General features: G+C 39.3%; 1 protein-coding gene across 1 annotated transcript; it reads left to right on the top strand.

The window, feature by feature from the left end:
• Window positions 1-31,993: 31,993 nt before the first annotated feature.
• On the top strand, window positions 31,994-46,946 carry LOC149182682 (putative boron transporter 2). Its single transcript, XM_089418615.1, has 4 exons — window positions 31,994-32,074; window positions 45,948-46,043; window positions 46,141-46,278; window positions 46,374-46,946. The coding sequence occupies exons 2-4, from the start codon at window positions 46,008-46,010 to the stop codon at window positions 46,497-46,499; spliced, it is 300 nt and encodes a 99-aa protein (XP_089274741.1). The 5' UTR covers window positions 31,994-32,074; window positions 45,948-46,007; the 3' UTR covers window positions 46,500-46,946.
• The last annotated feature ends 25,143 nt before the right edge of the window (window positions 46,947-72,089 follow it).

Below are 72,089 nucleotides of genomic sequence, written 5' to 3'. Positions count from 1 at the left end.
AAGAAAACGCGCTGCAAAATCCCCGAATCCCCGATTTCGTAGCGCAGACAGTCATAAATTAACGAAATGCGCTACGAAATGGCTGATTATTGACACGCTACGAAAAGGCAGAAACATCATTGCGCTGCCAAATTGGCCAATCAGACTGCGCTGCGAAACTGCGCAAAGGACCAATGACGCAAACAAGACAAGACATGCCTTAAACAATTATGATGGAGGATGATTAACGGTTTTTGAAAATGATTCACATCAATACCTTTTTAAAACATGATCCCTAAGTAACACACATAGGAACATAACCACTAGACAACTCTTTTTTGAATATGAAATTTTTTGGACATCATTACATACATTGACTGCAGTTCTAAGTGATAACACATGGGGTAACTGTAGCTATTGAAGGTGCGAGAGCAGTGGTAGATTTCAAAGTTATTGAGATAGTCGATGGGTGTAATCCACACACAATGTTGCTTGAGATTGATTGGCCCTTTGACATGAACGCAATCATTAATTTAAATAAGCAAAGCATGGTATTTGAAAAGAATGATCTTATTGAATGTGTGGGACCCACCAACATGTCAAGGGATCTCCTTTGTAAGAAGTCCTAACCAGACCTCAAACCGTTTTGAGTAGGAGTCTTAGCAGTGGGCAGTACGATATCGCCTTGACTTTGGTTGCACGTTGAGGTAAGTAAGATGCCCTTGTTGGAAGCAAGGGTGTGACCTTGTAGCAAATCAGGGAATATGCATGGAAAGGCTATAACACATGGAAGGCGAGAAGAGTACACCCCTTAGAAGCCTGTAATAGTATGCAACTTGAAAGGGAACACATGAGATGAAATACATCAAAAGATGGAAAGAAGAATAGTCGACAATCCAAAGTGATGAGTTAAACCCATAACATGCTTCGATAAGATTCATACAAACATATATGGAATAGTCCATACATACATGCGTAAGTTACAACTACATACGTTGTTAGAGTAACTAGAATAGTTGAACTACAATAACAATAAATGCATGAAACATAGTGGCTCTATTATATTAAAAGAGTGAAAGATACAATCATACATACAATCATGACAACCATTAGCCCCAATAGAGGAACGTTACAGTCATTGCCTCTTGCTCCTCCTAAGAGATGTACTTGCTCTACACTGTGTAGAAGCTAAGGCTCGTTACAATACACTCCAAGCTTTCTCTAAGTTATACCTATTAGAATCTTGGCTCCCAAAAGGTTGTATAATGAGTTATGAGGTTCTATATATAACAAAGGGTCTCCTAACATTTCCCTTTGTGACTCTTAAGCTAGCCTCCTGACTCTTCAACTTACACATGACTATTTACATTTTACTATTGACACTTGGTCTTTGAATTCACACATGTTTACAATACAATCTGCACATGTACCCATGTGAGACAAAAATGGGCTTGAGTAAGCCATACAAGACATCACTGAGACTTAGAAAACTGTGGGAATATTAACTCGTCGAAATCCTCTTGGTGATCGTTGGTGGCGAACTGATGCCAAGCTTGGTAGTCTACTATGGTGTCCGCGTACTCTGTGGTGACATCCTTTAGAAAGTGAAATCTTTCCTTTGTTGCATTGAGGTACATTGATTTGGCACCTCTTTCCAACTCGTCATGTAGCATGTGCATCATGGTCTTGAGTGCAGCGAGACCAATTCCATGCTTGTCCATAGTGTCTGCGCTCATTTTCAAATTTGTGCTGGTGGCTATGCACATCAACTACTCGAAGTGCATGTCTAGCTCCAGTCAAACTTGGTTCTTTGCTTTCACCTTGGTGAGTCTGCCAATGGATTGGATCACATGTGTGTGCACAATGGCATCCATGCTCCTGAATGCTCATGAATGTGAAGCCTATAAGTTGGTGATGAGCCATGGGAGTTCCTCGTAGTACCAGATCTGACTCTGAATGCACACCTTCAACTCCACTGCCTTTGGCTTCATCATCTTTGGAAAGAACAATGGGGCTCCCTTGTACCTCATTATTAATATCTGCATGTGATTGCAAGTAGTGTGTATGTCTGTCAAGATGCGTGCTCTCCTAGAACAAAGCTACTTCTAACCATTAAGATGGACAAATGACTTATAAAACATATTTCATTAAATTTGGAATTAAATAGTGGATCTATAATTTCAAAGTACCGATATTTTTTTTGTAGGCTAGACCCACAAGGATATTTGAACTACTGACCTATCGCAGGGAGTGCCTTAACCATGCACCCACTCACCGTTAATCTAAAGAACCTAGGCTAAAGCCCCGATAAAACTCAATTATAGTAATGTTCATGTAATATAATTTTTCCAATTTTAATGAAATATGTGTTTTATGCACAGTGACAATCCTGAATTACAACTTTCACATGATTGTATTGAGAGATGATACCTCATCAAGTATTGCTTTCCTCCACTCTGCTGTGGTAGATGTTGTAGCTTTCCCTTCTCTCTACTTGGCCACTTGTAATTCCTTAACCATGCGCTCGTTCTCATCTATCAAGAATCTCACACTTGAGATGGTGGCTTTGGCATATGCCTTTGTAGCATCGACCAATGTAGCTCGATGTCTGCACACATCATACATGATCACTCATTCTTGAAAATGTGTAGGATATGCATGGACATCTGGATTGGTCACTCTGCGTGAATACACAAGTTTGTGTTGTGGCTCATGGAAGTATATGTTGTGCACATCTACTTTCGGATTGTCCTCAAGGATTTCAGTGCCTCCTTGACCACTTTGGACTTGCTCTGCTCCCGGATCTGGTGAAGCTAGTAGAATGACCTTTTGGTATTTGGGCATGAGGTCAGTATATTGATCCTACTCCACCTCAACCACATCTGTTCAATCTCCTGAGCAAAGTCTTGCTCCTACGGCTGCTCACCCTATTTTCTATCTGACAACTGTGATGAGTCAATAACATGTATTTGCATAGTTTCATCATTGTGTGCACACTGCACTTCCTACTATTCTTGTTCCTGCTACGCTTCCTTCTCCCTTCTACACAACTCTTGTTCTACCCTTAGTCATTGCTTCACCTCCTTCGACTTCTTCTCTGCCTCCTCAAGTTTCTGCTTCTCCCATTGTCTTTGTGCAATCCTTATGTTGAGTTGTCGATTATTTGCCTCAATCTCCAAAGCTTCTCTCATTACAAGTGAATCTGCCTTGAACTTACAACTTTGCTCCTCCTCTACACTATTGGCAACCTTTCTCTTACCTTTGTCATGCACAGGTTTGCTACCCTATACTACTGTTGATGTTGCTGCTTTCTGGGATACTCCTGCCTTGTGCACTTCTAACCATTCTACAACCACTCTGACTGGTTCATTGAGCCTTGAGGAGTTGTAGCAATATCTCCATAGGTCTTCCTTAGGCCAATGGCATGTCCTGTGGATCCAAGGATGATATACTCTCACATAGTGGTCCTTCACTGAGAAATGTAGGTCATATGGATTGAAAGTTCTGGTGCCGAAGGTGAATCTCTTGAATTCATCCGTCTTAGCCTCAACATACTTGAGACTATGGATCTCATACAACCTGATCCATAAAGGAAGAGTAGGCCATGGTGCCTTCTTCTTCCTATGCAGTCTCGCTGACCACCTTGTAGAGATGCAGTATGCAACCTCTTTCATGACCATCTTGTCCATGGAAAACTTTGGTAACACATGTGGATCCTTCTCCGCGCTATACTTCCAAATGAAGGTGCCAAGGGGTGAGGCATACCAATTTGTATGTTAACCAATGCCTCCATGGCTGCCTGTGACATGAAAGGTAGTTCCTGCTCAAAGATCATCCTGTACATTGGGGTGACGAAGTGGTCTGAAAGTTGCAGTATAACTCCACAGGAGTTTCACTCATAGAACCACCTGCAATAGATGTGCACAAAGGTTTCTGAAGCTGTTCATGTCCAACCCAAACTAGGGAACTATTGTCGGGCAAATATTTCATCCAACAACTAGGTAGACATGAAGAGCTTCACTTGCTGACCCTTGGGCGGATGCTAGGAATTTGCTACTTTCCCCTTCAGCTAGAGAGCCAACATGTTAGACCAATTAAAAGGTCTTCCTTTGTTCTCCAGTTGATCCAACACCATCACCTAACTCTGCAGGAAGGTTTATGTACTCTCTAGGCCATATAAGCTCCATGTGAAGGTCACCAAGAAATGATAAGCCTTTGGTAGTTTCTTTCTATTGTATACCTCATTGGATGTTGTTTTTAATTTAGATGGCTCTCTCACCCAGCTCTTCAAGATGTATCTTGTGTTCGCACTACTACTGGGATGGGTGAAGAGTGCATCCATTTTGTTGACCGACTGCAGTAAGTGATACATCTCTTGAAAGTTATCTGCACTCTAGGTAGCAAGTTCTGTTCCACTGACATTGCTTAGTACCATTATCTCTGGATTAATATGCAAGACAATCTAGCGGATCATGTCCACGCATGGAAATGTGGGATATCGACATGCAACCCGGTACAAGCGAGACTTGTGTATGTTGACATAGACTCTGCAGTCCTTCATATTCTCCTCAAAGGTGCTTGAAAAGATATCATTGATATCCTTCCATGTGATCTTGAATTATTCATCTATGAACAACTTCGTATCTTCATAGATGGGCAAGCTCATAGACACTTGCTCGACGACATCTCTAGTTGTGCTCTCAATGGTGTCCTTTGACCCTGCTCTCTTGGAAGTCATTGTACCTGTATTGTTGAGAGATTGATGAACACCTACAAAGCTTGAGATAGAGAAACACTCATGGCAAGAAAAATTTTAGTTGAAAACCAAAAGGAACTTGAGGACTGACATGCAAAACACCTGATTGACTAACAGGGAAAATTACACAATTTTCTCTGGGAGAGGCTGGGAGACTAACTACTAGAACTATGCAGAGCATAGTCTAGACTATTGAAACTATGTAGAACACAATCCAACTTGGCCTACTAAGGACTAGAACTGCGCAATGCACATTTTCAGTTAGCATGAATACTACCTGGAAATTGAACTACGCAATCCCAGGGGCCAACCAAGGCACTAACTCTCAAAATTGAGCAGAGCACATCCTAGGAGGCCAGTGTGAGGTAGGCTCTACACAATTCCTGGGAGCAAGGCAAGGCCTTCCTATCACTATGTTTTTCTTGAGGCCTGTCATTTTTATATACATGAACATTTTGAATGGCCAAAGATACTTCTACAAAGCAACATAAATTATTGAGAAACATAAAATTCATCTTTGTCTACTTGGCTAACCCAAATTTCTAATAAAGAATTTTAAAAAGTCAAGAGCTTGTACTTTTCCTTAGAAGCTACTAAGCTGACATGGTTATGTACCCCATATTCAATTCTTTTCTTTCTTTTCTCAATCTCTTTACTATTGTCCCGAATACCATACGAAATAATAATAATAGTAGGGAACACGCCTAGGTGCAGGGCCTACAACATTTATCAAACCCCAAAGTGCAAGCCGGGCAAGGCAAGGTCCGGGCCAAGGCAGCTCAGACCTACCGACGTGTGAGTAAAAATAGTAAGGACTGAAATCATGTGAAAAGTTGGTGCAAACATGGATGAATGAACATGCATGTGATTACAATTAGTGCAGGATTCAGTAAAAGGGTAAAAAAATGAAGTGTGTGAAGCGAGTCACCGTAACAAAGATTGTTGGTGCATAACAATGTCATGCATGTGACATCAAGGAAATGCAATGCAAAACTTGAAACAACGTTTCTACAAGATAACATGCATTGAAATGACAACAAGAAGTTCATAAAATGAAGTAAAAAACACTCACACAAACCAAAATGTAAAAGCGAAAGAAAAGAAGAAAAAGACATGAAAAGCAGACTTACCTGGAAAAAGTTGCGATGAGCGTGCTGAAGGTTCCTAGATGCATTGGGAATGCCAGATCTCCAAGATCTAATTGAAGAATGAGCTCTAAAGCATCGAATAAATAGTTTTGTAAAGATTGAGGCTTATGATGTGCATGCCACAAATCTAGGAAAAAGCGACACTTGGTAGGACGTTTCTAAAACGACCTTTGCATGTAACCCCCAGCTGCTAAAAATAGATCCCTAAAATCTAGGGATGATTTTTGTTTTTTTCCTTTTTATTTTTCGAGAATACTACCCATGCATGCAAGGTAAGATTACATAGTCTTGGAGGGAACTAGTGAACCTGTGAGAACATGCAATGGTCAGCAAGCCTTGGGATGACTTCTACGAAGTTTCCAGGTTGAGTGGCTCTGCACAATTTCTAGACTTAAGCCAAGGCTGCTAGTCAGAACTGTGAAAATTCTAAGAGAAGGATTGTTGATGGGATGCTCTGTGTAATTATAGAGAGCACTGATGGTGCCAGATGCATTGCGAATTTCGAAGAGAAAGGTAGGTGGCCATCCAGTGCTACACATTTTTCCAAGTCAGCACAAGAACCAGTTTGAGGCCAAGTCACTAGAGGTCAACTTGTAGGTGAAAAGCAAACAAGTTAGAAAACAAGCTGGTAAGCTAAAGAAACTCATCTGAAAGCATAAGTACCTGGCAGTACAAGACATGCTGCTAAGGATGGTTGGTAGGGAGGCTCCAAAACAAAGCTAAGGAAAATTTTTGGAGGATGCTTATAGTAGATACAATATTGGAAACACACTAGTAGAACTCGAACTCTCTAAATGGACCATTTTTCATGAAAAGCAAGTCTAACTCCTCTGGAAGTATTGTTTGATTATTTGATCATTGTGGTTTCCACACTAGATTGAGCAAAATATGTAGCACCTACCATTCTCTTCATCGGTCTACACACATTCCAAGCCAAGTCAACTTAGTTGTTTCGATTGGGGATGAGGGGTATATTGGTGCATAAGTAATATAGCCGTCAGAGTTTAAGTGTCATCTCTGGCATTGCTCCATTTCCAGTAGGCCTGGATAGTACCCCGACAAAGTCACGCGAGAACAAAAGGATCTCTCCGCTGCTACCGAGCCTAGTCAGTACCTCAAATAAGTTACTTACATCACCTCTCTTCCCATGAATCCTTCCTATTCTTTCGCCTTATTCATTCATTTTTAAAATTTTTAAAATTTTCATTTTTTCATTTTTTTGATTTTTCAAAGAACTGTGCATAGGAACTTATTTATTTCAGAGGCAGAAGAGGGATCCTGACTTATTGAGAGAAGAAGAGGTTGTTCCTTCAGAGAAGTATGTTATATATGCCTCTAACATGCTTGTTAAGGTTTCCCCCCTCACCCTACTCTACTTGACTGAGCTGACAAGGGTTAACCCAAAAACAACTAACTAGAGTAGGTGGTACTAGTTAGAGAGCAAGTGTTGTGTTTTCACCAAGATTCATTCTTCACAATGACCATTCTCATCATCACCATTATTGTCTCATCACATTTGAGCTCCCACTTAAGATCGAGTTATTTTTGTTTTCTTCCCATTGTAGGTTGAGAGAGAGAAAGAGATCATTGAAGCACAAGGACATCAAAAGGACCCATTCCATAGAGGGGGATCTAGAAAACCATGTTTATAAGTTCTCCTCACTAGGTGTATGATTTCTATTAATAAAATTGCTTATTCATATTATCCATTGGGTTTCTACACTTTGATATTTGATGTTATATGTTTCTAGTTGCATATGATAATTTCTACAAGGTTTTTCTTTATTTTCATTGCAGATATGAAGCATAAAAAATCATATTTTGTTGTTAGGGTCACTTGTCACCAGTGACTTAAGTGAAGCATTTTTGGTACACTTCTCTAAAATATTTACGATAACATGACTGACACAATGTTCTAACCAAAATTTGCTGCTTGTCTTAATATGTTGATTTTGGTTATCTATCTTGTTTCTACAGCAATAATGTAACAGATGCTCCTTGGCTATCTTATGTGGTTACAAATATTAAAAAACCTAGCCATAACTTCATATCAAAGTCCTTATTCTAGTTTTAGTATATATTTTTATTTTATTCCTTCATACAAATATTGATTGTGTTGCATTTCAATAGGTTTTATTAATTTTCATTGGGTTTTTGTCTTGTAACAAATCGGTTTATTCGCTATATGATTAAAATGTTCTATTTTGATAAACGATGGTATCAACATTTTTTAAGTTTTATTAACTTCGAGTTGTATATGCATTATATGGTTTTGGAAAAAGGTTTTTATATTTATATGTTTCGAACCTTGTCAATTTATAATCCTACATTACCATCGACTATTATCAAATTTTTTGATCAATGTGCCAAAATATAAACTTGATTTGATTCCCATCACAATTATTGATAAAACCTCGAGTTCTCTGTGCCATTAAGTCTAATACGGAAACCTCTTGATCCACTACATAATGGAATGATATGTGCCAAGCATAACTAGATTTAGGAAGATTTATTCAAATAAAATATCATTAATTTTGATGACTTGGTGGGACACATCTCAGCTCTCGACTATGGTTCTTTCCATTTGTTACTGTCCCTCAGTGTTACTCCCAATTCCGCTTTCGAGCCATAGTATTCCCAGATTATCACAATAATTTCTCAGCACGTTTGATCTCTCTGGTCCAACGATTCGATACTTAGGGTTTAGGTTTACCTCTGATGTGTTTCATTTCTCTGTTCAGAATCCTCATGACTATTCTATGAGATGTTAGGGTTTTAAAACTTTCACTAATTCTATATACTATTCCAAGTCAAACCCTTGTTGAATTCTTATTAGAAATTTGACCATGACTCTAGTTATTCATACTAAATTGTTGTAAATGATCTTATTGAGACATATGACGAGTAATTTACATTATTCTAGCAAGTTAGGTGGTGGAAATTTCTCCAACTGTAAATTCTTATTAGAAATTTGACCATGACTCTAGTTATTCATACTAAATTGTTGTAAATGATCTTATTGAGACATATGACGAGTAATTTACATTATTCTAGCAAGTTAGGTGGTGGAAATTTCTCCAACTGTTCCAAGGTTATAGTGAAGGAGTTTTCTAAGATTTTGTGGCCACAATCAATGGAAAGAAAGTGAGAGTTGGTCACTTGGATATCCTTGTAGATGTCAGTTTCATCACTGAGGTAAGTTGTCTTCCCGTAATGGGAGAAAAATGGTCGAACAATTGACCTGTTTGTGATATACCTTGAAATTTTTTTCTCATTAACAAAGATTGCACATATCACATTAAAGTTATGCCTGTCTCCTTCTTGAAGCCTAAGTGGTAGAATATGTTATTTTTTCTCCATTGTTATATTATATGCAAAGGGCATTATGGTTTGGTTTTCATGTACCATATACATCCCCTTATGGTGTTTTTTGGCCATGAATTAAATCTCCCATATTTTTTGTATTAAAGCTTGGCCAAAATGGCCAATTCTTACCAAGCCCAAAAAAAGAACTCTAATAGGTCGTTATTTCACCATGGCTTCATTTGTATTTTGGTTAAGAATTACCTAGTTAAGTGTGGGATGATTGGAATTCGTTTCTTTTGTGGAATAAGTTTCAGAAACCCTAGGTTCCCGAATAACAAGGTTCTTCAGTTAAAATTTCTCCTTATTCTTCAATTATCGATCCCATGTTCTTTGATGAGGATAATTCTCAAGGGCCATTACATGCAGAATGCGTAGATGACTCTAACAATAATGAAGTAGTAAACCTTGAGGTTATTCTAGCCCGTGTTACTCAGAGTATGGCAAAAAATTTTGAATTCCACCATGAGGAATTAAAACTAGAATTCAAAGAAAAACAAGAGTCAAAACCCTCGCCTTGAAATCCTTGGTCTAAACCTACAAAATAGGAACCAATTAGTCAGATAGAGTCTAATTTATAATCTAAGGTCAAGGCCAAAAAAATGGAAAGAAATACTTCTAGATATCGGCGAAATAGATGAAAGAATGCTCCTATAAAAGAATTTTTCGTCGATTTGGAAGTCGCTCACTGAAGATGACTAAACCTCAGGCTAGACGCTGTTTTGACCATGGTAAATTTGAGCCTGATGGTAATAGTAACAAAAAAAAGACTCAGATCCATTCTAGTTTTGACCCTGATTTGCTTGACCTATATCAACATTAACAATTCTAGTTTTGACCCTGATTTGCTTGACCTATATCAACATTAACAATTCTTAGTTATTTTGCCACACTTGAATGGTCATATCAACCAATTATTACAAGAAAATGAATAGATCAAGCCCTAAACTAGTTAAGAGAAAGTCGTAATAAAGCCAAACTTATTGAAACTGAAGTTAAAATGTAATTTGTAGATGCTCATATAATTATTAAATATTCAATCCCAAAGGTTACTATTTCTTCATATTCGAATCCTACTTAATTTGGCTTGTGTTTTTTTAACTTTCAACATATATGTTTAGATATGTTTTGGTTTGATTTTTGTTTATGGAATTTGAGATGGCTGCTATAGAATCTCAATTTTGTAGTAGTCTATGTTTTATTATTTTTACAAGATGTTAATCATGTTTTCTGTGTTGACTAACAGGTTGTTCACTCGGTGATACTGATTTCAATGAAACTTTTGTTGGGGATGCCTTTCGATTATGCGATGATCACTTATCAATGATTTTATGTTATTTCTTTCTATCTGTTAGGATATGACCAATTGTTCAAAAAAATAGTAAAAACAACCTTATTTTCCAAATTTAGTTTTGAACACGAACTAGACTCTCGGGCCTGTATATAAAGTCTGGAATCTAAACAATGGAGGGGGCAGATTTTTTGGAGTAAGGAAATGCTGGTTAATTTTGTTGTGACTATAAAATATAGTATTAATTATCATCATAAATTTATGCACTTGGTTTTATTCAGTCAGATATTCTTATACCATTTATATCTTCGAGGGTAATTTCCATTGTCTTCTTCATCTTGTGTAATTTGACCTATCAAGGTTTAGACAATAGAAGTTTGTTGTTTTGTGATTTGATTCCATAAACAACCAAGAATGTTTATTGAATTTATTTTCTGATTTACATTAGTTCAATTTGTATTTGGTTACACTTGATCAATATCTCCCTCTGGTGACTTGTGTCTTAAGATCGATAATTGATCTGGACATTAATATGATCTATATTGATGTGATTTTATTACAGAGATTTAGGTTATAAATAAATGTCATCCTTTTTATGCGAATCGAATTAATGTTTCTGTTGTAATGATTTATTATCTGTATAGTTATTTTGATTATTTGTTCATTGGTTTGATTCATAAACAAATGATGGAAAGATTGTTTACTTTACAAAGATTGTTACAGTTACCCTTTATGTATACCTTAGCCGAGAAATAGGAAAAATAATAGATTAATTTTTTTCTTCTGCATTTATCTTGATGCTAATTTTTAAAACAAACACAGTTTGATCTATGTTAGTTTAATAGGATAATGAACTTGCATTTTTGTAGTTACATATATTTTATTATTAGAATTAAGAATTAGTTTTAATGTTGATTTATAATTACATATATAAGTTTCAATTAGATTTGATTTCGTAATGTTCTCATATAAATAATTTTAGTCCATCCTTTGAACTAGTTACATTCTATTTTGGTCTTTTCATTTGTTGTAATATAATCTTGTTCTTACTTGTACATAATTTATTGTATTTTTTATTACTAATGATAATTTGATTTTTTTATTGTATTTCCTTAACTAATAATAACTAATAGATTAGATTAATTATATGTGTTATTTTAGTTTACGTATTGTTTGTTGACCAATAGTTTTACGTACATTGACAATATATTAGGTTTTACATAGATAGTATAGGTTAGGATTAGTTTTCCCTTGGTTTTCATATTTGCACGAGGAGGAATCTAAAGGCTAACAAATATTTAAAACCTGCCGAGAGAGATCACAACAAATAGCTAGGGATATTTAAGGAGCTTTGTTCATGGTCACTTCTCCCTTGTTGAAGAAGGCCAAAAACCCGCATCAACAAAATGGCGCTAGAAGGAGGGCATTCTGACTTTAAATGGAAATGGGAAGAGATAAGGATCAAACTGTTTCGTCCCTCATTGTCATAAGAAGTCAAATAGGACCTCCACCTACTAAGACTTCTACTAGTTCTCAACCTCAACTTGAACAGACAAAAAATGAACCTACCACTCCAACCTAAAAACACATTCGTTTGAGATTGAAATATTTCTGCAAAGATATTGAGAACTGCTCTCCATAACCCTATAGAAATTGGAACAAATTAGGTCTATCGAAAGAATATTATCTCAACACCTAGTTACTCCTCTCGATCTTCAATTACAAGAGCCCAAATAACTAGATCCCCACAATGACATCCCTCAAAATACCATTTCCTTCAATGATAGATTGCATGATATCTTAATTGGTAGGATCATTGATCTTAATCAATCGACATCTAAGTTACCCACTAGTGAATCCATCCAACCTACCTTTTTTGGATGTTTTGGCTCTCCTCCTTCCCTAGTGAGTTCAGTTTCTTCTTCTGGAGGCTCCTCTAGTGAAGAAGACTCTTCTGAGTCATCAAAATACGAGTGTTGGCTAGAGGGGGATTGAACCCAGGTTCAAAGTTAGCTGTGCTAACCAAGAAAACCCTACACTACTAGCCCTTTCGGCAAAAACCCGCTTAGAGCAGGATGCAGTCTCACCTGAGGCAGTATTGGGGGATGCTAGAACCAGGTTTCTGCATCTATAAGGCTATGTGATGTGGGGTTAAGGCATTTCTTCAGTTTCAGGCCTGATCTAACCTTCACGAACCCTTATCCTTGAAATCCCGAAACTTAAAGTGATTTTCAGTTAAACAAAGTTATGAACTTCGCGTAAGCATCTAGTCATGCATAAAATAATGTATAACAATAGATCCAGATCTTTGCAGAGCAATTAAGACAATAATACAAATAAATGGAATTCAATTGAGCGTAAATACATAAAACACATAAGTATATAAATTGGACATAGAATTGCTTCAAATACTCTTTATTATTTCAGATCTTCAATATATAGACTTCCTATATCCTACGCACATAGTTGTAGTGGCCCGCGCACTCAAATGTAGACTTACCAAGGTCTCCACACACACAGTTGTAGGAGCCTTCCCCTTCACCCAAATACACAAAGATATTACACTTATAGACTCAAAACATATCATATCTAACTAAAAAAATATCTCCTATTCACTTGCTAAGGCATCCCCTTATATACGCTTTCCTATTAGAATACCATGGTCCGCAAACCATGGGATGAGCTCAAAACAATACAAAAACTAAGGGGATTTGACTTTCCTAAAGCCCCTTGACTCCTAGTAACCTATGCGCTACATGCTCCACTCCTTAAATTGTGGAGACTTTTACAATATCTTAACAAAATTGGACCCAGGGGACCCTTTCCCAATAGGCCCCCAAACTCAAAGATGTGACTCGTCCCTGAGTCACTTTGCTGTTATGCTCTGTATTTTTTCTTTCAAGCTACTGAATGAAGACTTCACTGGGTGAAGTTCCTCCTTGCATTGTACTACTTCTTGTTGAAATTTTTCGACCAACTTTTCCATCGTCGGGCCTTCTCCTGCTAAGCTGATTGTCCATTGCATTTTTGCATACTCTTGAGCGTGCCTTCCATAGTCTGTGAGAGATACCCCACCTCTTCTTCCCAATGTTGAATTCATGTAGTGATAATCTACATCTTCTTCCACAAATCCTTGATTTGTGCTTACAGGGATGTCCCTTCTTTCAACCAGGCGAATCGTTGCACAGGTGCTAAGGTGAACGTCTTTTCCTTGATCTCATCGTACTGTAGTTACTTATCCCAAATGACTACTTCAATATTTTTCACCTGTGGGTCCCCTTGCAATGAGGTCCATAGTTCCAGCATTACTTCGAACAATTGTCTAAGCTTTCCCCTGTCTATTTTGATGGCAGTGTCGCACTTCTCTCAGATATTTGGTGGCATGGTGGGATGTAACTTCATTTCAAGCTCAGTAATTTGAATTTGCAGATGAAAATGAACCTTATCCACCAACACCTTTGAATCTATGAATGCATATTCCAGTTGTTTTACTTTGTCTTCTAAAGCAACCTCAGATTGAATTTGGAGCTCTGGAAGCTCACTGCATAATCTGGAAATGTCATGCTTTAGCTGTGTCCTTCTCGGAGCTACTTCATTGTGATCTTGGAGAGATTTATGCTTTTCATCACACATCTGCTGACTAGTGATCTTCACATATTTTATCACCATGAGAGGCCATTTGTAGAAATTTTGAATAATATGACACTTATTCACAGAGATTATCCCGATTATACACTATTGCGGAATACATGCATAATACATAACCTCCTCTACGTTGATCATCAATTTTGCAGAATTAAAAATAATGAAACATCAATCGCATGCACACATTAACATAGTATGTAACCCGCGGAAAGCAACAGCTGAAAACCCCACACTATTTGTATATTATAATGATTGAGAACATGTAACAATACATAGTACAATACTCCTCACAAGTACTCAGTACTATCTCCACCTGTTACACACAAACTAGCTCAGATCTGAATCAATCACAGGTTCAAATCTCCTTCGCTGCTTGCCTGCCTCCACTGCGCAATCCTGCTTGAGAATGAATGAGAATGGCTGATCCACACTCGTATTTCCCTTGTCTAAACCACACAATCCTCATTGGCAATACTCAATCCATTGATTGTGCAAGATCTCATGCACAACTATAGTCACAACTGATAGCAATCTCAACCTCTGACACCTGTCTCCACTGAACTGTCCATGCACTAAGTTAACTGATGTATTCTTTAGTTGCTTTATGAGTTAATAATTAGTGAATTAATTAATAATTAATTCACATCACTCATCACTAGTGTATTTGCAGTTAAACCAAATACAACTAGTTCAACCAAGTCAAATTGAACACAACTCCATCAACTCCTCAATCAACTCCACCAAAACTCAACCACTTGAGTTCTAACTGAAGTCCACCATGCAATAGCTCAACTGACCCACCAAAAAAGTGTATTTCCTTCTGACAGCTGCATGTGCCACATTTGTAGCTCAAACTGAAGTGCTCCAAGATGATAAGATAATGTTTATAGTCTAAATATTATTATGAGCTAATAATATTTGACTGTTCTATTTTTAGCTTGGCAATCTAAAAATAGAAACCGCCCATATTTCTAAAAATAGAAGTCCATCTATTTTTACCAACATGACCAATCATCCACAAATAGCATCCTGCAACTCATAGACCATGATCCATATATCTAAAATAGACTTTGCACCAAAAATAGCCTACGGGCCCACTTAGTGAAGGCGACTCCTTTCCACTAAGCTCCATCATATTGTTGCATTTTCAACAATCCCTCTCAACAAGATATGGATTATCTGCAACCCCTATCCTGCAACTCTGGAATGTTCTGCATGCAACACATTTTCTCGGTCCACTTGCTCCAACAACACTTGGAACAAAAACACTCCCAACTGACCACTCTGTTGGGCTAGGAACATACACTGATGCTGAAGCTCTACCTGCTGCTGACAAGTGCTCCCTCTCTGACATCTGTGCTACTGCAACATCTCCATGCATCTCGCATCATTGCACACCTCTCTATGCCACTTAGCACTATGCAAAACACTTGTGCCTCTCGCATTGCTGCAGCCTGCTAGCTATGTGCTGTCCTGGGATTCCCTACACTGTCGCTCCATCTGCATCTGTCTTTGCCCAATCAGTCAGTTCCTGCTACTCCACATCGGGGCTTCCATAGCAAGGTCTCATCCAAGAGGTTGGGTACCTCAAGGATCCTACCCCTCCTCCTTGGGACGATCAATCCACATCACCCCACCTCCTACCTAGAGGTATGGCTGCATGTGATCCCTCAGCCCACCTGGCTCAAAGTTGCCCCCTACTAGAGGTCTCTACATGAGTAGATGTCTATACTCGATCTCCTCTCAGCTTCCCTTGTTGTGGCTTCTCCACAACCTCCTGAAGCTACTGCACCAATCGTGGCTCCTCCACAATCGACTGAGACTTCTTCTGGCTCTGCATGTTGAGAGGTAATATACGCTCCCTCTCAACCACCAAGTCTCCATCAGTTGCCTCGCTACTCGAGGCTTTGCATGCATCTTGAACCTCAAGAGCATACAGGTTCTTGACCCCTGAACCAATCTGCTTCACCTGTCTAGTGATGATGTGTCTAAGGAAAACCTTTCCCTTACTGAAGACTACATCACAACCTCTGTCCTCCAGCATTGCGATCGACACCAAGTTTCTATTCAGTCTTGGTACATACTTGACAGCGGTCAAGGTAAGGCGAGCTCCATGCTCCCTCTGAAAAATAACCGTGCCTACACCTGAGACACTATACTTCTCATCATTACCTATTGCTATGAGTATCTAGAGATCTTTCTCCTCCAAAGTAATGAACAAAATTTTGTCACCGGTCATGTGGAAGGAAGCTCCACTATCAAGAAACCAACCACTTCCCACCATGGATGAAACCATGCATGCGAAGAGTGTGAAATCCAACTCAAATTGTGAAGCAAGTGCCTCACCTTTAGATCCTTCCCCGGATCCATTCTTGGATTTCTTCTTTGGACAATTTGCAGCATAATGGCCCACCTCATGACAACGAAAGCATCACACTTTCGATTTGTCAACCTTCTTCCCATCATTGGAAGAACTAGATTCGGAAAGAGAACCCTTCTCCTTCCCCTTCTTTTCTTTGGCAGCCAAAGCGCAATTTTCTTCATCAGATGCCTTTGATGAAGATTCGTCCTTGGTATTCTGCTTGATCTCCTCTTGCACAAGATCTGACCAAAGTCTCTCCCATCCTGGCAATTTCTCCCGACCATTGACAGAGTCCTGATAGGAATTCCAACTCTTCGGAAGACCAAGGAGAGCCAAGCTCGCCAAGTCCTCATCATTGACAGTCACCCCCACACTTCCCATCTCATGCTGGCATTGAGTGAACTTCGTGAGATACCTTGGCATACTATCTCCATTCTCACACTTAATGTTTCTAAGTTTATCCTTGAGCGCCAACTTCCTCTGGTCGCTCTTGCTTTGGAATAGATCTGTCAATGCTTTCCACATCAAGTATGGAGAAGCCTTTCCATGCAGGCTGGACACAATGTGATCCTTCACGCCCTCCAACAGAATCCTTCGACACTTTGCTATCTTCTTTTTCCAAACCTCAACATGAGCAACATCAGTAGGCTTTGGAACCTTAGCCTATATGAACTCCTTCAACCCATTTTCATCTAACACCGGCTACATCCTGTCTTTCCATGCAATATAGTTCGAGCTACCTTCAAGAGCATACTCCAATCACAATCCGTAGAAAGACATTTCAACTTTGACACCAAGAAAACACTACTGCAAATTCGAATTCCACCAGCTCAAAACTCAACTGCTTCTGATCTAAAATTCGTGAGAACAAAGTATTTATCGTACAAAGATTGACTGTATGGGCTTTTACCGGATATCTCACCTTCCAAAGGAAGGATGAATCTGGAGGCTACCTGGCCCGATTACAGACTCTGCCTAAAGAAATAAAATGTAAACACTTTCTGAATAATAGATCTGATGATCAACTGCTCCGATACCATGTAGAAATTTTGAATAATATGACACTTATTCACAGAGATTATCCCGATTATACACTATTGCGGAATACATGCATAATACATAACCTCCTCTACGTTGATCATCAATTTTACGGAATTAAAAACAATGAAACATCAATCGCATGCGCACATTAACACAATATGTAACCTGGGGAAAGCATACAGCTAAAAACCCCACACTATCTATATATTATAATGATTGAGAACATGTAACAATACATAGTACAATACTCCTCACAAGTACTTAGTACTATCTTCACCTATTACACACAAACTAGCTCAGATCTGAATCAATCACAGGTTCAAATCTCCTCTGCTGCTTGCCTGCCTCCACTGCATAATCCTACATGAGAATGAATGATAATGGCTGATCCAAACTTGTATTTCCCTTGGCTGAACCACGCAATCCTCATTGGCAATACTCAATCCATTGATTGTGCAAGTTCTCATGCACAACTATAGTCACAACTGATAGCAATCTCAACCTCTAACACCTGTCTCCACTGAACTGTCCATGCACTGAGTTAACTGATGTATTCTTTAGTTGATTTATGAGTTAATAATTAGTGAATTAATTAATATTTAATTCACATCACTCATCACTAGTGTATTTGCAGTTAAACTAAATACAACTAGTTCAACCAAGTCAAACTGAACACAACTCCATCAACTCCTCAATCAACTCCACCAAAAATCAACCACTTGAGTTCTAACTGAAGTCCACCATGCAATAGCTCAACTGACCCACAAGAAAAGCATATTTCCTTCTGACAGATGCATGTGCCACATATGTAGCTCAAACTGAAGTGCTCAAAGAGGATAAGATAATGTTTATAGACTAAATATTATTATGAGCTAATAATATTCGATTTTTATATTTTTAGTCTGGTAGTCTAAAAATAGAAACCACCCATATGTCTAAAAATAGAAGTCCATCTATTTTTACCAACATGACCAATCATCCATAAATAGCATCTTGCAACTCATAGACCATGATCCATATGTCTAAAAATAGACTTTGCGCCAAAAATAGCCTGCGGGCCCACTTAGTGAAGGTGACTCCTTTCCACTAAGCTCCATCATCTTGTTGCATTTTCAACACATTTCTCTCACACCTCAAGCTCATCTGCTACACCCTGGTGTAGCTCATGCAATGTGTTCAAAGGGAGTTCCATGAGGTTAATACTCACGTTCTTAAGCGGCTGCGTGATCTCCTTGTCCTCACCATTATTCAGGTGTAAAGATCCATAAGGAAGGGGTACAATGCAGAGCTCTAAAGTGAGTATTGACTGCACACTACTCAATGTCATTAGTTCCATGCTCTCTTGATATTGTCTTTCTTGAATCATGCTTGTTTGAACCTAGCTTGCCTGAACCTGCAATTCTTTGAGTTCCTCTTCAACCTTCATCAATACGCATTGGTACTGCTATTCAATGTGGCCCCAGATATCTTTTGTTGTAGACCTGGAAGTATCCCCAATTTCATCGAGGTCCCCCTTAGTGAGGACCATGGCCTCTGGCTCGATGGACTTATCAGATTTGTGCATTTTACATGCACCTCCTGCACTGGTCCTATGCCGTTGTTTTATAATAAAAGGAGAATCGACATCCTCCGGGTCTACATAGGGGTCTTCACCACCATGATCAGGTTCTTCAGTATGCTTCTCTTCTTCTTGCTCATGCTCTAGCTCCTACATGGTATTCTTATCTAGGTCGATGGTCACCTTCTTCTTTTACTTTGGTGCATCTTTACTAGTCCCTACTGTGTAGTCTACAATGTCTGTCGAAAGCAGCCAGCCAGTCGGCCACTAAAGGACTAGCTGGGCGATATGTTCTTTGGTGACCAGAAATGACAACGCCGTCAATTTATTCATCAAATCACACCTCGCACGGATGTACACATGTTGTAAACCGGCCTTGAAGTCAGCAATGCATTGATATTTTGTGAATAGACTCTGTGACAACCATGATTGTTCGAATGGGCTCCCTTGGTTCCAATTATGTTAAGATATTGTAAAAGTATTTTCAATTTAAGGAGCGGAGCGTGCAATGCACTTGTTACTAGGAGTCAAGGGGCTTTAGGAAGGTCAAAGCCCCTTAGTTTTTGTATTGTTTTTAGCTCTACCCATGGTTTGCAAAGCAAGGTATTGTAATAGGAAAATGTATATAAGATGATGCCTTAGCAAGTCAATAGGAGATATAAGTGACTAAAGTGCTTACTGAGCCAAGATAATATTCAAATTTTAGATGAACAACATAGGGACTGGTACATAGCTTCACCATTACATCACTTAAGATTTCCGTTATCTCAATAGAAGATTGGGTCTCAGGTCGAAGCATTAGAAATCACAATGAAGCTAGAAGCTTCGTTGATCCAAGACACGAATATAGGAGTTCAACAGATCCAATTGCAGTTAACAAGTCTGGATATGGAGTTGTAGGATCTGAAGAAGGGAAAGGAGGTTAAAATGGAAACACATTCCGAAGTTTGATGCACAAAGTGCAACGCTGAAGGTCATCATAAAGATCTGTGCCCTGTATTATGAGATTATATAGTTTCAGGAAGTATTGACCACTGAAGCCAGAATCTTCCGCTAGATCAAGCACCAGTGTAAGTGCCTGGTGTAGCATCTACCAAGTGTCAGGACAACAATTAATAGATAATTTTTCTCTATTACAGAAGTTTATACAATCTCCAAAGCAACTCTTTAGTAACTTTTGTATATCGGTTGGTCATGATGAAAGGAATTATCGAAGCTATGAACTGATGATGAACAAGAGTCCACTATATAGAGTGCAAGCTGAAAACCACACGCAGAATGATCAAGGCTCACCTGTAGCTCACAAAGGATTCCAAGGATGGGGAATAGGATGAGGAGGAGGAGCTGGAAGAGGTCAAGGTCATATTATTTGTTACGACTACAGAGAACCAGGACACTTTATGTGCGAATTTCAGAATCCAACACACCCTTCTTGTCAGTATTGTCATCAATTTGATCATGTCATAAAATATTGCCTGGTCTTAATAGCAAAGATGTAGGAGAAGAAGAACCAACAACTGACAGAGAATATTCAGATGATGAAATCCAAATCATGTGAAGATGATCTGAGTATCAACATAGTCATGCGAAGAGGTGTAGCCATTGGTGAAGATAAGGTCAAAGGCAAACAACCATAATCATATCTATGGTTTTGAAAAGACGATGAGAAGAATGTTGGATTTGATCTACACAGAGAAAAATAAATGTTCATGGAGGCAAGAATTTTTTTTACGGATCGAGGTGCTTCTACGTCTAAGAATCAGATACCGCAAGTTTTACAAAAGGAGAAGCCTGAAGAAGCTACTGTGATGCAGGATTCAGATCCCACAATGTTAAAATCAATTTTGCAGACTTGTATGAAGTTATTACGGGATCAGAAGGAAGTAGAAGAAGTACAAGAGCTGATAGATAAATGTACAAGAAAGGATAAGCTGCTACCAGAACAACTTGCAGTCAATAAGGTGAGATGAAGCAAGAAGAGAACTAGTAGGGAGATGCGGTTGACTACACAGATTGGTGATTTTGAAATGGACCAGGTAATCATAGATTTGGGATCAGATGCTATCGTACTCCCAAAGAAAACTTGGGAATGTATTGGGAAGCCTAAGTTACAGTGGTCACCAATTCAGCTATGCATGACAAATAAAAAAAAGATAATATTCCAATGGGTCGCCTACATGGGTTAATTGTAGATATTGAAGGCACAAGAGTAGTGGAAGAGTTCAAAGTTATTAAAATAGTCGATGAAAGTAATCCATACCCAACATTTCTCGGGATTGATTGGGCCTTTGAAATGAACATAATCATTAATTTAAATAAACAATGTAAACTTTGAAACGGGAACTATAAACTCAAAATGGGAACTCTGGCCAAAAAACCCCGAAAAAACATCAAAAACAGTGCTAAAGACGAAAAGTGTGTATACTGGAACGATGGTTTTTTTTTTTAGGGTCAACTTTGAACATGTTTTAAAATTGGCGTTGAAAACAAATTTTTCATGCAAAAAACACCCTGAAAACTAAAAGTGTTGATACTAGAACGATGGTTTTTTTTAGGGTCAATTTTCAACATTTTTAAAAAATGTTAATAATACCAAATTTTTATGTGCAAAAAAAAGTTGTTTATGAGGAAAAAACACACTAATGTTTTTGGTAGAATAACATTTTTCTTTCCTAATTATAAATTCAACATGTTTTAGTAGTGACCATAAAGATAAAATAATGGGATCTGAAATACATTAAAATTCTATTACCTTGGAATCAAACTGCCACCCCTGCCGGCCATTGGGCCGCTGGGGTGGGGCGGATGGCTATCTGGAATCACCTCGCCGCCAGGGTGGGGCGTAGGCGTGCGGACAACCTTCGCCCCACCTCGGTGGCCCAACGGCCCATGGGGGTGGAGGGGTGATTCCAGGAATCACCTCGCCACCCCCGTGAGCCGTTGGGCCACCAGTGTCACTCCCCTACACTAGCAGTACTCTTCCAACTGCACTATAGGAGGTGCGGCACCACCAACCATTTTCTTTTTAACAATACTTGCGATTGTGGACTATGCCTACTTTCTATACTTAGCTTATTTTTCAACTTTCCTAAGTATACTTTCATTAGCACAGCGGAAACATTCATACATCATTCATAGTTATTATCTTTTAACATATATGCACAATGAATAATAAACCAGGAGGGGCAACTCCCTAAAATATGAGTTTGCTTGATAATATCAATACTTCAAAAAATATTTAGTTTTACAGTCTTTGCAGGAAACCCCAAGTTTCCTTGGTACAATATTTATCAACTCACGGAAGTCAGCCTACACCGTTCGGAGTGCCCAAGGATAATTCCACCCTTCACACCTCGTTCACCGTCGCATTGTTCAACACGTCGTTCACATATAGCTCGTTCAGCCAAACACCCTCAACTCGTTCAGGCAGATGCCCTCACACACCCTCGCCCGTTCAATCGTTCGGCCCGGCACCCTCAGATGCCCTCGCCCGTTTGCTCGTTTAGCCTAACGCCCTTGCATGCCCTTGCCCAAATGCCTTTGCATGAATTCACCCGAATGGTCGTTCAGCCTAGTGCCCTCACGCACCCTCGCCCGAGCACTCATTCGGCCCGGTGCCCTTGCACACCCTCGCTCGAACACCTTCGCACGACTTCGCTCAAATGGCCATTCGGCTCGGTGCCCTTATACACCCTCGCTCAAATGCCTTCGAACGATTGTTTAGAAAAATGCCCTAGCCCAAATGCTCATTTGGCTCGGCGCCCTCGGACACCCTCGCTCGAACGCCTTTGCATGACTTTGCTCGAAAATTCGTTCAGCCTGGTGCCCTCGCTTGAATGCCTTCGAATGATCATTCAGAAAAACACCCTCGGATGCCCTTGCCTGGTCGTTCGGACAAACGCTCTTGCCCAGTTTTTCGACCTGATGCCCTCACACGACCTACTACTCCATTTTTTGCATTTACCCCGGCTTAGTGCTTCAGCCAAAGAGTCCGCCTGCACCTTGCCAAATTTTAGTCCTCTCCAAGTTAGCTCGCCCTCTAGCTCACATGAACACTTAGAAACTTTAATTAATTCCTTTTGCTACCACTCCAACACTTTACTTATATGGGAGTTGGCCCATCGTTTAGGGTATCGACTCACTAAGCCGACCCACCGTTTGTCCAACTCACCCCAACTTCACGTCGGCCCATGGTGTGGGCACCCATGTGCGGGACCGCCCCCACATATAAACTTTCCACCGCCCAACACTTAGTCATTTTCACAAGATGAATTTCGTGTCGCACGTTTCCTTCATTCGGTCGGCTCTTCGCACCATTTGCACGTGCCCTCGCCAACTCTCGCCGACCCGTTGGTTAAACGTGCCCGCTCAACACTCCCGAATCGTAGGCTTAACATACTCCCCCACTCGAAATGGTTGTCATCCTTGAAAACACCATCATACGACATCACAAAGCGTTGCTAGCTCCAACATCCAAAGATGCCCATGTTACCTACCTCAGCTCTGCCATTGCACAAACCATAAAGGCTCAAGTCTCCATAAATCTGAAAGTCTCCTCAATCCATTATCATCAACCACATCCATCAAAATCTCCACATGATGCCCCATTGTGGAAGGTTGGCCCCTCCAACTAAAGCTACATGCTCACCACAACATCTCATGTCGACCCCATCATGTATCATCCTCGTGTGAACTGCTATCATGATACTCCAACACAATGCTAACACATCTCTGTCCACTGCTCGAGCCCCATGATCTGAACTAGTCAGGAAGCTAATCCAACTGTCATGCTCAAACCATGATAATGCACATCCTCATACCATCATCAGTCGTTTCTCAGACTCCTTTCACAACATCAACTCGATCAAGAATCCATCTCCATCTAAGTAAGCCATGCCCAGGTCCATGAAGTAGTCTTCATCTCATCTGCAACATGTTGTCCATGATGTTTGGTATCAATGTGCTACATGAAATCAGCCGCATCTATCCCAACATCATCATCCATATGTGTAAAATCCATCTCCTCAGAGTGAAGATATCCTCTCATCAAACTGACTCTCGATGTGCCACATCTAGGTCCATGAAGTAATCTCCATCATATCTGTAATGTACCATCCCTCAAGTCTGCCAAAGAAACAGGTATACACCCGTCTCATCATCCATGTGCTGCCCATGGTTAGAAACCAATAAGCTGCCATGTGTAAAATGTGGTTAAGTCTCGACTCAACCCATGCCCAAATGTTGCCACCAAGTCATCATCATCACTATAATTCCATCACTCCAAAGTGTCTCATATCAATCCTCCACGTCAAGTCACTCTCTTAAGCACACCCATACATGTACTCAAAAATATGCATCCCATACCACATCAAAGTCCCTGACCTCAGCTCCTCAATGCATCAGATCTTCCCAGTCCACCATAATATGAAGTCCCCAAAAGTCACAACCTCATGTCATCATGAGCTCCATGAGTCATCTCCAACCAACATCTCAACAATCATACATGTCTTAGCCCAAAGGTCCCTGCAAGATGCCTCAAATCTCCATGTAGTAGGAATGCTCCATAGTCTGCTCACAAATCCAACCAAGTCCATGGCCTTGTTGTACAAGAGTGCACAACATCCCCATCGGCTCATAAATAAAACATCTCCATGTCACATTAGCAAATCCACCTACACAACATCCTTGCCTTGGAACTCCTCATTGGATGCCCATAAGTGACACCTCTACAAGTGCTCCTGCATAATGTCCCTGCATAAGACTACCATGCTCCATGTCTCCAACTTGATGTCCATGACTCAAGTTGCCCATGTTGTCCAACTAAGTAGACCCATCACAACAATCGGTCATCCTCATCCAAGTCTGCAACCCGGTCTAGTGAACTCAGTCACCCAACCATATCATCATCACATGAGTCTCTTCCATTGTAGCTCCCCAAATAAAGGTTCCACCAAGACTTTCTCTTGGTCTCAGCCATGAGAAGTCAACCCAAGTGTCATCAAACCCAAGTGTATGCCCTTCTCTAATCTGTCCATGAGACATGCCACGCATTTAGCTAATTTCTCCATATGGCTAAAGCATGACCCATTCCTCTGCAATGATCATCACGTTCCTCCTTTGTCATGGGCATTTGAACCTTCTGCCATAAGGTCACAAACAACCCCAACAAGTTCTGCAACAGTCAATGGTCCTTGCTTCTCCATACAAGGTCTCATTGTAGACATCCATGATAAAATCCTCCATCACATCAACAAACTAATTTTGCTCTTCCTTGCATATGGCCCATCTACCAAAAGCTCCAACGAAACACAAGTATCAGTAGTACTTACTTCATCATGAGGCTCCTCCATGTGAGTATCCTCAACCACCATTGTCTGCAAAATGCACGATCCTGGTCCAACTTGATTAGTTTCAAGTTCATCCTCAAACATCATGGCTTCCTCTTCCTTGTCATCAGAATCTGCAGATAAATCCTGCTCCACTGCCTAACCAAGTCAAAGAAGTTCATCTTCAACATTCCTTTCCAAGACTTCAAGTTCATCTCAAATTTGTGCATTCTCCTCTTTCATCAGCTTCAACCCGTATAAGGTCAACAAGAGCCTCCCTTCACATTCTTCCAAACCTGCCATGTATTGTCGTTCAGCTTGGACCAAGCACAAGGCTTGACCCCTACTAAACCTATCACGAAGTATTACACTTCCTTCGATAAGCCTGGTTCGACTGAATCAACCTCTGATACCAACTATCACGAAGTGCAGTGGGATCAACTTTTCTGCAAATCTAATTCTCTGAATCAGGGCTCTGATACCAACTATCATGCCCCTACATTGGTGGTACTCTTCCAACCGCACTATAGGAGGTGCGGCACCACCGACCACTTTCTTTTTAACAATACTTGCGATCGTGGACTACACCTACTTTCTATACTTAGTTTAGTTTTCAAATTTTCTAAGTATATATTCATTAGCATAGCAGAAACATTCATACATAATTCATAATTATTATCCTTTAACATATATGCACAATGGATAATAAACTAGGAGGGGAAACTCCTTGAAATATGAGTCTGCCCGATAATATCAATACTTCAAAAATATTCAGTTTTACAGTCTTTACAGGAAACCCCAAGTTCCCTTGGTACAATATCTGTCAACTCATTCAAGTCGGCCTACATTGTTTGGTCGACCCAAACCACCGTTTGGAGTGCCCAAGGATACTTCCGCTTGTACAATCTCGTTCACTGTTGCACTGTTCATCATGTCATTCACCTGCAGCTTGTTTAGTCGAACGCCCTCAACTCGTTCAGGCGGACGCCCTTGCATGCCCTCGCTTGTTCGGTCGTTCAGCCCGCGCCCTCGCACACCCTCGCTCATTCGCTCATTCGGCTCGGTGCCCTCGCATGCCCTCGCTCATTCGGTTGTTTGGCCCGGCACACTCGCATGCCCTCGCCTGAACGCCTTCGCATGACTTCGCCCAAACGGTTGTTCGACCCAATTCCCTTGCTCGAATGGTCATTCAGCCTGAAGCCTTCACACGCCCTCCCCCGAACGCCTTCACACAACTTTGCTCGACCATTCATTCGGCCCGAACCCCTCGCACGCCCTCGCCTGAATGCCTTCGAACGATCGTTCAAATAAACACCCTCGGACGCCCTCACGTGGTCATTGAGACAAACGCCCTTAGATGCCCTCGCCCGGTCATTCGGCCCGACACCCTCGCACACCCTTGCATGGCCTGCGGCTTTGTTTTTTGTATTTACCCCGGCTTAGTGCTTCGGCCCAAGAGTCTGCCTGCACCATGCCAAATTTTAGTCCTCTCCAAGTTAGCTCGCATGAACACTTGGAAACTTCAATTGATTCCTTTTGCCACCACTCCAATGCTTTACTTATATGGCGGTTGGCCCATTGTTTGGGGCGTCGACTCACCAAGCCGACCCATCGTTTCGTCCAACTAGCCCCAACTTCGTGTCAGCCCTTGGTGTGGGTGCACATGTGTGGGACCACTTCCACATATAAACTTTCCACCACCCAACACTTAGTCATTTTCACAAGATGACTTTGCGTCGCAAGTTTCCTTTGTTCGGTCGGCTAGTCGCACCATTTGCATGCGCCCTTGCCAACTCTCACCGACCTGTCAGTTAAACATGCCTGCTCGACATGCTCGACTTGTGGGCTTAATAGTCAGGGTGGGGTGGAGGGCTACAGACAGCCTCTACCCTACCTCGGAGGCCCAACCACTTGCAAGGGTGGTGGGATGATTCCAGGAATCACCCTGCCCTCTGCCCCACCTCAGCGGCCCAACGGCCCACGAGTGTGCCGGGGCGATTCCAAGAATTATCCCATTACCCTCACAGGACATTGGGTCGCTGGGGTGGGGCTGAGGGCTATGGAAAATCTCCACCCCACTCGGGTGGCCCAACGGCCCGTGGGGGTGGCGGGGTGATTTCGAGAATCACCCTGCCCTCCGCCTCACCTCGGTGGCCCAATGAGCCGCATGGGTAATGGGACAGTACCGCTAGTATAGGGGCGTGATGTGCTGAATAGTGCGATAGTGAATGAGGTGTGACAGGAAGAAGTATCCTTGGGCACTTCGAATGGTGGTTCGGGAGGACCAAATGGTGTAGGCCGACTTGCACGAGTTGACATATATTGTACCAAGGAAATTTGGGGTTTCCTGCAAAGACTGTAAAACTGAATATTTTGTAAATTATTGATATTATCGGGTAGACTCATATTTCATGGAGTTGCCCCTCCTGGTTTATTATTCGTAGTGCATTTATGTTAAAAAATAATAAAGATGAATGATGTATGAATGTTTTTGCAGTTCTAACAAAAGTGTACTTAGGAATGTTGAAAAATAAACTAAGTATAGAAAGTAGGCGTAGTCCACGATCACAAGTATTGTTAAAATGAAAGTGAAAAGTGGTGCCGCAACTCAAGGTTAATTTTAGGGGCGAATAATCACCCAAAGGCGAAATTTAAGGCTTTTTATATTTTAATGGGGCGAATTTTTAATTAAAATAATAATTTTTTTTTTATATAATTAGCCCATATTTTATTTAAAAATTAATTTATTTTTTTATTTTAGCCCAGGGCGGATAAACTAACCGAATCGTATTTGGTCAAAATCGCCCCATTTTGATATTTGCAGAATCGTATTTGATAAAAATCGCCCCCATTTTGATTTACAGTTTGGGTTTTCTGGTTTGGGAGTGGTTTGTGAGGATCGATTTGGTCCTGGGAGTGGTTTGTGAGGGTCGATTTGGTCATGGGATGTTAGATTTATTTTGAAATGGAGGGTGGAGCGAGGGCGGCTCCCTGTTTTGATGGATTCAGCCCGCTGTTTTGGTGTATATGGCTCCCTGGGTCCCTGTATAAAAATGGTTTTGAAATAGGTTTTTTCATCCTAGTTCACAAATCTAGCAGCAGCAGTTTCGGTGGGATATTCTTGCATTTTCAGATTTCAATCCGATTATTCTTCTCTGGTTTCGGTATCCATTGTTTCTTGGATTTGAACGGCTCATGCCACTGCAGCAGCAACAACAACAGTCGGTACTTGACCGAATTGTTGGCTGAGCACGAAAAATTAGGCCCCTTTATGCAGGTCCTGCCCATCTGTAGCCGGCTTTTGAACCAGGGTAAGTTGGCTTCATATGTCTTGTTTTTACAGATTATCAGTTGTTCTGGAAGGCCAAATTAGGTGGATTCATGCCTCTGTAGTTGGAACAGGGGTGATAATCACTTTGCCAGTGAACGTTGAATGCTTCCGTTGGTTTGGAAGCAAATATAACCGTGGCTCCAAATTGTTCTCACAAACCCAGAAATGCAGACTGCTAAAAAATATTAGATTTGTGTTGTCTAAAATGTGGCGCAGTAGTTATTTTTATTGGCAAAAGATAGGGTTGTAGGGCCCTTAAGTATATGGGAAACATACAGCATCTGGACTTATGGAAACATGGAGCCTGGATCTTCCAATAGGTGGATCTGGGAAAAAATAGAAGAATTCTTGATTTCCCTTCCCAAGCAAAAAGTGCGAATGGCTGTTAATAGCCCCTTGCTGTTCCAAACATCATTTTATTTGCTTTACTGAATGGTCTGATTTATATTCCAACCTTTCTTTTTCACTACATGCTCCTTTTTCCAACCAAGATCATGTTACTCCACAGCGTTTAGTCGATGCAAATCATATATATATGGCATTTATTTCATGTATATTGGTAGTTGAACTTTTTCCAATATTTCTACGACAGTTATTATTGCTGATCAGATCTTGATTTAGGCCTAAGCGTATCAGTTCTTGCTGATCAGATCTTGTATACATTTAAAAAAAAATACAAACCAGTTACCTACTAGTTCCTTAACCTCTGAGGTCTCAATATCTCAGTTCTTCCTAGCTTTACACTTGGTTGGTACTTCTTTAATATGCTCCAATCCTGTATTCCGTTCTCAATCTCTTTCTCTCCTCACTTTTGGTATATTGCTGACAGTTATTATTGCTGAAAAATTTTCGAGGCAAGAAATCTATTGTATTAATATTGTCTGATTTGTAATAGAGAAACTGCTATGAGGTGCTTTGGACTACTTGGGAATGAATTTTTGTCTCAAATGTCGATAGTCTGTACTGTGGTAGACAATAAGATGATTTCTTTTCTCAGGGATTGCAATTGCTTTCCGGAAGATGGGGTATACCTGTTCATGGTACTTCTTTCGACATCACGTTGATAAACCTTCCCTTAGACTTGAGTTTTGTTTGGTTCTTGTTCGTTGGGTGATGATAAAAAATGTAATATTCATTTGCATTTGTTGATTTTATACTCATGGAACTTGTTTCTTATTGTACTCAGTTCTTTTGATGCAAGAAAGAACAACAGACTAGTTTGAGCTTGAGGTACTTGAAGCGGCAGCAGCTCTCTTCTCAAGCGGTATGTGTTCTAGTTCTCAAGTGTAATATGAGTAAATTTAGAATGTACTGCCGTTTGACAACACTTTCACATCTTTCACATGGCTACTAGGATCCATGGTCACTTCTGAAAATTGCTTGCAAGGTTATCTTGGCTTCATTATGCATTGTTTTTTCCTTTTGGAAACTCATCCTTCCTTGAGGATTGTCTAGCATCTACTACCTCAATTTGGATTTCTTGGATCAATTTAGTGCTCTCGTTCTCCTTTTGGACCAGTTGTCCATTCTCCTCACATGCAAAGCATGCATTCACATAAAATTCACCAATTTTAAAAATAAAAGGTTACCTGGCCTCTTCTGATGCCTCCAACATCAAATTTTGTCTTCCTTCCATGCTTTAGGAAGGTACTCCTTCTCTTTCTTCTATTCTTATGACAACTATGAATGATTGTCCCTCTCGAAAATCCTTATCATCTGCATCTATACACATAGCATCAGTATCATAATCACCAAGCTCTTTAGCCCCATATGGTATATATGTTATGAGCACTTCTAGCTAACCTCCCATGAGACTTTCATTTATTGTCTCATCGACATCCTCTTTGTGGAGCTCCCTCTACTGTTATGATGCTTTTTCCACCATATCTTCTATCAACAAATCCATATGTTGATTTGAACTCTTTATGCAGTCCATGAGACTCTCTGATAGTCTCTCTTCAACATCTTCCTCATCATCAAGGACTATTCCCTGCTCTGGTTCAAAATAGTGAACTAATTCAACTTTAGGCTCAACAGGTGCTTCATCTTCCTCCCTAGCTTTCTAGCTTTAGGGGGCTTCCTCTTAAAATCTTTTTTCTCACAAGTAATTTGGCCTTCTTCCTTAGGTCCCATCTCTACCTTTGGTATTCTCTTTCAAGCCTCATTTTGACTATGTTGAATCTCTCCTTCAACTCATAAATCTCCTTTTCAATTTCTTCTTTACTCATTCCATTTTCCTTGGCATGCTTCTCCCTTTTGTTATGGCCTCTCTTTGAATTATGTCCATCAGTAGCCATCTTCTTTCCTCCTTTCTTGTGAGCTTTCTCTTGCTCATTGTGAGCTACACTCAAGCCCCTTTAACAATTCTTCTCCATCACTTGTTACCCAATATCTCACCCACTTCACCTCAACCTAGGCTTTTGTATTCCTCTGGTTCCCTCCTCTGGAACCCACTTGAGCATGCTCTGGTCTTCTATGGCTTCTACACTTTTCTCACCTTTTGAGAACTCCACTTGTTCTCTTCTCTTTGAGGACCTCAGCTAGAAACCTTCTATGTTTTGTTTTGTAGCCTATTTGTCGTAAGTTTCTTGCCATACACTTTAAGAACTTTATTGGTCCTCTGTTACCACTCCTTCTACTATTACCACTGTAAGGATTAACTCCTTGTATACATTTAAAAAAAATACAAACCAGTTACCTACTAGTTCCTTAACCTCTGAGGTCTCAATATCTCAGTTCTTCCTAGCTCTACACTTGGTTGGTACTTCTTTAATATGCTCCAATCCTGTATTCCGTTCTCAATCTCTTTCTCTCCTCACTTTTGGTATATTGCTGACATTTATTATTGCTGAAAAGTTTTCGAGGCAAGAAATCTGTTGTATTAATATTGTCTGATTTGTAATAGAGAAACTGCTATGAGGTGCTTTGGACTACTTGGGAATGAATTTTTGTCTCAGATGTCGATAGTCTGTACTGTGGTAGACAATAAGATGATTTCTTTTCTCAGGGATTGCAATTGATTTCCGGAAGATGGGGTATACCTGTTCATGGTACTTCTTTCGACATCAAGTTGATAAACCTTCCCTTAGACTTGAGTTTTGTTTGGTTCTTGTTCGTTGGGTGATGATAAAAAATGTAATATTCATTTGTATTTGTTGATTTTATACTCATGGAACTTGTTTCTTATTGTACTCAGTTCTTTTGATGCAAGAAAGAACAACAGACTAGTTTGAGCTTGAGGTACTTGAAGCGGCAGCAGCTCTCTTCTCAAGCGGTATGTGTTCTAGTTCTCAAGTGTAATATGAGTAAATTTAGAATGTACTGCCATTTGACAATACTTTCACATCTTTCACATGGCTGCTAGGATCCATGGTCACTTCTGAAAATTGCTTGCAAGGTTATCTTGGCTTCATTATGCATTGTTTTTTCCTTTTGGAAACTCATCCTTCCTTGAGGATTGTCTAGCATCTACTACCTCAATTTGGATTTCTTGGATCAATTTAGTGCTCTCGTTCTCCTTTTGGACCAGTTGTCCATTCTCCTCACATGCAAAGCATGCATTCACATAAAATTCACCAATTTTGAAAATAAAAGGTTACCTGGCCTCTTCTGATGCCTCCAACATCAAATTTTGTCTTCCTTCCATGCTTTAGGAAGGTACTCCTTCTCTTTCTTCTATTCTTATGACAACTATGAATGATTGTCCCTCTCGAAAATCCTTATCATCTGCATCTATACACATAGCATCAGTATCATAATCACCAAGCTCTTTAGCCCCATATGGTATATATGTTACGAGCACTTCTAGCTAACCTCCCATGAGACTTTCATTTATTGTCTCATCGACATCCTCTTTGTGGAGCTCCCTCTACTGTTATGATGCTTTTTCCACCATATCTTCTATCAACAAATCCATATGTTGATTTGAACTCTTTATGCAGTCCATGAGACTCTCTGATAGTCTCTCTTCAACATCTTCCTCATCATCAAGGACTATTCCCTGCTCTGGTTCAAAATAGTGAACTAATTCAACTTTAGGCTCAACAGGTGCTTCATCTTCCTCCCTAGCTTTCTAGCTTTAGGGGGCTTCCTCTTAAAATCTTTTTTCTGACAAGTAATTTGGCCTTCTTCCTTAGGTCCCATCTCTACCTTTGGTATTCTCTTTCAAGCCTCATTTTGACTATGTTGAATCTCTCCTTCAACTCATAAATCTCCTTTTCAATTTCTTCTTTACTCATGCCATTTTCCTTGTCATGCTTCTCCCTTTTGTTATGGCCTCTCTTTGAATTATGTCCATCAGTAGCCATCTTCTTTCCTCCTTTCTTGTGAGCTTTCTCTTGCTCATTGTGAGCTACACTCAAGCCCCTTTAACAATTCTTCTCCATCACTTGTTACCCAATATCTCACCCACTTCACCTCAACCTAGGCTTTTGGTATTCCTCTGGTTCCCTCCTCTGGAACCCACTTGAGCATGCTCTCGTCTTCTATGGCTTCTACACTTTTCTCACCCTTTGAGAACTCCACTTGTTCTCTTCTCTTTGAGGACCTCAGCTAGAAACCTTCTATGTTTTGTTTTGTAGCCTATTTGTCGTAAGTTTCTTGCCATACACTTTAAGAACTTTATTGGTCCTCTGTCACCACTCCTTCTACTATTACCACTGTAAGGATTAACTCCTTGTATACATTTAAAAAAAAATACAAACCAGTTACCTACTAGTTCCTTAACCTCTGAGGTCTCAATATCTCAGTTCTTCCTAGCTCTACACTTGGTTGGTACTTCTTTAATATGCTCCAATCCTGTATTCCGTTCTCAATCTCTTTCTCTCCTCACTTTTGGTATATTGCTGACAGTTATTATTGCTGAAAAGTTTTCGAGGCAAGAAATCTGTTGTATTAATATTGTCTGATTTGTAAAAGAGAAACTGCTATGAGGTGCTTTGGACTACTTGGGAATGAATTTTTGTCTCAGATGTCGATAGTCTGTACTGTGGTAGACAATAAGATGATTTCTTTTCTCAGGGATTGCAATTGCTTTCCGGAAGATGGGGTATACCTGTTCATGGTACTTATTTCGACATCAAGTTGATAAACCTTCCCTTAGACTTGAGTTTTGTTTGGTTCTTGTTTGTTGGGTGATGATAAAAAATGTAATATTCATTTGTATTTGTTGATTTTATACTCATGGAACTTGTTTCTTATTGTACTCAGTTCTTTTGATGCAAGAAAGAACAACAGACTAGTTTGAGCTTGAGGTACTTGAAGCGGCAGCAACTCTCTTCTCAAGCGGTATGTGTTCTAGTTCTCAAGTGTAATATGAGTAAATTTAGAATGTACTGCCGTTTGACAATACTTTCACATCTTTCACATGGCTGCTAGGATCCATGGTCACTTCTGAAAATTGCTTGCAAGGTTATCTTGGCTTCATTATGCATTGTTTTTTCCTTTTGGAAACTCATCCTTCCTTGAGGATTGTCTAGCATCTACTACCTCAATTTGGATTTCTTGGATCAATTTAGTGCTCTCGTTCTCCTTTTGGACCAGTTGTCCATTCTCCTCACATGCAAAGCATGCATTCACATAAAATTCACCAATTTTAAAAATAAAAGGTTACCTGGCCTCTTCTGATGCCTCCAACATCAAATTTTGTCTTCCTTCCATGCTTTAGGAAGGTACTCCTTCTCTTTCTTCTATTCTTATGACAACTATGAATGATTGTCCCTCTCGAAAATCCTTATCATCTGCATCTATACACATAGAATCAGTATCATAATCACCAAGCTCTTTAGCCCCATATGGTATATATGTTACGAGCACTTCTAGCTAACCTCCCATGAGACTTTCATTTATTGTCTCATCGACATCCTCTTTGTGGAGCTCCCTCTACTGTTATGATGCTTTTCCACCATATCTTCTATCAACAAATCCATATGTTGATTTGAACTCTTTATGCAGTCCATGAGACTCTCTGATAGTCTCTCTTCAACATCTCCTCATCATCAAGGACTATTCCCTGCTCTGGTTCAAAATAGTGAACTAATTCAACTTTAGGCTCAACAGGTGCTTCATCTTCCTCCCTAGCTTTCTAGCTTTAGGGGGCTTCCTCTTAAAATCTTTTTTCTGACAAGTAATTTGGCCTTCCTCCTTAGGTCCCATCTCTACCTTTGGTATTCTCTTTCAAGCCTCATTTTGACTATGTTGAATCTCTCCTTCAACTCATAAATCTCCTTTTCAATTTCTTCTTTACTCATGCCATTTTCCTTGGCATGCTTCTCCCTTTTGTTATGGCCTCTCTTTGAATTATGTCCATCAGTAGCCATCTTCTTTCCTCCTTTCTTGTGAGCTTTCTCTTGCTCATTGTGAGCTACACTCAAGCCCCTTTAACAATTCTTCTCCATCACTTGTTACCCAATATCTCACCCACTTCACCTCAACCTAGGCTTTTGGTATTCCTCTGGTTCCCTCCTCTGGAACTCACTTGAGCATGCTCTGGTCTTCTATGGCTTCTACACTTTTCTCACCTTTTGAGAACTCCACTTGTTCTCTTCTCTTTGAGGACCTCAGCTAGAAACCTTCTATGTTTTGTTTTGTAGCCTATTTGTTGTAAGTTTCTTGCCATACACTTTAAGAACTTTATTGGTCCTCTGTTACCACTCCTTCTACTATTACCACTGTAAGGATTAACTCCTTGTATACATTTAAAAAAAAATACAAACCAGTTACCTACTAGTTCCTTAACCTCTGAGGTCTCAATATCTCAGTTCTTCCTAGCTCTACACTTGGTTGGTACTTCTTTAATATGCTCCAATCCTGTATTCCGTTCTCAATCTCTTTCTCTCCTCACTTTTTTTCTTAGGTTCCTCTTGCCCAAAATTTTCTTGGTTTCTTTGTCTCAACTTTGATGTCTCTTCTTCACGAGCAATCTTATAAATCTTTTTGGTTCACTGCAGAAACCTCCTCAATCACTTGTCAATCCCCAAGAGCATCAATATTGCTCTAGTACCACTTAATGCATACCTTTTGGCTACTCTCATATTGCTCTAGTACCACTTAATGCATACCTTTTGGCCTCAATGGTGTTTGTAATCAAAATCTGGATTGAACACAGTGTCTGTATAGACTGTTGTATAGACTGTAGTCTAATTATGTATAGACTGTTGGTCTTAAGAGCATGCGATCATTGATCAAGCCATCATGACCCATGGAAGCTTTGAAGGGATAAAAGGAAGACGTGTTGAAGCCAATGCTGCCATTGGAGTTTGATTCTTGAATATCATGGAGATTAAGAAGAATTATGTTCCATGCTCACGGTTAATTACATTAACGTTTTATGTGCTTACTCTACAAATGAATTTGAACAAGTTTTTCATGGAAACCTTTCGAAAAGAGAAAAAATACCTTGCATTATAGTTTATTGGTGGATTCCTATATTTTCTTGGTTGTTGTTACATGTTGACTATTGGAAGATCTGTTTATATTACTGAGAATCTTTCACCTGAAAATGGAGCAGTAAAGGACATATTAACTGTTATACGCTTTTGATTTTTCTGCCTTTGAGAACCTTGTGAGTTGTATGTCATTGAAGGGTGACTTGGTTTGAATAGTTAGCTTTGGAGAGCAGTTAGAGGAAGAAATAACTCAAACCCAAACTCAACAATGGAATTTTTATCAATGTGTCCATTCCAATAGATTATTATTCTAAATCTGGATGATGTGGCAACAATAATTATATATTTTTTGGAATGTACCTCAGTGAATGATCACCTTTTGTAATATTTTAAGTGCCGCTACATAGAGATGTTATTTCTATGCTTAATTAATTGCATTGATGTGCCATAGAGCAATGCAATGCATCTGGATACTTGAAGTCTTGGAATTGCAGAGCAGCATTTGCTTGATTCCTTGGTAGCTGTTTGAAGATCCTAACCAAAGTGATGTTTGTTTCAGAATTGTGGTTCTTTGTCATAGTAGTATAGTACGCTGTTCCTGAGATTACCTTTGGTTCTATTCTGAGATCTGTAGAGAATTGTTGAGCAAGGGGGAGGATAGCTTCATCTTAAAGCATCCCTCTACCCAATGTTAAGCTTGATGGGAAGAATTATCCTATCTTCAAGTGAAGGGTGCTAAACATATAATTGAAGAATTGATTGTTAAGACTTGTGGAGGGTAAGAAGAAAAATTGCACTGTTGCTAAAGAATTAGTAAAGCTATAAGACAAATTGCACTGTTATATAGAGTGTCTATACAACAATCTATATATTACAACTAAGTACAATGTGGAGAATAGGAAATGGAGAGAAAGTGAGAATAGGTGAAGATCCCTAGGTGAGGTTTAAAAGGCTCCAGGAGATTAATGAAGAAACTATTGAGACCCTGCATAACAATGGCACACAATCAAGCTGATATTGTGGATCCAAATTTGACCACCATGCAGAAACAGCACTAGATATCAGCAAGGTCAACAGGTTTGGAAGGATATTCGTTTGACAATCGAGTTGGCTATGTTAACAACTTAACATATTGCAACTAAGTACAATCAAAATTAGAGATAAGGAGGATGAATTAAATTGGTCTAACAACCTTGATTCAGTCGGATACACAGCAAAGCTTGGTTACAAAGCAGTGCTCACAGAGAAAACACAAGGGGAGCCAGTATGCTGGTAGAGAAGCATATGGAAAATCAAAGACTAAGTCAAAACTAAGTTGTTTAGAAAAAAGATATTGAAATTTAACTGAGGATATAAACCTAGGATACCTACCACAGTCCGGGTAGAATTTGAATATTTTTCTAAATTCTTAACCAGACCATATAAGGGTTCCCCTACATATTAGCATCACTAGTTGTACTTTGTAGTCCCATTTACCTATCTGTCAGGCTTTATTTAGACTTAAATAAAATTATCTTGCCTTATCTACATTGTTTCTCAGCCTTATATCTTATGCTACAAAATTAGATATAACTTTGTAATAAAGGCAGGACAACCTTTCAATCTGAGTCTTGACTTGTAGCATCCTACAAGTTGGTCAGGCTTAAATTTTTTTGTTGGCAGGTATTGAACGATGATACTATATCTATAAAATATATTTCTTCTGTACTAACTGTATTGCCTAGAATATTTTGGTCATTGAAGTTGTGGGTTGGCAGGCTCTAATAGCCCACTTGGAGCACAACCCCTTGAAAAATTCGGCTTTAAGAAGAATTACATGAGAAAATTGCTGTCACTTAGATGTCAGTAAAAACAGGTAGGTCTTTAGACTTTTGATCATAGTTGAGAACATTCCTGAGATAAATTTCTTTGATACTCCAGACTATAAAATTTCTGAGTGCTGCAAAATGGAAAAACTGGAACTAGACATGCTTAAACCTTCTGCACTCCTCAAAATAGTTCCGCTTACACTGTTTGATTTATAAAACAGAGAATGCCAAGCCAACTGAGCAATGGCATTCATCAACTCCTATATCTTCAGACTTGATTGTTTCTCTTGAAGTCTCATCTTCCGAAGGCTAGTGATTGGCCAGAAAGAAGCCCTGACTTTTAGTAGATGAGCTTTTCTCTAAACAAACCTCTTGATGTGGAAGTAATAGTGGCTTTCCTTGACCCTGTCAAGACTTCCAAATTAAGCTTTCCATCTTATTATATTTTAACCATTTATTTTTCACATGCTAAGGGATGGAGGCTCTACCCTTTCCATACTTAGATTTCTGGTTGTTCAAATTTCTTCCTCAGGTAGCAATACCCTTTCATTTGGCTTAGCATTAGCTTTTGAGTTTTGGGCATGGTAGACATACTGTAAGCTGGCTTGGGAGGAGGGGACCAGGTCCTGAATCCTGTCAACCAACTTCTGTAGGAAATTAGGAATAATTCAAATAAAATGATGTTGTTTCAATGTTATACAAATGAATTATTATATTTTATGTCTTAAAATTTAATAGTTTCCCATTATCATTGTTAAATAATTTTTGTGAAATTCCATTTTGCCTCAAAATTCAATTTCTGATATATGTTCTTTCAATGTTGACTCAACAATTATTTTGCAAAGTATAATTCTATTTTCTATGAACAAGTGAATTTATATGAAGCATATCTCAATGCTTGAAAACTGTTGATGCAGGTTTGCAGATCGATTGGAAATTTTACTTGTGGAATATTTAGTGAGATGTCAAAAGATAATCATGGGAAGAAACCATTAAGGCAAACAGATGTATTATCATACTTTCAAAAGGCTCCATCCAAAAATACACATTCTCTTCATGATTCAAGCTCCTTTGAACAATCTGTTACTGAGAGAGAGGTTAACTCTTGTGGAAATGCATTTGATATCCATACGATGGATGAAGAAATAGGTTCCTCAAGTGGTCAGGGTGAGATAAATGCAGTTTCAACAGAAATTGGTGATGAAAATGTTAAATATTTTTCCTTGGAAAGTGACACAATCCATTCGCGGAAAAGGAAAAGAGGCCAGTGGGCCATAGGAAGACGATTCCAAGAAAATTGGGTCTCAAGTTTTCCATTTATTGAAGAAATACCTCCTACAAATGAGAAAGAGCTTTTCCGACAAGTTAGATGTATTGCGTGTAGTTGGAAAACTCAAAAGGAAGTGAAATTTCAGATGAAGCTAGATACGGTACAAAAGCATGCGGGAAAGGTGTATGAAAAGAAAATTGTAAATGGTAAAGAGAAATCTATTGTTAGATGGAAATATTCTGAGGAATGTCGACATGTTGAATATGCAGAAGAATATAAAAAATATTTATTATGTAAGAGGAAACTTGAGGCGGACGGAGGAACCATCATATCTCTATTTGAAAAGATGATGGAAAGAAATTTGTTATCCAAGACGATACAATTGAGCACTGTATTTCACATCTTATCTAAAGGTCGTCCTATGACAGATTATCCAGATCACATGAAATTACTATCTTTTCTTCAAGTGCCAAACTTTCCATCTTCTCATTGGTCTGTAACTAGTGGTTGGGGATGGGCAGGATATCTAGCTCAAGTAGAAAAGGATGATTTGAAAGAGAAGATTTCAAATGCTAGGTTTTTGGCATTGTCTTTAGATGAGGTTACAGCTATAGATAATACTTCATGGATTTGCATGAGCATTTATATGGTTAATGACCATATTAGACATTCCTATCTACTTGGGATTAATAATATGAGAGAGACTTCTACAGCTGAAAATATTTATGAACTTGTTCTTAATGGATTGAAGGAAAGTGGTATGGATGAATTAATGATTGCAAAAAAGTTGGTATGTGTTGGAGCAGATGGAGTAGCGGTAATGCAAGGACAAAGGAATGGCCTTTGTGTTAGGCTAGAACTATCAGCTTCACCATATATGCTTAATATTCATTGTATGGCTCATAGGATGAATCTTGCATTTAAAATAGTAAGCAAGTTTCCATCAGTTTCAAAAGTTGAAGATCTTGTACGTGAGACTCATGCATACTTTTCTCGTAGTCCCAAACGATATTTAGAGTTTCAACAATTTGCAGATGGTATTACGGATGGAAAAAAACTACTGAAAGATGTTGATACAAGATGGATCTCATTAAATGGACCAGCTCAAAGACTATTTAGTGAGTTCAAATCTTTGGTAGGGTTGATGTATGAAAATCGCTATAATGTAGACAAAGCTCAAGATCTTCTTTCTCAACTAACTAATATAGAGACATTATTGACATTGGCTGGAATTCTTCCTATGCTACATGAAATGAATGTCCTCGTGAAAATGTCTCAGAATCGCACAATGTATATTGCGGAATACACAAATGCAAGAAAGTCAGCATGTCTTGCATTGGATAATTTGTATATGATGCCAGACTCTTTTACTGGTCCAGAGTTTAAAAGTTGGACTGAGATCATCAATATAGAAAATACTGAAATTTTTTTGACCTTTGATGAAAAAGGGATACTATGTATCGTAGTGCATGGGTATATGGTTCCCTTTCATTATATTAGTAAGACAGGACGAATCACCAAAGATTGCCCCGTGTCAAGAGACCAATTTGATAATATTGTGATTTCAGTGAGACAAAATTTGATAGAAATTGCAAGATCACTATCATTAGAGATAAGAGAACGATTTCCTCGAGATGAATTGTTGGAGGCCATGTGTGTGGTATACCCTCAATATTGGAACAATTGCCAATGTCCAAGAACTTTAAAAGCTGATTTTCAAAAAAGATTAAAATGTTTAGTAGACCATTTTTGCAAGAAAGTCTCGATACATGGAGAACAAATTGAAGGTATTTTAGATTCATCAAAATTGTATCAACAAGGTGGACGCTTTGCTAAAACAATGTGGAAGCAATATCCTTTTTTGGAGAATCCTAATGAAAATGGTGCTATAACAAGATTATGGACTACTTTAAGTGCTAGCCAATACCTGCAAGAAAACATATCAGAATATTTCAAATTAGCAGATTTGTGTCAAACCATGATTTTGGGATCAGTGGAGGATGAGAGAATGTTTAGTGCATTATCATTCTTGAAGTCAAAGTTGAGGAACAAGCTTGATAAACATGTGGATACATGTTTAAGATTATATGTAACAAAGTATGACATTGACAATTTTCCATATGAAAGAGCGCTAACTCTTTGGCGATCAGATTGTGATAGAAGGGGAGAAAACAATATAATAAATCTATCTAATGAACTTGATATAGAACATAATGTTTTGGAGGCTCATAATGACAGTTCATTTAGAGAAGATCATGTTCACAATTTAGAAAATGAGGACCAAGATGAGAACTGGGAAATTGAAATACCCTAGGACTCTTATTTTGGTATACATGTTCCATTGATCATGCAAAATTACTATATGTCAACTTCAGGTAAAAATAGGTTCTATATTTGTATTTTTCATTGTAACATTGCAGCAACATTATTTTGATGTGTGTTATTTTAAGATTGATGTTTCATATTTAATCATTACATTGTTTGTTTCTTATCTGTGACAGGAAATAAAGCTGGATTTGGTGAGGTTGGGACCTATTTCTTTTCATTTGCTAGCCATTTCTTGTCAGTGATTTGTCAGCCATGTTTTCAAGTCTTTTAGGTACTAAGTTGTTCGGGTCCCCACATGTCCTTAGGACCATTAAGGGATGAGATAACATGAGTCAGTCCAACTCATGCCCCGAATTTACTTTTTACCTATTGATGTAAGTGTTTTGTTACCACTTATCACCAACAAAATTCTACCATAACATAAACCAACTTGAAGACGACACTTCTCATCTTCCTTTTACATAAATGCTCTATGGATCTCCCTACTATACTTTTCCGAGACCAACGTCCCTTCTTGGTAGGTCTCTCCACCATACCACTAATCACACAATAGTAACTACTGCCTTCTATAAATCTCTCTAGTCTCAGTTATTTGTGTCCCTGTCACACTCGACCAATATAATCTTGCAGGTCTACTTTTTTATCATATCTTTATTTTTTGTTATTTTGTGTATTTAACATTAGTACCATCCAAGAGTAACGAGTTAGTGTCCTTTGGATTTGATCTTTGATTTGAAATGAAGTCAGATTTGATGAAGCTGGGACCTATTTCTTTTCACATAGACAGTGTCCTAGTATTAAATGATAAATAACTAATTTAAGAAGTCTAACGCTAAGCAACAATGGGCTTATTCAAGTACATGAAATTGCGTTGATGTCTAGCTCTAATATCTTAGAAAGTTTTAGCAGTTTGTTTGCTGCTTGTTTAGAGGATTTTGTCAAGTTTGAAATTTTTGGTTTATTTTGGTCATATTTTTTTAGTCGCTTGACTTATTTCATGCATAGATCGACAAATCTAGTTTTATTTTTATAATTATTGTTGTTTTCTTTATATATTTGGTGGTTTGAGGAAAGATATTTGATTTCCTTTCACTTTGTGGCATGATTTCAACATCTTCACCTTTTAGAATATAGTAAAATATTATTCTTATTTTATGTTTTCTTGGAAAAGAATTATTGATATTTGGAAAGGGAAATAAGCCCTAGGTAGCTAAGCGAAGAGAAAAATGGTCTATGTACTAGGTTCCTGCGCATTCATCGTAGGAGACCTATTGGCATGAGACCGACATTCCTTTTATGCAATTACACTTTTTCAAGGCGGAGCTAATTTTGCTGACTTGGGAAGAACACTGACAGCTGATCATAATGCTAAGGAGATTATAATGTTGGTTTCAAAAACAAAATTGTGAAAATTGTTTGCACTAGTTCTTCTTTTGGTCATATTTACTACCAAATTTGTGTCTTGCTGATTTTTTACATTTGTAATGACCTTGTGCAGAGATGGTTTGAAGAGCCCGATGTTAGAGTGTGAAGACTCTCTACAAACCACAAGGACTACATTTTCTTGGAGGGCACTCGATGTTCTTGGTGTTGCTAAGTCTCTTCGCTCGAAGCGTAAATGGATACAATGGTATGGCCATAACATCACTTAATTTGATCCTCTTTACTAATCTCCTAATATCATTTCAATACATCAAATTGCTTTGTTTTCATGGAATCCAAAGATACATCAGTAATGTTATTTTGTCTTGGAAATACTAAATTATTTTGTTTTGATATCACCCAGTTTGAGTTGTTCTTTGCAACTACCACTTGATCATTTAACAAGCATTTGAAATTCAAAGTGAAATAAAGCTCTTTTAGTTTTTTTCCAGAAGAAGATTAGATGTTGCACTTGGTACCATAGGCCTTGTAAAAGGGTTGTACTCCATTTCAGTCTACGATAGTAGACTGATTTCTAACTGCTCCATGTACCCACATATGATATAATATTTTTCATTTTTGGCTTGCTGAATATACAAAGAGAAAATTGCTTAACAATATTGCTTAATTTGACAACAATTTTACTTTTATTTGATACAAGAGTGGAGGTAGTCTTAGATTTTACCTATTTCTCAGTAGTTGTTCTCCTTAGACAACAACATCATCCTTCAACAAATACATTCTAGCTTGTACAGAGGAAAGTCGATCTTTAGTAGAGGGCACATAAGAGATCCTCTAATGGAGGCGCAATAGTTTAGTAGGATCACTGGATGAAGCACATGTATGAATGTATTGTCTTCAATTAGGAAGGCACAGTTACCCATCGAGGGGAGGGCATGCATGAATGTAACAAAATCACAACATCACAAAGATGTGGTATTTGTTTTACAACATCACAAAGCTCTCGCTGATCTAACAAAATCCAAAGCAAGGTTTGTTTAGCTGAAATCTTTGAGATATTTTATATTTGACAGAGATCTGTTTTGGAAAGATACAGGAGGAAGTTTGTAGATATTTTGTTCCTTCAATTGATCAACTTGTAGATATTTTCACCAAAATCTTGTTGGATTCCACCTTCACTAGTTTGTGACATTGTATTGCCATTTAGGGGTGATATTGTTTTATAATAGCATCTCTCTACACTCTTATATAGTTTGTTGCCTTTGAAAATGTATGGGTCATGTAGATTTTTCATGGGTTTTTCTTTCACACTGAGCACAGGAGAAGACTCATGGAGTTCAGGGGTAGTTGTAGGATGCAAGAGACTCTTGGGTTTTTTTGAAATTACATCTCACCATGAAGTTTCACTTGGGCACACTTGACACATATTTGAACTAGGGTTATGATTACATTACCTTTTGTTGCATCACTGAGGGAGAGCCTTGTTCCTATGTTGAAGCTAAGGCTCTGGATCCCATTGGTGAATAATATGAGGAAGGGAGCCCTAGAATAGGAGCCTCCTATCACATTAGGAGCCTAGAACATGATTTATTGTAAGGGGGGTCATAAACAACCAAAAGGAGGAATCCCCTTGCACATTGGAGGTCCAAAGTATGAAAAATGGTAGGGAGAGTAACACACCCTATCTAGGACGATGCCTAGAGCATGATAGGTGGAAAGGAAAGAGGCTAGAGGATGAAAACCCGTACTTGAATGATGCCATGTGGTGGTAGAAGCTCTTGTATGGTTAAAAGGATGACACTTGATGAGAAATGTTCTACTTCAAGGGTGAAAAGAGGAACATTTTGGTAACCACCCCTTTGAATAGGGATGTCTTCTGCATGAAGGCTATTAAAGTATTCTAAATCACCTTTACAGGGCGTTACATATTATTTGTGGCATATTCCACATATTTGGAGGTGTCTTTAAATTTTTAGATATTTGGGGCAAGGGCACTTTGCTCGAGACACATTCTACATTAAAGGATGTTAAAGCTCCTTTATGAGGTTTTTATGTATTATTCAAGGCATATTATGCATATTTGGAGGTGTGTTTCACCTTTGATATATTTGGGGCAAGGACACTTTGTTTGAGGCTACATATTTGAAGGAAAGCCCTTTGCATGAGGAGATACCATGTGGTGTGGTTGACATGGTCCAAGCCCCTAACAACAAATGCATACTATAAGGAAATGAGGAGACGGGAAGTGGCAAGTGGATCTATGCATTGGAGAAAGAGGTCCCAAGGCAAATTTGTACTTGTGAGCCAAAGAAAGATCATATTAGAACATCATTATCACTCTAGAATAGGAGCAACTAGGGTTTGGAGAGCTCTCTAGAGAGAGTGCTAGGGTCAAAGAGATCCTAAAGTGTCTAGGAAAACCTTAGGGAGATTCCCCAAATTGGGAGGTGAATCAAATAAACTATAACTTACCCTCTCTAAACCCTAAAAGGGATCAAGCCTTAGTTTGGGAGGATGGAAGCCTATAAATGTCAACCTTTTGGCTTATTCATGACTCCTAATCTTAAGTCCTTGAACATCTTCATGTGTATCTTGTAATACAGTTTTTATCCTATGTATTATGAACTTGGTCACATGTTAGGGTTGACTATTATAAGGTGGTTATGATTAATATCCTATATAATCAAGGGCACTTGCTCGATTTGATTTTGGGCCTTTTACACCACTTTCTTTCTTCTTCTCGTTTCTAGATCATTATTTATTTCTTTCAATTGGTATTAGGGTGTGTATGGTCTTAAGAGCATGCGATCATTGATCAAGCCATCATGACCCATGACAGCTTTGAAGGGATAAAAGGAAGACGTGTTGAAGCCATAAGGGATTTCCTTTGTAGTTGCCCGACTCTTCATTCTTTGTTTTCACCTCCATAAAAAATCTCTAGTGGATTCATAAATTTTCCTTTTATTGTGACAGACTATTTTATGTGGTATTGTTGGCATACCTCCTTCAAATGGTGTTATTCCTGAATCTCCAATGCACATGAAAGGCTTAGCTACCCTCAAACATCAGGTACTAATATATTGGAATTATCAATTGCAGCTTCTCAGGGAAAAGACACAATTCAGACATTTTATAGATGAGTAACTTACAAGTACTTTTGTTACAGTTGGTGCTTAGCAAGTTAGTGACAACAATCTGGAAAAGTATGCAGAAAAATTCAACCTTAGGGCAATTATACAGAAACATGCAAGAAGCCTATGAGCAAATGCAGACCCCAATGGTTTATCAGCCTCCACCTGCCTTGGTAATGGTCTTATTTTTGAGTTTGGGTGTTTCATTTTATCTAATTTTCCTCTCCCTTTATTTATTTGTCTTGTCATGTCCCAACCATTTATGCAGGCACTTAAGGAATTGAAAGAGACCACAATTCAGTTGGCCGCAAGTACTGGGAATATGGATGCCCAGTTGATGAATCAATTTTTAATGTTGACAAGGACGTGGATGACCTGCTTCCTGTTGAGGTGAAAGAACAACAATTGAGTAATTTGTTGCAATCTCTGATGGCGGTTGGCTGCCTTGCAGTAATGCCCATCATTAGAAAGATCCCAACTTCTGTGCTTTGGGGTTACTTTGCCTTCATAAACTTGTGTTATTGGTCTATTTTCCCATCGGGAAAATCAATAATGCAAGGTCAAATCAGTTGTGAATGATTGATGGCATAATGAAAAGGCGAACCTTTACTCAAAAAAATAATAATAGATCATTTTTTATAAATGTAGCTTTAGAATGATCTTGCTTTGAAGTAGAGGCTAAAATCAAGGAAATGATAGGAAGCCTACAATGCTGGATTAGTGCTTAGTTCAAATAAGCATGACAATGAGAGGCCTTTTGAACATGATTGTGAGGTTATTGTTGATTCAAATATTTTTTCAGCAGAAAAATAAAGCATGGAGTGAACATTTAGTGCACAAATATCCCCTGTTTTAATGGATGACTAAAACCAGGAGGCCTTACAACCATATATGTAAAGTCAAGTCAATAGAAGGGACTAACCAGTTATAAACGATGGAAAAAAAAGTAGCAAACAAGTTTATTTTATGATGGAAAAGGCTAGCCATTTGAATCATTTCTGTTACAAAAATGTCAAGCTTGTTCAAGTAAAAAATATGAAAATGTGCTGAAGCTTGAGATCCTTCTTTGATGCGCCATAAGGGCCATGCCTGATGCGTTTTTGGTCTAACAAAAGGACCAAGGGTTCAAATAGTTAATGGTTAGCATTCACCAACTATTAAAACAGAGTAGCCATGTCTAATTTTCAAATTTCATTTATAACACTAGCAATTTTTATTGCATAATATCAGGAATGAACAGATGCAGGGTTTTCAAGATTCAGGTTGAATATCACAGAAGACAATGCAAAGGTGTACCGGTGAATACTATGGTATTAATGAGAATCAAAAGTTAAAAGCTACACAGTAGAATGCATTTATTCATCTTCAAGGATATCACAGCACACACCACACTGCATTTTCACTTTTCATCCATAGAAATGTTTCCATCGATGGAAGGATTTATGGTTAACAATAGCAATAACTAAAGACCTTGTCACCATACTAATGTGCATATTCATCACTTATTGTAAAGGACTGAACCTAATTCCTTTTTATTTAATTACCAAGCCATAATCATGACAATATCCACAAAATTCAATAAGAATGGTTTAGGTTGTGTAAAATTCCACCACTATATGTTCGTGGGTCATATTCCTTCCATGGTACCATTTTGCTACATAATAACATGAAGAGACAGGTACCATTCTGCTGACTTAACAACATACTAATCTCATCACTAAAAGAATAATAATTGTAAGAATCTAACAGATTTTGCAAATATATGAGCTCAACTTATAATTATATAGTATTTATATTTTGGCAATTTTTTATTGCCATGAAACGCTGCTTCTCGAGTTCAGGTAATTGCAAAGCTGTTCTATAACATTACACCTTAAAAAATTCAGCCTTCAAATCCAAAACATTAAAACTATCCTACATCTCTAACTTCAAAATTTTTAATGCCTACACCTTTTGTAGGGAAAAAAGAAAAGGCAAGAAATACAATATGAAACCCAAAATTTGTTCAAGAAAATAAAGCTATAATCAATAAAAAAAAATAAAGCGTATGGCATGGTCTGCTGAATCATCTGAGGTGCTCAATTATCCTCAGCAGCTTTGGAAGTCTCAGATGCCTGTAATTCACCATCATTTTCCAGCTTTTGGAGCGTATTTGATCGTTCATCTTTGGCAGATCCATCATCCTCTTCAAACCATCTGTGTTTCTTCTCTATGCCGGTACCATTCCCCTTTGTAAAGGGCTTTCGACTGTTAGATGAGTGCCTGCCTCTTCTACCACGGCCACCTCTGAAATTAAGGGTGAATGGTCCCAAGTAAGTAAGTTATTTTAAAATCAAGTCATCATCAGGGAAAACTCTAAAACTCCTACCATTGAAACCCAATATAGAGACAGTTTTTAGGAAAATATTTTGATGGACAACATTGTGGCATGTCATAAATAAGCATCCACATGGACTTGTTCTAGGGTAGTTTAAAATAACTTCTTGTTTCTTTTGAATAAATCTTCTTGTAATACTAGAGAGGCCACTCAGTTTTGGTGATATTTTCAGTGCTTTGTTTAGTTATGTGAATTCGTTAGATGCAAAACAAGTATTGGTTAATTTCATGAAAACCAATCTGCAGAATTGGAAATGTAAGCACATGTGCATGAATGTAGTAGAGAAAGGGGTACTGTTCTAATTGAAGTGAGAGTGAAAGAGACCTTTTGAAAATGTTATTGTTTCAAGCAGTTCGAACGGTATCAGTAGGAATCAGTATGCAGAAATTAAACAGAATAAATGGGAATCAAGCATTGTATTGCATATCAAATCTAATAAAGTACCAATGATTCTACAGCTCTGGTTAAGTACTCAATAGTGCTTCCAAGGTTGCAGAACTTCAATCTACAGTCATAGATATTGAATGGGTGTTTGCAGTTATATTGTTCCTCTGCCAAGAACTCTGCTCTTTTGGACCTCAATTCCTCTCAAATAAAAATGTTCTGTTTAATTGGAACTTATTTACATCCTAACATGCAGGTCGATTTCTCCAAGAGAATGTACCTGGGCAACAAATGATATCCAAGTTGAAATCTTAACAATGGAATTAACTAATTATTTTCAATCGATTTCCTTCATTGTTGCTAGTTGATTTTTCCTGGGATTATCGACATCTCATTTATTGGGTTCACCTCACCCTGATTTGAACTTCTTTCATTTGAATCAACTTCATCTCTGGTTAGAACATTTTTTGATTGATTTCATTTTCCAACAAATGTGGTATTTAAGTTACTTTCTTCTTGCAAGTCGATTTTACCGTTATTAGTACACTGCTAGTAGATTTGTTTGACATGATCATTTTCTTCAATTTCAGGGTCGACTAGCTTAATGATAGTGTCCTTTTGCTTCAGCTCATGTTCGTTCATCAGTTCTCAATTGATTCTCTCTGTGTTCAAAATGGATTCAAGTAGCTTAGGAATTACATCGATTTCCATGTTCATTCATCAGTTCTCAACTGATTCTCTCTGTGTTCAATGGATTCAAGTAGCTTGGAAATCACATCAATTTCCTTTTATATTGTATTAAAATGTACAGGAATGTCATAGTGGAATTTCTTTCCACAACAATACTTCTTTGTAACTATGGACTTTATCTCAACTCAACTGGATTTCATTTCTAACAAGATATTTCCTTAATAAATTCCTCTTGACAAATTTTTCTGTTATAAAACTTTGCAAGAGCATACCCTTGGTATAGCTCACTACACAAGAAAATTCATTTTTGAAGCATAATTCTTATACTTGCAACTTTCATTTCTCTGTATAGACTTTCTAGAAAATAAATTGCGTGTAAAGAGTCTATATTCCACCCTTGGATTCATTTTGTTCGAGAGTTATGCGAAGGACTAACGAACCTAGTAGTCACAGGACAAAACAAACCCCGAGGCAGTAAAAATTTGTACATGGGTCCACATTTGCTCCCGTTATGGTCCTTACAGAGAGTGCATTGAAGGTAGGTATGTTGCAGTTGGTAGAATATGACGAATGTGCTCCCTTCATGTTCTCTAAGACGACAACTTACAATTATTTGACAATTTCCTCATCCAAATGATTTTGAATGAGTAATTTCATCTAAATTTAACTGATTTTCAAACTGGGATTTAGTCTTCTTAATTTAACTGATTTTCAAACTGAGATTTAGTCAGTGTTATTGAGGAGTGAAATAGAAACTGATTTTCTCTTGTAGAGAATAACAAGGATTGGTGTGAGCTTATACTCTGCCTTATAGACCTTCAAATACAAATAAGCTCTTGTATCCCTATTTCAATCACATAATTTAAATGAATATAATGTCATTTTATTAGAAAAATGCAATGAGTATGAAATAGATCATCAGAATGGCCACTGTAGCCTAGGCTGGTGAGAACTTGAGTATTTTATATCTGACTAAACACATGCACATGAAAAGAAACATCACCTGACACAGACATGAACAAGATAGAATCTAGATATTAGAATTTTGGGGAAAAACAATTGCGCCTTAACAGAGAGCTTCTTATCCTACACCACACATTTCACTCTTTCAAGGTGGAGTTACAAACTGAACATGCAATGACTGAGCTGCATGCTCACCAAAGTTGTAACACACCCAAAAAAACAATGTTTCATATCGGCTTCTCAATTATGTGTGTTTAGCATTAGTGATATAGTCTCTTCTGAACTTTTATTTCAAGTAGAAATTTGATTAAATTTCAGAAGTGCAAGAAATCACAGAAAACCCTCCGGCAGTAAATTGATAGGAGAAATCTTCAAAAAAACCTGGAAGCTGTCTTGTTCATATTGTCCTAGACTTTTCAGCCAAGTTAATATGTCTGTAAAGAATACTATTTTATCCTGAGAAAAGATTGACACTTTGTTTATCACCAGATGAAAATAAATTAGAAGCAAAACATCAGGTTGGTGACAAATCCAAAACAAGTTGCAAGACTGTAACCCAATCTGCAAAACATCAAAAAACTGATTGTCCCAGAGTGGGATGCACTATGGGAAGCTGTGCTGTCCCATCTTTTACTAGTGTCAGCTTCATAGCACCTGCTTCCATTTCCAGCAGTTTTGTCTTTAAGAGAGCATCGGCCTCTATCTTGATAGTGTTGTCATCAAGAGATTTGTAGCTGATTTCCATTTTTAATCTTTATGGCAGCTGTTTATAGTCCTGTAGGACTGAAAGTATGGATGTTGCAAAGCTTCATTAGCTGTTATTCTTTTGTTTCCATCCACTTGTAACATTTGTTTAAGCAAATCCACACCTTCTAGACACCCAACGTTTTTAACAAATCTTGTGAGGGATGGGAAATGCTTTCCCGGATTTGGAAATATGATATCCAACTGCTCCTTTACAGATTACCACAAAATAGCGGCTCACCGATGAACAATTCTGCCGACATGTTATTTGTTGCTTTTTTCTAGACTAGCTCTCACAAAGCATTTGAGTTGTTCCTGTTCCTGGTTGGTTATTTTATAATTTTATAGACAAGTTCCATGTCGTGGAAATGTGAAAAAAGATAGTGATATTGCCACCATGTGGCTCTTATCATATATGGTTTTATACTTCTTCAAAAAATTCTCTAAGAGTTCACAATGCTAAAATTCACTAGGACTTTACAAAGTTTTATTATTTAGTGAAAGACTTGCCAAGTTCTTACAAGATTTTATAATTGAGTAAAATATTCGCCATGCCTGGTGAGAGATTCGCCAGAAAATTATATATACATATTATATTATTGATAAAATCGCCTTCCATTTTTCCTATATACCATGGAGATTCGCCCAATTATTATATTTATAAATTTGGGGGGGGGGGGGGGGGGGGGGGTTCTTAAAATTTTCCCTGCCGCAACTCCTATAGTGTAGTTGGAAGAGTACCGAAAGTGTAGGGGAGCGACAGTTGGCATCAGAGCCCTGATTCAGACAATCAGATTTGTAGAAAATATGATCCCACTGCACTTCATGACAGTTGGTATCAGAGGTTGATTCAGTCGAACCAGGCATATCGAAGGAAGTGTAACACTTTGTGACAGGTTTAGTAGGGGTGAAGCATCGTGCTTGGGCCAAGCTAAATGACAAGACATGGCAGGTTTGGAAGAATGCGAAGGGAAGCTCTTGCTGACCTTGTATAGGTTGAAGCTGATGAAAGAAGAGAACCCATGGATTCGAGATGAACTTGAAGTCTTGGAAAGGAATGTTGAAGATGAATTTCTTTGACTTGGTTGGGAAATGGAGCAGGTTGCAGCTGTAGATTCCAATCACGAAGGAGAGCAAGCCATGATGCTTGAGGATGTTATAGACATGACAACGATGGAGGATGAATTTGAAATTGTTCAAGTTGGACCAGGATCGTGCATTTTGCAGACATTAGTGGATGAGGATACTCACATGGAGGAGCCTCACGATGAAGTAAGTACTACTGATACTTGTGTTTCATTGGAGCTTTTGGTAGATGCACCATATGCAGGGAAGAGACCTTGGATGTCTACGATGAGACCTTGTATGGAGAAGCAAGGACCATTGACTATTGCAGAACTTGTAGGGGCTGTTTGTGACCTTATAGAAGAAGGTGCAAATACCCGTGACAAGGGAGGAACACGATGATCATTGTGGAGGAATGGATCATGCTTTAGCCATATGGAGAAATTGGCTAAGTGCCCAGCATGACTCATGGACAGATTGGAGAAGGGCAAACACTTGAGGTATGATGATACTTGGGTGGACTTCTCATGGCCGAGACCAAGAGGAAGTCTTGGTGGAACCTTTAGTGGGGGAGCCATGGTGGGAGACACTCATGTGATGATGACATGATTTGGGTGACTGAGTTCACTAGATTGGATTGCAGACTTGGATGAGGATGACTGATTGTTGTGATGGGTCTACTTAGTTGGACAACATGGGAAACTTGAGTCATGGACATCGAGTTGGAGACATGGAACATGATAGTCTTATGCATGGACATTATGTAGGAGGACTTGTCGAGGTGTCACTTATGGGCATCCAATGAGGAGTGCCAAGGTAGGGATGTTATTCAGATAGATTTTCTAATGTGACATGGAGATGTTTTATTTATGAGTCGATGGGGATGTTGTGCACTTTTGTACAACAAGGCCATGGACTTGGTTGGACTTGTGAGAAGACTATGGAGCATTCCTACTACAAGGAGGGATGAGGCATCTTGCAGAGACCTTTGGGCTGAGACATGTATGCTTGCTGGGATGTTGATTGGAGATGATCCATGGAGCTCATGATGACATGAGGTTGTGACTTTCGGGGACTTCATATTATGGTGGACTTGGAGGATCTAATGCATTGAGGAGATGACGTCAGGGACTTTGATGCGGTATGGGGTGCATACTTTTGAGTACATGTGTGGGTGTGCTTGAAAGAGTGACTTGATGTGGAGGATCAATATGAGACACTTTGGAGTGATGGAGTTGCAGCAATGACGATGCCTTAGTGGCAACACTCGGGCATGGGTTGAGTCGAGACTTAACTACGTTTGATACATGGGAGTTGATTGGTCTACGATCATGGGCAACACATGGATGACAAGACAGGTGTATACTATTTCTTTAGTAGACTTGAGGGATGGCACATTACAGATATGATGGAGGTTGCTTCATAGACTTGGATGTGGCACATCAAGAGTCGAGTTTGATGAGAGGATCTCTTCACTTTGAGGAGATGGGTTTTACACATATGGATGATGATGTTGGGATGGATGCGACTGATTTCATGCAGCACATTGACACCAAACATCATGGACAACATGTTGCAGATGAGATGAAGACTACATCATGGACCTGGGCATGGTTTACTTAGATGGAGATGGATTCTTGATCGAGTTGATGTTGTGATAGGAGTCTGAGAAATCACTGATTATGGCATGAGGATGTGCATTCTCATGGTTGAGTGTGACAGTTGGATTAGCTACTTGACTAGTTCAGATCATGGGGGCTCGAGTAGTGGACAGAGATGTGTTAGAATTATGTTGGAGTATCATGATAGCAGTTCACACGAGGACGATACATGATGGGGTCGACATGAGATGTTGCGGTGAGCATGTAGCTTGAGTTGGAGGGGCCAACCTTCCACAATGGAGCAGCATGTGCAGATTGTGACAGATGTGGTTGATGATCATGGATTGAGGAGACTTTCCAATTTATGGAGACATGAGCCTTTATGGTTTGTGTGATGGTAGAGCAGAGGTAGGTAGCATGGGAATCTTTGGATGTTGGAGCTAGCGACACTTTGCGATGTTGTATGATGGTGTTGTCAAGGATGACAACCGTTTAGAGTGGGAGAGTATGTCAGGCCCACGAGTCGGGCGAGTGCGTTTAACCGATAGGTTGGCGGGAGTTGGCACGGGCACATGACAAGTGAGTGGCGAGCTGGGCGGTTGAACGGCGAGTTGAAGGCATGTGTGAACGGTGTGACGAGCAGACCGAACGAAGGAAACATGTGACGTGAAGTGATCTTGTGAAAATGACTAAGTGTTGGGTGGTGGAAAGTTTATATGTGGGGGCGGTACTACACATGGGTACCCGCACCATGGGTCGACACGAAGTTGGGGTGAGTTGGATGAAATGGTGGGTCGGCTTGGTGAGTTGATGCCCCAAACGATGGGCCAATCGCCATATAAGTAAAATGTTGGAATGGTGGCAAAAATCAAACAATTGAAGTTTCCAAGTATTCATGCGAGTTATCTTGGAGAGGACTGAAGTTTGGCAATGTGCAAGCGGACTCTTGGGCCAAAGCACTGAGCTGGGATAAATGCAAAAAATAGAGCTGTAGGTCGTGCGAGGGCATCAGGTCGAACGATCGGCTGAAGGCATTTGTATGAATGAGCGGGTGAGGGCATTTATATGAATGAGCGGGTGAGGGCGTCCAAGGGCATTTGTCTGAATGACCTTGTGAAGGCGTTCGGGCGAGGGCATGAGAGGGTGTTGGGCCGAACGACTGTTCGGGCGAAGTCCTGCGAAGGCATTTGGGTGAGGGCATGCGAGGGTGTTGGGCCAAACGAGCGAATAGGTGAGGGCGTGTGAGGGCACCGGGCTGAACAAGCGAATGGGCAAGGGCGTGCGAGGGCACTGGGCTGAACGACCGAGCGTACGAGGGCGTCAGGTTGAACGATTGAATGGGCGAGGGCATTTGCTTGAACGAGTTGAGGGTGTTCAGCTGAACGAGCTGAAGGTGAATGACGTGTTGAACAGTGCAATGGTGAACGAGGTGCGGCAAGTGGAAGTATCCTTGGGCACTCCAAGCGGTGGTTCAGGTGGACCAAACGGCGCAGGCTGACTTACACGAGTTGATAGATATTGTACCAAGGAAAATTGGGGTTTCCTACAAAGACTGTAAAACTGAATATTTTGTGAAGTATTGATATTATCGGGCAGACTCATATTTCAGGGAGTTGCCTCTCCTGGTTTATTATCCACTATGCATTTATGTTAAAAGATAATAATGATGAATGACGTATGAATGTTTCCACTGTGCTAATGAAAGTGTACTTAGAAAAGCTGAAAAATAAACCAAGTATAGAAAGTAGGCGTAGTCCACGATCATAATTATTGTTAAAAAGAAAGTGGTCAGTGGTGCCGCACCTCCTATATTGCAGTTGGAAGAGTACCGCTAGCGTAGGGGCATGACACCGGGGGCCCAACGGGTTGCGAGGGTGGTGGGGTGATTTGGGGAATCACCTTGTGCTCTGCCTCACCCTGGTGACCCAACGACCCTCGGGGTTGGCAAGGTGATTCCGAGAATCACCTTGCCCTCTACCCCACCCTGACGGCCTAACGGCTTGCGGGGACGGCAGGGTGATTCTGGGAATTACCCTGTCCATCGCCCCAACCCGGTGGCCCAATGGCCTGCGGGGGTGGTGGGGTGATTCCGGGAATCACCCCGCCCTGTGCCCCACCTCGACGACCTAATGGCCCGTAGGGGTGGCGGGGTGATTTTGGGAATCACTTCGCCCTCTGCCCCACCCCCACAACCCAACAACATGCGAGGGTGGCGGGGTGATTCACGAAATCACCTTGTCACCCCCGCACGCCGTTGGGCCGTCAGGGTGGGGTAGAGGGCTATAGACAACCTCCGCCCCACCTCAGTAGCCCAACAGCTTATGGGGGTGGCGGGGTGATTCTCGGAATCACCCCGCCACCCCCGAGGGCTACTGGGCTATCAAGGTGGGGCGGAGGGTTACAGACAGACCTCCGTCCCACCCGGCGGCCTAACAACCCGCGGGGGTGGCGGGGTGATTCTAGGAATCAGCGTGCCACCCCCACAGGCCGTTGGCCCGCTGGGGTGGGGTGGAGGTTTGGGGTGGCGGGGTGATTCCTAGAATCACCTTGAAACTCCTGCGAGCCATTGGACTGCTGGGGTGGTCTAGAGGCTGCCCACCCTAGTGGCCCAATGGCCCGTGGGGTTGGTGGGGTGATTCTGGGAATCACCTCACCCTCTGCTCCAGCCTGGCGGGCCAACAGCCTGCGGGGGTGGCGGGGTGATTCGAGGAATCACCTTGCCCTCCGCCCCACCTCGGTTGCCCAATGACCCTCGGGGATGGCAGGGTGATTTTGGCAATCACCCTGCCCTCCGCCCCACCCTGGAGGCCCAACAACCCATAGAGGTGGCAGGGTGATTTCGGGAATAACCCTGCCCTCCACCCCACCCTGGCAGCCCAACGGCCCGTGAGGGTGGCAGTGTGATTCTAGGAATCACCTGGCCCTCCGCCCCACCACCACGGCCCAATGATTTGCGTGCGTGGAGGGGTGATTCTAGGAATCATGTCGTCCTCTGCCCCACCTCGGTGGTCCAATGCCCAACGAGGGTGGCAGGGTGATTCCGGGAACCACCTTGCCCTCCTCCCCACCTCAGCAGCCTAATGGCTTGTGGGGGTGGCGGGGTGATTCCAAGAATCACCCTACCCTCTACCCCACCTTGGCGACCCAACGACCCGCAGGGGTGGTGGGGTGATTCCGAGAATGACCCAGCCCTCCACCCCACCTTGATGGCCCAACGGCTTGCAGGGGTGATGGGGTGATTCCTGGAATCACCCCTTCATCCGCCCCACCCCTGCAGCCTAACTTCTCGCAGGGGTGGTGCGGTGATTTCGGGAATCATCAGGCCCTCCACCCCACCCCAGCAGCCCAACGACGCGCTGGGGTGGCGGGGCAATTCCGGGAATCGCTCTGTCATCCCCTTGGGTTGTTGGGCCGTCGAGGTTATTGTTATTGTCAAGCTTCAAGGGGAAAACAAATTCAAGGATGCAACTTACATGGTAAGACATTTAAAATGTATATTTGATTAATGTTAAAAAATTCATTTATGTACAAGTTAATTGAACTTTTACTATTTCATGTTACAAACAAAAGTCAAATCTTCTTAACCAGGAAGATCAACTATTTATAAATGATTGTGAGTTCATCCATATTGATAGTTGGGAAAAAGATGATAGGTATATGTCTATGATTTTTAATCGGGTAGATTGAAGGATTCATAGCCAAATACTAACTTATGATGCTGTTGTGAGAAAACTAATATATGAAGACAAAGAAGCAAAAGGAGAGATAGTTAACATTTATAAAAAACCACAGTTATTGATTAACTATCTTATAGACATATGTTCAAATGAAGGAGATTCGGTTCTGGATTTATTTTCTGGCTCAGGTAAGTTTTATTATATGGAATTGAATTTCAATAAGCTATTTCTTAATTTATATGTCATTGTACTAATTTACTTCATTATTTCTTTTGTGCTTGATAATTAGGTACAACACTAGCATGTTTCCTTCAAAAAGGAAGAAATTACATTGCCATTGAAAAAGATACAATACAGTGCAGTTTTATTCAACAAAGAATTAATGCTCTTCAACTTCTTGAAGATGCAATGCAAGAAATTGGGTTGAAGAAAGGGGACTTTAGTGAGTCACGTGTGTCAATAAAGGCAAAGGAACCCCAACCACCATTACACAGAATGTTTGGAAAGGCATACATTGGGAGATTCACAGACATCAAAGATCCATTAGAAGAGGAAAATGAGCAAAATAAAATATTGTGGAAGAAGACAATGATAAAACTCTAGAGGACGAAGAGTTTGGATTACGTGACATTGTTGATTAAATTTAAGTTATGCTTAGAAATCAAGCTCATTTTTTGTAACTATTAATTAGTTATACTTGTAATGCTTTGACTTTGACATTTTATGAGAAGAATAATCACTCAATTAAGGTTGTTATGTGTTCAATATTTGTATTATGTGATTTTCACATTAATTTTTATGTTAATCATTATTTTTTGAAAAAAGCTATGATTATTATTATTATTTTTACATGAAATTCATTTAAAAAACTATTATTTAACCATTTTTAGTTAAAATTTTCCTATAAATATTGTGATTTTGACATGTCATTTCTAGCAAAAAATTACAAAAATTTATCAAAACGTGTAGTTTTTTAGTTATATTTATGTTAAAAATGGTTATTTTTATGTCAATTGTTAAAAATTATTGTTTTTTAGAGACAATTATTTCATGTGGATTGAAAAATTAATTAACGATGTATAAATATGTAGAATATCGAAAATTCAAAATATCGACCTTCTTCTTTAAATATGCAAAACAATAAAAACCTCACTACAAAAAAAAATTAAAATAAAAACAAGAAAATATGAAGAAGAAGACCACTTCAAAAATTATTAAATTTAGAAAATAATTATTTACATTTCATACATTAGAAAATTTAAAGTAAAAAAATAGGTCTTTTAAAAAAAGGGCCTGATGCAGAATTACCACTTTTTAAAATCAGCATGAAAATCACTACCATTCTAAAACACAATGTACATAAAAAATTTAAAGTGCCAAAAGCTATGCTCTAAAAAAAATATTTGTGTTCTGCATCACCGCTTTTGAAAATCGAGTCATTTTTTTGCTATCTATACGAAACAGGTAACAATATCAGTTCCCATTTCAAGGTTTACATTGTTAATAAGTGAAGCATGGTATTTGAAAAGAATGATCTTATTGACGGTGCATGACCTGTAAACATGTCAGGGGATCTCCTCGGTAAGAAATCCCAACTAGACCTGAGACCGTTTGGAGTAGGAGTCCCAACAGTGGGTAGTAGGGCATCGCCTTGACTGCGGTTGCGTGTTGAGGTAAGCAAGATGCCCTTGTTGGAAGTAAGGGTGTGACCTTTCAGCAAGTGAGGGAAGATGCATGGAAAGGCTCTAACACACGGAAGGTGAAGTGTGCACCCCTTAGAAGCATGTAATAGTATGCAACTTGAAAGGGAACACATGAGTTGAAGGACATCACAAGATGGAAAGAAGAATAGATGACAATCCAAAGTGATGAGTTAAACCCATAACATGCTTTGATAAGATTCATATAAACATATAGGAAATAGTTCATCCATACATGCATAAGTTACAACTACATAGATTGTTAGAGTAACCAGAATAGATGAACTACAATAATGATAGATGCATGAAATGTTTTGGCTCTGTTATATTAAAAGATTGAAAGATCCAATCATACATACAACCATGACATCCACTAGCCCCAATAGTGGAACATTACAGTCATTGCCACCTGCTCCTCAAAAGAGATGTACTTGCTCTGCACTCTGGAGAAGCCAAGGCTCGTTAGAATACACTCCAAGATTTCTCTAAGTTATACCTATTAGAAGCTTGGCTATGAAAATCCTATACAATGAGTTATGAGGTTCTATATAAAGCAAAGGGTGGGGTGGCCCCTGACATTCCCCTTTGTGACTCTTGAGCCACCCTCATGACTCTTCAACTTACACATGAATGTTTACATTGTACTATTGACACTTGGTCTTTCACTTTACACATGTTTACAATAGAATATGCAAATGTACCCATGTGAGACAAAAATGGGCTTCAATAAGCCAGAAAAGACATCACTAAGACTCAGACAACTGTGGGAAGAATAACTCATCGACATCCTCTTGGTGATCATTAGTGGCGAACTGATGCCAAGATTGGTAGTCTACTATGGTTTCCATGTACTCCATGGTGACATACTTAAAAAAGTGAACTCTTGCCTCTGTTTCATCCAGGTACACTGATCTAGCACCTCTCTCCAAGTTGTCATGTAGCATGTGCATCATGGTCTTGAGAGCAACCAGACCATCAACATACTTGTGCATAGTGTCTGCGCTCATTTGCAAATTTGTGCTAGTGGCTATGCACATCAACTGCTCGAAGTACATGTCCAGCTCTAGTCAGACTTGGTTCTTTGCTTTCACCTAGGTGAGTGTGCCAATGGATGGTATCACATGTGTGCGCACAATGACATCCATGCTCCTGAACACTCGTGCATGTGAAGCCTGTAACTTGGTGATGAGTTGTGGTAGTTCCTTGTAGTTCTGGATCTGACTCTAGATGCACACCTTCAACTCCACTGCCTTTTGCTTCATCATCTTTCGAAAGTAAAATGGGGCTCCCTTGTACCTCATTATCTATATTTACATGTGATCGACAACAGTGTGTATGTCTTTCAAGATGTGTGATCTCCTAGCACAATGTTTCTACCAACCATTAAGATGGACAACTGACTTATGCATAGTGAAAAACCTGAAGTACAACTTTCACATGATTGTATTGAGAGACGATACCTCATCAAGTATCACTTTCATCCACTCTGATATGGTGAATGCTATATATTTCTCTTCTTTCTACTTGGCTACTTGTAATTCCTTAACCATGTGCCTCATCTTTGCTATCAAGAATCTCACACTTGAGCTGGTGGCTTCAACATATGCCTTTGTAACATCAACCAATGTAGCTGGATGTCTGTGCACATTGAACACGATCACTCGTTCTTGAAAATGCACAGGAGATACATAGCCATCCAAAGAGGGTACTTTGCGTGACTACACAACTCTATGTTGTGGCTCATTAAAGGATATGTTGTGCACATCTGCTTCTAGATTGTCCTCAAGGAGTTTAGTGCTTCCTTGATCACTTGGGACTTTCTCTACTCTCGGATTTGGTGAAGTTGGTGGAGTGACCTTTGGGTCTTTGGGCATGAGGCATGTATCCTAATCCTGCTCCAACTCAACCACATCTATTTCCATCTACTCTAGCATCTGTTCAATCTCCTGAGAAAAGTCCTGCTCTTGCGACTGCTCACCTTGTTTGCTATCTGTCAATTATGATGAGTCAATAACATGTATTTTCACAGTTTCATCAATGTGCGCACACTGTGCTTCCTTCTTGTCTTGTTCATGTTGTGCTTCCTTCTCCCTTCTACATAGCTATTGTTCTACCCCTAGTTGTTGCTTCACCTCCGGCAACTTCTTCTCTTCCTCCTCTAGTTTCTACTTCTCCCTCTGTCTTTGCGCAATCCTTCTATTGTGTGGTCACTTCTTTGCCTCACTCTCTAAAACTGCTCTCATTACAAGTGGATCTGATTTGAAATTACAACTTTGCTCTACTTTTACATTGTCGGTAAACTTTCTTTTTCCTTTGTCATGCACATGTCTGCTGCCCTCTGCTACTGCTGATGTTGCTGCTCTCTGGGATACTGCTACCTTGTGCATTGCTAACCATTCTACAACCACTCTGATTAGTTCATTGAGGAGTTGTAGTAATATCTCCATGGGTCTTCCTCAGGCCATGCTATAGGGATTAATGCACAGGTATTTGGTGATGTAGAAAACCCTCAAGGATCTTCCCGGGATCCTTGGCAGACAGTCATATTAGCTACAATTGCCACAAAGATACATGCATATCTATGTTAACAAACGAATATCAAATTAAGAAGGAATTATTACCTCGAGTCTTAGTGTGGTGTTGCTGGAGAGCGCAATGCAGCTAGGCGGAAGACCCCTGAGACGGCTCCAAATCAAAACCTGCACATGACAAAGACAAGCGTAATATCACAACATAAAACCTTGATAAAAAAATGCATGAACATATAAAAGATATCTAGTTGCATATAACTAAGCCACTCATGCTAGAAGATATTAGATAAGCATATAAACAAGTTATACTACCAACATCATGGAGTGGACAACACAACTGCAGTTCTATATTGATGTAGAAAGAGTGATTACAACCATTAGTTGCATTAGCCTTCCCTTACCCCTCTAGCTCCTCTCTCTCTCCCCCTTCTTAACCTCTTTTGATGACTTAGACTGACACTCTGCTTGACAGTCAAATAGGCAATCTTTTCAAATGTTTTGACCTCTTTCACAATGACCCAAGCCTTGCATATATAACATGTAGGGTTAGGGTTGCCAAGTCCTTCATGAGTTCCATTATGCAAAATCAGTGATGTTTCCATGCCTTAGTTCTCTTTCTCGTTTGCATACTCCATTAGGAATTAGTAATTCCCCCAAACAGGTCGAGTTCTGATGTTTCCTTGCATTTATGACCTGACATAGGAGAGAATATATGGATATTTTCTCAGTCAATTCGCTCCTTTGACCCATAGAAACTGATGTAGGGTCACTAACATTGTTCCTGAGTTAAAAAGTAGAGTTGCCCTAGGCACTAATGCACCCTTAGGCTTGCTAAGAAGCTTTATAAAGTAGGTTGATAGTGTCTAGACAATGTTAGCTTGAAAATTGGGCCTGTGAACTTGGTCAGTCCTTCAGTCATCGTGTCTTTATCCTCTGAGATAATGAGGACGTCATTTTCCTGTATAACAGATTCCCCCTAAAGTGTGAGATCAAAGGCTGCGACGATGGCCAAAATACTTTATATTTAACTATCCTTTTCTTTGGAAAAGAGAGAGAGAGGACTAGAGCTTCGGGTGGTATGAGAAACCTGATACAACACATATATATAAAACAACTAAAATCATGTCTTGAGTTAGGAATTCCCATGCTCAGTAGCTATGTTAGAGTGATTTTCTCAGAAAATAGATATGACGATGCTGGCTTGCATAAGCACAATGCTGAACCTATTTCATAATAAGATCATTTTGATGAGTTGTCTCCAAAAAGCAATAACCGCAACATGGGAGAGGAAACAAGGATGAGTGATGCAAGCCTCTACCCAAGGTCTTGATTTCTGCTTCACCGAACAACATAGACTGATACATGTGAATATAGGCGTTGATGCCGAACATGCATGGAATCGTCTGATTACTAGTCAATAATGGAGATCATTAATAGATGTGAGGATGACCATCGATATTGGTGATGGTCTCCAAGATGCACATTTGTTTTTTTCATCGAACACTCATAGAATCGTTTAACCAGGAGCCAATAATGAAAATCCCTGATCAAACACAAGGTGACATGCCATTGATGTCTGCAAGTACCAAGGCACTAAAGTTTTCCTAGGTCTTCTTCCTAGATAGAATGTTGAAGTCGATAGGAAGAGACATGTCGAAAGGTAGGAAATAGGGTTGTTGGAAAATATTGAGAGGGGGTGAATCAATATTCCTTAGCAATTAGCAATTTTAAATCTTTTCAGAGCATTAGTTAATCTTCAATTATTATTAATGTTTATGTAGTAATAACAATAAATAAAAGAGCCCAGGAGGCACAAATATTTTAGGTGGAAAACCCCCTCTGGGTCAAAAACCATCGAACTCTTTTATAATGAATTCTTTAATATTCATCCCTAACTGAAATCAAAGTAAAAACTTCCTAGAATTATTGAAAAGCATTCTTCTCCAGCTCCCACTGGATGGAAGCTCCAACACCCGAGATTCTTCAGTAGTAAACTGAACGGATGCCCCAACACCCAATGAGCTACAACTCACCCTAGCACCACCCTACCACCCTTAATTTTTCATAGGCTTGAACTTGTTGGTGATTTAATGCACTAGCCTAGCACCACCCTATCACCCTATAGAAGAATAAAAGAAGAATGTACTCCCATACCAGGGAAAATGGTCCACTTTACAATGATGTAAAATGATGTAGAAGAAGATGACACACTAGACCATAACCCCAACTATGACACAACCACCTAATGATGATCCTAGACCTCCCAACACTGCCTCTTCAACTCTTGGAAGTTAGATGCTTGTACAACTTTTACAATGATGCTTTTACAATGACTCTGTACAATGATACTTTTACAATGATTGTATGCAGTGCTTCCCACTTGAAGACTTCATATGGTGAACTTCTTGTTGTTGTTCTACACCTAGATTGCTACTCTTGACATGCTACCCTTTCTCACTCTTTAGAACATTAGATTATGCATTGAGTGTTCTCTTTATGAATATATAATACCTACAAAAAGTCTTCAAGGAAATACCCATGACATGATAATAGCAAAACTTACCTCATCTTGTAGAGCATATGTCAGTGCTAAACAAAAACAACAAATTAGAATGCAAAGAACCTAATGTAATTAAGAGATGAACATGCATATACAGAAGATACTTAACTGTAGCTTACCTCTGCAACATCATTTTGCTGCACCTTGCTCTTTGCTACCCTAGAAATTCTGGTCCTTTGCACCCCTTGACAACACTTGATCTAGTTTTTCTTGCCTTCTAGGAGCACGATATTTAATTTGATGTATCTATGTGATTTCGTATCCCAAACATGTGATCTTCAGTCATGTAGAATCCCTTTGAGTATTCTTTCGAATGCCACAGGTCTGACCTAATTTTGACTCTTCAAGGAAAAGTTATGCCCAATCTCTCACAATGACCTAATTATGGACTAGTTCATTAGATTGAACTTGTATGACGTGCCACATGTCACTTGTTTCTCCTTCGGCTCTGAAATTGATAAACAAAAACTTATAGACCATGAAGTATCTATCACTTTTTAAAGAATTCCAATCCTCTTCTCAAAGAGAGAGTTATGACGATTTTCCCAAGGTCACTTCATTGAGATGATATTCGGTAGCCTGCAAAAACCCTAATTCCCATAGATCATATCTCCGAAAATATAGTGAACCAAGATCTGAAATTCGGTCACAATGTTCATCAGGATTGCAAGTCAAATAAGTGTTAATTTTAGAATCTAAGACTTCGCAAAAATGAAGTTATAGTGAAAATTCCATGATCACTCCATTTGGAGGATATATGAGATTTATTTTTATAGAGTTGAGAGGGGCTTCTATAGAGAATGTTGGAGGGATTTTAGGAGCCTAAAAAATTATTAATTAAATACTATTCAATGACCAAAACCAATTATGAGTGCCATGCCACAACCCCATAGGGTTTTAGCCCACTAACTAGGGTTACTAACTTCAAACATGAATATCTCTCAAACCATGAAGAATTACTTGGCGTGCCATATATCAACGGAAACATATCGATGAGTAGAATCCATCTAGAAGATCCTTGACTCAGAATAGAGTAATTTGTAAAGTCAAAATTCCCTTGAAATATCAGGGTAGCCCTTGGTGCTACTTGGCTTGACATCAATGACAACCTCAGATGATCTTTAGATCAACAATATCCCCCTTTGATATTGATGGCAACACAAGTACTCCCCCTACGATCAGGGCACCTCTTCATGTTGCCTTCTCTCCCCCTTTGACATCATTGAAAAGGGTAACTCCCCCTTACACATAACCATCCTACGGACCTATACACACTTCCACTCCCCCTTTAATTTTTGAATAAGGAAAATCTAATGAGAACTTGGGAGAATCCCAAGCTTCTAGTGAAGATATTCAAATGCTTCACAAGGTAAAGGTTTAGTGAAGATATCAACAATTTTTTCTTTTGTACCAACATATTCAAGCTTGATATTGTTTTCGACAACCTGCTCTCTAACGAAATGATATTTAATCAGAATGTACTTCATTTTGGAATGCATCAAATGATTATTGGAGATACTAATTGGGCTGGTGTTATCACAAAATATGGGAATAGGCTCATCAAACTTGACTTGAAGATCTTGAAAAATTTTCTTCATCCAGAGAACTTGAGTACAAGAAGCTGCTACCATGATATATTCTACTTTTGCTATGGATAATGAGATTGAGGTTTTCTTTTTGCTCAACCATGATACGAGACAACCACCTAGATAGAATGCTACTCCACTAGTACTCTTATGATCAACAATGCTTCCTAGCTAATCTACGTCTATAAAGGCTTGAATAATGAGATTATTGCCCTTGGTATACCACAAACTATATTCTGTTGTGCCCTTTAGATATTGAAGAATTATTTTGATGACAATAATATGTGATTCTTCTAGTGCTTCTTGCAATCTTGCTACTTGTACAACTACTTGCATAACATGTGGTCGGGAGGCTGTTACATATAGAAGACTACCAATCATAGATCTGTACAACCTCTAATCCACATCCTTAGATGCATCGTCTATTCTCAATTTGCAACCTGTTACCATCAGAGTAAGGACAAGTTTGCAATCTTCCATTTTGAATTTCTTGATCATTTCCTTGATGTACTTGGCTTGAAATATAAATATTCCTTTCTTTTGCTGAGATATTTGAAGCCCTAAGAAGTATGTCAACTCACCAAGTAAAGACATCTCGAACTCACTTTGCATCTTTGTAGCAAAGTTCTTACTTAGTCGATCATCATTGCTACCAAAGATTATATAATCCACAAATACCTCAACGATTGTTAAATTATCTTTATCTATTTGTATGTAAATATTTCTATCAACAATACCTTTCTTGAACGCTTGTTGATGTAGATATCCGTCAAGACGAGCATACCATGCTCTGCGAGACTACTTGAGACCATACAAAGCATTCTTTAACCTGCAAACATAGTCTTCTTTTTCTGATAGTAGAAAACCTTCAGGTTTTTCGATGTAAACTTCTTCTTCTGATTCTCCATTCAGAAACGCTGGTCCATTTGGTAGACTTTTATTTTTCTTGAACATGCATAGGAAAGAAACATCTGGATGACTTCCATTCTGGAAGCTAGTGCAAATGTTTCATCAAAATCAATTCCTTCCACTTGCGCATATCGTTTGCATATTAATCTTGTCTTGTTCCTGGTAACCTGTAATCCTTTAACTATTTTTCTCCCCCCGAACCTTTAATGAAACTACCATCTTTTTCAAACTACCTTCCTGTCAATCATGGACTTGTGCCATATATTGCTGCATAGACTCCTCTTGTACAAACATTAAGGAGTCAACAAGCCAAATTGTTCAAAATAGTGAGTCACCTAACGGGAAATTTTTACTTGAGTCATTATCTGAAGCAACTGCTAATTCCTCATGACCTTTTGCTTTTACAAATCCTGAAAGCATAATTGCTGAAACCTTGTTATCTGCTTTGTCTTCCTGTACCTGTTTCCTTTTCTAAACCTTCTTATTCCTACAATATCAAGCCATGTGCCCAAGGTTATGACACTTGAAGCATTCAATGTTGTCCATAGGCGATACTATCTGATATCTGCAACCACGACCACTATGGCCATAGTTATGGAATTTGAAACATTCAATAATTGGCCCATCTAGCACGTATTCTCTTCTGACAAAATCATTGTGGAACTTGTCTCGTGATCTTGCACACTTGTTTCTAGGGTTTTACAAATAATGATTGTACCTATCAAAAAATTCACAATCCCTAGCCATATATCCATATTTAGCACATAAAAAGAAATAACCATTAAATAAACAAACATACCTGGAATATTTTTCATTCTTTTTTGGAGGCAGTGTTGTAGTTTCTCGTGGTCCTTTGTTCTTGATTGCTTTGGTCTTGTTTTTTGGAGTTGCAACATTCTTCTTTGGCTTTTCACTTTGATCAACTTCCTTCTTAGAATCATCCTGTGAAGTTGTGGAGCTTGTACCTTCATCAACTGGAGATTTACCATCTTTAATTGTCTTCATTTTCACTTCATCTGTCTTATCTTGTAAGTATTCTTTTTGCGATCCCTTGAGTTTCTTGATCTCATCATGAGTTGCATAAAGTTATTTATTTTGAGCAAGATATTCTTGAAACCATCTTATCAATATCTTCCTTCTTTTTTCTGCCTCCTCAACCTGTAGCTTGAGAAGAGTTGTATTCTCTACTTCTCTGTTGAGAACATGTATATGTTCCTTCTACTCTCATTTTCAGTCCTAAGCCTGCTTATTTCTATTGAAGATGTTTCTAATTCCTTTTGCTTTTAGTCAACAACAGATATGTATCTTTGATCAGATTCCTTCCTTTCAATTTCTACTTCCTGCATCTGTTGTGTGATCCTACTAATCTCTAAAAATGTTGTGCCAAGTTATTGTTGCTTCTGTTGGACTTCTCCCTTGAGGTCTCGTGTTGCTGTATTATTGATTTCTTCCAACTTCTTTTGAAGTGACTATTCAATACATTTTTGTTCTTCAACTTCAATTTTGAGACCTTGAACTTGTTCTTCAAGAGCATTGGAACGGATCTTCTCAACCTTGAGCTCTTTTATAAGCTTGATTTCCTCCTTAGAAAATTATTCTATGGTCAACCCTTCTTCATCATACTCAGAAGGATCCGAGTTTTCAATAACATCTTGACCTAATTTATTTGTTGAATAGAGATTATGAAGATTTTCCCAAAGAGTTTTAGCTGTTGAACATTGACCAACTTTTGTTTGCACAGAATATGGAAAAACATTCAAAATTACATTCATGGCCTTTGAATTGTACCTTTTAGCTTCGTCGGTATATGTGTCTCCAGAAACAAGTGATTCCCATACTCCATGTGCCTGCAAAGATACTTCCGTCATGGATTCCCATATCCAGTAATTATCTACATCAAAATCAGGGATTGGTACACAATACTCACTTTCTTGAGATTTTTTTGTACCTATACCTTCCTTTGAAATCCTTGTAACTCGATTCTTTGAATTTCCCATCTATATGCTCTGAAAATGGACTTCTAGCGGTTAAGCTATTACTGAAGGAACCAAGCTCTGATACCAATTGTTGGAAAATACTAAGAGTGGGGGGCGAGTGAATCAGTATTCCTTAGCAATTAGCACTTTTAAATATTTTCAGAGCATTAGTTAATCTTCAATTATTATTAATGTTTATGGAGTAATAACAATAAATAAAAGAACCCAGGAGGCACAAAGATTTTAGGTGGAAAACCCCCTCTGGGTCAAAAACCATTGAACTCTTTTCTAATAAAATCTTTAATCTTCATCCCCAACTAAAATGAAAGCAAAAATTTCCTATATTCTTGAAAAGCATTCTTCTCGAGCTCCCACTAGATGGATGATCCAACACCCAAGATTCTTCATTAGTCAACTAAACGGATGCCCCAACAACTAATGAGCTACAACTCACCCTAGCATGACCCTACCACCCTAAATTTTTCATAGGCTTGAACCTGTTGGTGACTGGATGCACCACCCTAGCACCACCCTAGCACCCTATAAAAGAATAAAAGAAGAATTGTTATAGAAATTTTTGTGCCTTGCATCACTGAGCATGAAATGTCAATAATCAAGGGATACAAAGTCCCTAAACATGTTGTTCCTACCCCTAGAGGAACAAGGCCAGCAAACCACAGCACTTAACAAAAGTTCTCCACCTGAAAACACTCAAAAACAAGGCAATTCTGGATCATGTCAACTGCTCCACTGAGCATCTGCGCTGAATGTCAACTGCTCCACTGTCTACCTACGTTGAATGTCAACTGCAAAGAAGGCTACCTGCGCTGAGAGAGTTTGGACAAGTGGCAGAGTCATTCCTCAAGGTGTCAATGCCCAGGAAGCTTCCAAAATGACACTTGGATCAGGGAATTCGACTAGTGATGAGTAAGAGGTTCCAAATCTCCAAGTGGAAGCAAGAACCTCCAAGTGGACTCAAGAACTGAAGTGGGAGAGGACACTAGTCAGCTTCATGCCAGCCTCAAGCTGACTCATTCTTTCTCCAAAACTCCTATATATAGATCTCTCTCATGAGGTCTTGGGAGGCTGGAATTTAGTATTTGCAAAGAATTGTTGTTGGTTTGTGGCTAGAAATATTGGGTGTGTTATGCTTTGAAAGGAGCTGAAGAAGGAATTCTATTCTGCTGGGAAGGAGATGCTGGGTTGGAGCCCTATGGGTTGTATCTCTTCCTGAACCCTGTTACTTTTAATAAAGCTATCTTGATTCTTTCCTATATGCTGGTGTATTTTGTATGACTGCATTAGTATATTTGATTTACTTCTAATCCTGAATCATTTATGAATATGTATATTTGCCTTTGTATTGTGTTCTTCTCTTGTTGCAAGTAGCTGTTCTCTTGTCACAGGTAGTTGTTCTCTTGTGATCTCGTGGGATTCAAGTAGCTGTTCTCTTGATCAAGCGAGGAGGCAAGTAGCTGTGGACACACAAAGAGAAGAGGATCTAGTTCGAGGGACAACCAGAAGACAACGGTAAGTCTGCCGATCTCCTCTCTTTCATATTTCATAAAGGAAGAAATCATGATAGCTGTATTCGTTTGTTGCTAAGGCGCTGTCACACCTTAGGTGGATAGGATCGTCCTAAATAGGCATTTTTTCCCACAACAAATTGGTGACTCCGCTAGGGAAGAACTTGTTTATTCATTTCATTTGTGTTTCTGTCATTTGTTTACTTCATAGACTTGACAACAATTCTTGAACTGCATCTTTCCCGGATGCAAAGTAAAAGTTGCTGCTTTGATCCAGTATGTTGGACTTGTCTATGATCTAAACTAGATCCACAAACGATTTGATTGATCCTTGTGATAGTCTTTAGTACCCTATCAAAGCATCCCTCTGTTTATACCTTGCTTGTGTTTCTGATTTGGCCTGAAACAGTGTATTTTTGAGCATTTTGTGACCCAGAAACCAAGAGAAACGAGAGTTTCTCTCTTCAGCGCAGGCACTGTGAAGGCAGTCTGCATTTCAACGCAGGTCCCGAAGGGGCTACCTGCGTTGAATGTCAAACTGACAGTGTTGGACCTGCGCTGAACCAGTGTGGCCTTGAGCAGCTGGGGTTCTTTGTCCTTTGTTGCCCTGTTTTGATCTCTGTTTTTGCAGCCTTTAACCAGCATAGGTACTAGCCTGATAACCCTTTTCTTTGCCTGAATTCTGCCCCATTTTTGTACAAAAAGATTGTGAATGTTTTTATGTGTTTGTGGCGTCATTTACAATCTTCCTTTGCATGAGTAAAGTAGTCTTTCTGTAGCCTTTGATTCAGATCTGATTGAGAGTGATCTTAGAAGAGAGTTCATTGGCTGTTTGTTTAGATTGATTATAGTTTTACTTTTGCTTATTGGTTTGAATTTGTCTCTTTCAAAGTATCAAAACGAGTATTTATTTCGAAAATCGCAAAGTGATTGTAATCTCTTCTACCCTTGTTGATTTCGAAGAAAGTGAACTTGTTTATTTTGATCATTGTAAAAGCAAATTCAAAGTTGTGCAAAAGCTTTCTTTGTAGGCATTTATAGTAAGAAAGTGAAAACAAACACCTGCATTGTGCATTTTGCATTTGATAGTTTGCATGTTGGATTTAGGGAAAGTGCATTAGAGTGTGCTGATTGCTCTTTGAGAAAAGATAGTCGCTCTCTTTTCCCTTAGTAGCTAGGATTTTCAAAGTTGAAAGATTGTAAAGCTTGCTTATCATCTTAGACTGCATTTAGGAATTTGTATCATACATCTCGTGGTGAACCTTGAAAGGAAAAATTTTAAAAAAAGATCAACCTAAAATAAACTGAATGAACCTAACAACGCTTTGTAACATAACGCACAACATAGAGGTCTAGGCTAGAGACGTGTTCCGGCGTCGTTAAGCCTAGTGACTGTCGATCTCTACGAAGGTGGGTGATTCCTCCTGAGAGACGGTAGCGCTAGTACGGATTTGTGCTCCCACGTACCGTCGCGTATATATTGGGAGACCCCTATAGGCATATATCTTTTATCCTTAAGAAGCCGTGTCGGCCGCCCTACTGATCGCAATGCAGTGAACACAACATTCACGAAGATCGACCACCCATACTGTAAAACGTATTCTATGGTTTTGCGAAAAGTTTGGCACACCCTCTGCCTAGATCTCCAGAGCAGTTTCTTTTGGCCTTTTTCAGACTCTATAACAGAAAAATTCC

Source organism: Pinus tabuliformis, chromosome 3_2, assembly GCF_031772625.1.
Source record: "Pinus tabuliformis cultivar Carrire ecotype Pingquan chromosome 3_2, CPIR1, whole genome shotgun sequence".
Taxonomy (NCBI): domain Eukaryota; kingdom Viridiplantae; phylum Streptophyta; class Pinopsida; order Pinales; family Pinaceae; genus Pinus; species Pinus tabuliformis.
Note: the sequence above shows the minus strand (reverse complement) of the source record. Positions and strands in the feature narration are given on the sequence as shown.

What these genes read in the sequence shown, in the direction of transcription:
- LOC149182682 (XM_089418615.1), top strand. Translation starts at nt 46,008, where the DNA reads ATGCACATGAAAGGCTTAGCTACCCTCAAACATCAG. An exon ending in TAGCTACCCTCAAACATCAG is followed by an intron (nt 46,044 to 46,140) that starts GTACTAATATAT and finishes CTTTTGTTACAG; the next exon opens with TTGGTGCTTAGCAAGTTAGT. An exon ending in ATCAGCCTCCACCTGCCTTG is followed by an intron (nt 46,279 to 46,373) that starts GTAATGGTCTTA and finishes CCATTTATGCAG; the next exon opens with GCACTTAAGGAATTGAAAGA.